Source organism: Platichthys flesus, chromosome 16 (assembly GCF_949316205.1).
Source record: "Platichthys flesus chromosome 16, fPlaFle2.1, whole genome shotgun sequence".
Taxonomy (NCBI): domain Eukaryota; kingdom Metazoa; phylum Chordata; class Actinopteri; order Pleuronectiformes; family Pleuronectidae; genus Platichthys; species Platichthys flesus.
In genome coordinates, this window is record NC_084960.1 from 16,120,796 (window position 1) to 16,190,763 (window position 69,968).

The following is a 69,968-nucleotide window of genomic DNA, read 5'->3' on the forward strand; positions in this document are numbered from 1 at the left end:
TGAGCCCTCCATTCAACCATCACAGGGCCGACGGGGCCCTGCTCACACATCACCACACCGGACGCCACGGCGAGGAGGCGGAGGTGTTGCAGAAGACCGGTCACACCGCGCTGGTTTCGGCGCAACAGCTGCATCACAATCATAAATTCATCCCGGCCTATAAAAACGTCCCGGACACAAAACAGACAACACGGGGAGCCGTAATGGATGAAAGGCTGTTTTATAAGTGTGCTCAGTGACAGGTCCACTTCACAGATAAGAAGGATCCATCTGTGTGTGGTCACAGCGGGGTAGCGCTACTACTCTATTCCGTGGCATCTCTCAGTCAGGGAGTGACAAGGTGGCAGCTTGCTGTAAGAATCTAGAATTTATGGCATATTACAGAAGTGGCATTCATCATAGCAGTGGTAAAAGGCAAGCGTATTGGGAGGGGGGGGGGACTGGCTTTAAAGCCTCACCAGTGATCTATTCTAATCATATTTATTCATGACTATCCCATTATACATAATCCAGTACTATTCCTGTTCAACTGTATCCTCTGCTGTTTCGTGCTGTCGCTCATTTCTTCGCCTCCTCTGCTTTCTCTTGTACGAATGCTGTGGAAAAAAAAGAGAAATTTGAATCAGCATGAGAGGCCGGGAGATCATCCTGTTTAAAGAAACTCGGAGTCGTCTGTGGCTCCCAAACTTTAACTTTAAGGCAAATACAATAACGTGATTTAGAATTTCAACCGATATTTCACAACAAGAGATCAGTCAAAGGGTTGAGGAGATGGAGATTTGTCACCCCGAGCTTCATTGAAGGCTGTCAGAAAGACTTACTGCTTTGGATCTATGGCATTATGGGAGAAGGAGTTCAGACAAATACCTCGAACCTCCAGCTTGCAGTCCACCTCGTCTTCACCAAGGTCGTTGATGGCCTTGCAGGTGTATCTGCCCCCATCAAACAGGCTTGGCCTGCGGATCTTTAGAGTCAGTACGCCCTGGTTGTTCTGCATCAGGAACTTGGGGTCTTCACCGATGATCATGTTGTTCTTCATCCAAATGATCTTTGGCTGAGGAACAGTGTGTTGGAGGAAGATGTCAAATTGGCGGGATGGATGAGAGGAAAGAGGAGGAGGAGGGAGAGGCAGAACAGAGCGAGGGATGTCGGGGAGGGTGGGAGAGCAGAGAGGGAGGAGGGGAGAGGGAGAGGTGAAATTAGGTCAACATTTCGACTTGACAAATCTTTGCTGATTTGTTAGGAGAGGGGAAAAAAAGGTGTTCAAAGATCTTTTTGCTCCACCTCTTGTTCTATCTTCAGACATAAAAATATACCCCTGGTGCAAAGGCATCAAAATCCTTTCTGACTGTTCTACACTCACAGTTTGACACTCCAAACTTGTACGCTCACTCTGAAAAAACACAAAGTATAAAATATCTGGCACACCCTTGCAGCAGAGCTACGTCAGGAAAGTGTACATAAGCTTGTGGTTCTTGCTCTGTAGTTTAAAATAATTTGTAAGGTAAAGCTGGGGCATTACCGACTGTATATTCAACAGATTTCTAAGCCAAATGAGACACTTCTTTAAAAAACATATTGACATATTATAATATTATATTTTTAAAAATCAAATCTTTATTTTTCCTTAACTAAATTACTTTAATATAGTTAAGTGAAATCCAAATCAACTTTTGAAGCAAACAGCATCCCCGACACACACACACACTGTTTTGCGATGTAAATACCTTGGGGTAGCCGCGGACGGCACAGCTGATGGCGGTGGCGTAACCTGCAACCACACATCTGTCCACCAGGGGCGCTGTGAATTTTGGGGATGCAGTTGTATCCTTCTCTTTGAAGGGTGGAGGTTCATAGTTCAAACCTGGACAGGTGGAGAAGTGATATCTCAAGTAAGGTCGATAGTTACAGGTTAACCTGACCTCAGCATGAAAAGAAAGCGCTCTGAGTGACCATCCCTCTCATCAAACAATCTTTGATATGCTTTGGCTCGGAGTACATTTTTTTGCTCTATTCCTCCACGGTTCAGAACATTTTTCAAGCTGAAATCAGAGCTAAAGTCTGGGTTTTGGGTTGAAGTTCATTATTGAGGAACAACAACTGTGAACGTTGATATCCCGGTGAGTAAGTGATTGTAGCTCATGATGTTAGATATATAAGCATGCTAATTATATTAGGAAAGATGGCACACAGGTATAATTTGAAATGCCACTTGTAGTCTTAACATAACAAAAAGACAGGTTAGGATTATCTCAAAGATTAAACAGATTCATGAATTTTTTTAATGAGCTGCTTCCAGCGGCAAGTTAGATACCACGCTGTGTGTGATACGGTTGAGACCACTTGGCTTGCAGGCTAGCTACATGTTTCACGTGTTGTGGAGGCAAGTTTTATACAGTTTGTGTGTTCATGTGGTGTTGGAATAATAAGAAAAATGAGTTTAGGACTTGGAGAATTTGTGTGAATGCCAAATCAAGCTGGAAAATTCTTGCACTGAAGTTGTAGCGCTCCTGAAGTAATCAAACACAAACTAATCAACATGACTTTACGTTAAACAGTAACTTTTAAACTGTCCATCTCTCTGTCCTTGCTCTTCGTAATTATGTCAATATTGGAAAGATGTCACTTCCATTGAATTTTCGGAAAATCCTTACGAAAAGATTTGGTTCACCCCCCCCCCCCCCCCCCCCCCCGTGCCCCCATGGTCTCTTTGGCATGGGGCTCCAAAGGTCCCTTCAAAATCTCCAGACTGGAAACTAGACGATTTATGACTACAGCCAAAGACGGCAAAAGATTCTTGGGGCACTGAGGACAATATTTGTCTTAATTTTGATGGACATGACTTAAATTAACCTTCACCGAAGTACTTGGCTGGTTTGTGTCCCACCTCTGAAGCCGCCTCTAATCGAGGACTGTGTGAAACATTCTACTGAAAGGCTTAATTAATAACCCAGTGTATTGTCTTGCCTTTAATAGCCATACTACATTCTGTTACACTAGCAAATTGTTTTAATTTGCCGATTACCATTTCAATTATGGAGACAGGGAGCTGACTTTTGTTTCATCCTGAGGTCAGGTGGGCACCGTGATCAACAAGTCCCACAAACGAGATTGGCTGGTTGACTGCCAAGTTTTCTGGGAGAGTAAGCAAATGCAACAACACGACAACAGAGGCAGCATTTGGCTGGTGGCAGGTGTTAATTTCCCAGCCTAGTTGCTCTCATAATCCCCGGCCAGTATTACATTTTATTTAACACTCTGTCAAAGAATATTTCTGTTTAGCATAATCAGTGTGAATTAATTTTCTTGAAATTAGATTCAAGCTATTAATCATGGCCGGCAATTAATCTCAACTTGCTTGGATGTTATTACTCTGTTCTAGACTTAAAAATCTTATTAAAGTTTATATTTTTAGTCATTTTTGAATTTGTGAAATGTTAATCACCATCCCTGATAACTTCCTCATTTCATAATGCTCAGTTTATGTTTTATCTGAATACACTGTGGCCTACAGCTCAGTGTGCATTAGATGCTTCTTGGCATGCATAGCGACGCCATCGTGTCACGCCGCATAGTGCTCTGCAGGGATTTCATTACCTGATTTGGTAATGATGGCGGTGTTCTTGCTCACGCCAGGAGTGTCACTGAGGCCGCAGATGTTTTCGCTGAACACTCGGAAGAAATACTCGTTCCCCATGACCAGGTCAGACACAGTGCAGCTGGGCCTACGGTTGTGCTCATAGACCATGAACCATTCCTGATGTGAGAGAGACAGATAGACAGACAAAAAGAGAGAGAATGGAGAGGCAGAGGTTCAAAGAGGCTTATAGCTGAGGTTGAGATGTGTATAAGCTGAAGAATCTCCTATCCCTGCCATCCATGTTCCTCTAGTCCAGCTTCCTGTCGAAGCATGAAACATAATGGCCGTGACAGTATAGTGAGGCTTTTGCTGCTACGTGACAAAACTATAAGCAGGAGCAGAGATATAACCATCCTGAAAGTCCACTGGACACTTAAAGATGTTGGAAAACAGCAATGATGCAAGTTTCTGCTCATTACAACAACCAGGTTGTTCCTTTTTTATTTAAAATGAAAAAAGACAACTTAAACATTTCAGATTTCTTCAGACTCACAATCATTTCTTAAATCCACTGTCCCTCTTAAACTGTCGTCCTGTCAGTATGCGGCTATCGATATTATCTTTTCAAAAACAACATTTTTGGCAGGATGTTCTGAGCATATAATCAAACTGTTTCCCAATAATTATCTAGACCGTGGCTGCCCGCCATTCTAATTGGTCCCGCCACACTTTAGTTATGAACCAAAACATGTTTTACGCTAACATGAGACATCTCTAATTGTCTCGTGCATGGTGAGTACAGCGCTATTTGCAGCGCTGTTGACCGCGTGCTCGCTTGCGCCATCTTGCTATCGCGTGTGCTTCCATATGCTACCACGTGCTACTTCTATGGTCCATTATGTTTTACCATCCTCGCAGACAGTGAGAGATCATAGTTTCAGCTGCAGTTGTGCAACGCAATTCGGCTCTATCTCTATCTATCTTACACACAAATAAAGGTTAAAATGTATTTTAGGTCGTTTTTATCTCACTGGTGTTTAAGTTTTCATGTTTCTGATAAGTTGATTTTAAGTAGTTATTTGATGCCATAAAACCGCATGATAGCTGAGACTGAATCGCAACTCGAGCCTGTGTGTCACCAAAGCTCCATCCGTTTAACTGTGCAGACTCTGCCTCTCAATGTGCAAGATGGTAGCGTTTGTATGCGGGACATTCTGGCTCCATCTCTGTATTGAGAGAGAGGAAGTGAAGACGGGTCGTCTTTATAGTATATGGTGATCACATGACGGAAACACACGTGTCCAGTTTCAAAGGAGATACATTTGAACACTGATGAGTCTCACACGTTAAACCATGAAAATGTCCCCAAAACACATATTCCACGTATGATTATAACATGTGAAATGATTGTGATAACTAACATCTGACCATATTAGTTATGACTAATAAGCAGAGAGCAGACTAGCATGGTGAAATGGACCTAATGACTTTCTAACTAAATGATGAAGGGGAGTCTGCAAACATAAACCTTAGAACTGTAGGGGTCACACTCATTATCGCAGACCTCCAATATGGCAGCCAGTGAGTTGCCTCACCTGAACCCCACATCTATATTCCCATACACATCTCTTCATGCATACCTTAGTCTTCTTGTCAGCCTTCTGAATGGTGTAGCCGATAATCTCAGAGTTGCCGTCGTCTTTGGGCGGCTTCCACTCCAGCGCAGCGTTGAAACCCCAGACGTCTGAGACATGCACATCAGTGGGAGGCCCAGGCTTGTCTGGTGGGATTGTGAGAAGAGACAACGTTGGGGATAGGAATGGAGAGGATTTTTCATGAAACTAGGAACAAGATGAGTTTATTAGACAATTATGAGCAGAAAAGAAGAGGCTGAAGAGTTAGTTGAGTTAACTGACTCTGTTTCTCTGCCCTGGATAGAAATGTAGGTACGCTATTAGAAGTAGAGAAAGCGGGGTGGTGATGAACAGATCTGGAGCAGGGAAGTCCCATAGAGGGAATGGAATCAATCGCAGGGCAGATTGACAGATTAGCAGAGCAAAAGACAAAGATTCAAGGAAAGTAGGTGATAGCTGTATATATTCATATAAAAACTGTGTTGGCATAGAAGTGACAAAGTACATAGAGCAGAAAAATGCAGTGTGTTTATCATCAGGCCCTCTGTGTGGCCTCCATTATAGACAGTGCAGTACAGAAATACTGTACAACGTAGTCATGTGTTTGTCATTAATCTTGCTCTGAGTGTTCTCTGTGGAGTACAGTACAAAGTGTGTGCAGCGCAACGGTTACTGCCCGTTAATCCTTCATGTAGTATCTCTTGCTGAAACAGTAGGGTGACAGATCAGCTGAGGGGGGCCTGATCCGAGGAGTCGCAGCCTCTCATTAGCTCAACCTTCTCAGCAGAAGAAGAAGTGACAGAGTAGCCCTCAAAATCCGAACCTAATCCCAGTCTAAACGCAAATAATCCCAGCGGAGCCCCCCCTGTCAAATAATCCAACCAGTAACCTGACCCAGGGAGACAGGCCATAAGCTGAGGAATTAGCCGGCGGCCACGATGGCAGTGCTGGAGTCAGGATTATGCTTGAGAGAGAGAGGGGAATCAGCGCTTTGATGACTTGCTTCTTAAAGTCACAGATCCTTAGCAGTATGAAATTAGGAATTATCATCAAATTTGAAAAAACTTGTGACATGTCAGAGATTTAGGCTCAAGCCCTCATCCCGTTCACACAGGTTATTAAGCGTTTACCTTGTTAAGTATGAAACACGCACAGGGTTCTAATCCTAAAGAGAGAACATGCAACACAAGTGTTTCTAGTTGAAGCTGAGAGGTTGTAGCTGCTGCGCCGGGACTGACCTACAATCTGAATGAATATGTCAGCGCTGTCCACCATGTCCTCGATCTGGACAGACAGTGTGTACTTCCCGGAGTGGGTTCTTTCTGCTGTGCGGATGAAGAGGATGGTGTCCACTTCAGTCGTACGAGTTCCCACCGTCTTGTCCTCAAGGAGAACACCTTCTTTGAACCAGGTCACAATAGGGCGAGGCTTACCCTGTGGTTAGAGGGACGGAAAAATCCAAATAAAGGAAGACATTTTCAAAGAAGAAAGCCCTCAAAGAAATGTGCTTATGTTCTGTGATTTTGGACCGTAGCCTTTTTTCAGTTGTTTGTGTTAGGAAATTCATCTCAACTAGGCACACCATCCTTTTTAATTTGTCGAAGCTGCCGTTAGAAAATATATCCCATCAGTGATGAAACAACCAGTGATGAAACGTCCTCAGAATTCTACTGTGGGTGCTCTTTCACTCTCAGGGGAACAACGTGTAGTCACGTCCTCTGTCTCAGAACATTCTTTTCATCTGTTTCTTCCAAAAGCAGACGGGGCTGAGTCTCACTTTTTGTTGTCTGTTTTTATTTATAATAGTTGCTTCCCCTTTGCTACTTTGAGGTTAGCTTCTTTTCCCCATTACAATCATTTGCAAGCTACAGTCAAATGCTGTGATGATTCTTGTGCCCTTTGAGTGCTCGCTCTCTCTGCTGCTAGCAAAGTTTACATATCGGATTTACATTTCAGAAGAAACTAGAATTTCCACCTCGCAGTTGGAAGCCTCTGCCAACCAGTCAAGTTAGAATTCACATCCCTATAGGGGAGACTTTTAGGCATTTAATAAAAGGTATTCCGTTTATTTTAATGATTACTATCGTTTGACTTCTTAAATTATGGTTAAAAAAAGCTCTTTTGGGAGGACTTGATCTTTTGTCACCAACGTCTAAGTAATTCATTGTTTGTGCGAAATTTGAAGAAATTCCCTCAGCATTGTGCTGAGATCTGACAGGCAGATTCCTGAAATGCCTTTATACCAGCAGGTATAAAGATGTCTTATTTCCATCACTAAAAAACGCAGACAAAGTGCCAGCGGATGTCCCAGAATGGGCAACCAAAACTCAAAAAATAGGGTGTTTTAAACATATTTCTTGCATGTCTTCTTAGGCCAGTTGAATTCTTGCGTAAGTCCCTTAGGAGATCATATGAATCCCCTCTGGGATTAACTGTTTTATCAGCAGCTCGGAGGTAATTTGTATGCTTCATGCCCAATGCTTATTTTTTTGTCAATTTTTCAAGTAAGACAGACTAAAAAGTTGATTTCATTTTGAAAACTACAACATCCACACAAGCGTTTCAGCTCCTATCGTCCATAGCGACGAGCAAGTAAGAGCAAGGATTGCTTTGCTTGGACCTCGACCAATGACAAGGTGGAACTGTTACTGACTGGTTAGGATACGTTGTGACCAAAAACACCAAATCGGCAAGCAATTGTGAGTGTTTACGTCATCGTTTCACTTTATTCTGCTATTACAAACCTAGCCTGTATTATTAATCTTAACCGCATTTTTAACTAATTTTGGCCATCCTAAACTAACCTGGAAGGGGATGACCAAGTTGACCTTATCGCCCACAACCCTTATGAGTTTGGTTCTCAGTTGGCGCGGCAGGCGGATCTTTGGAGACTCTGTGTGGTTGACAAAGGAGAAACATTAGAGGATGAGCTGATTAGAAGTTGTGGATGTGTGGGTGGTGTGGAAGAGTGTGGACATTTAAAATGTACAACATGTACAGTTAGTATGTCATGTTTATTAGCAAGTATGTGTGTGCCAGAAGTATAAATTATTGAGGCAAGAAAAATACAGAGCGGAATCATTCCTTCTCAGATGCAGCACAATAATCCTTGACAATATTTACAGTGATTCTTTCTGCAAACAGCACTACACTTTAGCAATGGCGGAAAATAGCAACGGCATATGAGTCTCAGAGTTTCTTAGAGTCAGAAAGATTTTGTACCAAGAGCACTGTGGTCCACTTTAAATCTGTTGATTTTCTGTGATGAAAAATACTTCAAACGCATATCTGACCCAAGATCTCTTTGATGGTGACAGCCTGGGCGAGACGGGCAGGGGGGCTGCGGCCTGCAATGTTGACCGCCACTACTCTGAACAGCATCTTCTCCCCCATTGGGAGATCCTTCACCCTGTACTGGTTCTTTTCCACTGGTGTCTTATTAGCTTGCACCCACTGGTCACCTGAGGGATGAGTGAAAAGGCGAGCAAGGAACAGATCAGAAAAACAGAACCAATCCAAAGATGTCAGGATAAAGTTGAGAAACTCATTGGGTGTATAATTCTCTAATAACATTACATAATAACAATGTTCACTATTTGATTGTTTTCCAAGCCACACCACATTTCCCCTTCTTTCCATGACAATGGTGGCAAATTTACCACTCTAGCTTCTAGTATTTTTGACAGAAGTTGATAAAAGTTGGATTCCAAGGTCTACATAGCTAATTAAGATGACAATAATAATACGAAATCATTGTTGGGCCACCAGGAATAATATAAATAATGCTAAATTAATGTGCTGGTCGTGAATCTTCAAAGTCTTTCCCTTTAATTGTGTAGACTGTTGTATGGTTATTACCTCCTTGATAACCAAAGAGGTCCTGTTTTCACCCTTGTTTAACTGTTGTTGTTGGCAGGATTTCACAAAAACCATTGAACTGATTTCTACAAAACTCGTTGGAAGCATTTGGACATGGGCCAAGAAAGAATTCACTTAAATGTTGTGCATATTCGGACGTAAAGATTTAAATTATAAGAATTTTTTGGTCATTTTCATAATTTCTGCAGCAATAATTTATGAATCGTGATGAAATCAATCAGGTATATTCAGGGGACTGATGAGTTTGTGTTTTGGTTTGGTTGATTGAATTAAAGGAGATGGTTGGGGGACACTGTTGTAGGACACTAGCTAGTGGTGTCCTTCAAAGTAAAACTTGGTCACTATTGTTAGTTGGAAAGTTAGAAGGATTAAGATAATATTTGCAACTTTTAAAGAAAATCTACACACAGTTTGATCCTTTCCTTACACTTTGTTATTGTGTGTTTGGTTTTAAGAATACTAGAAAAAAGAATATATTCACTTTTTAAACTCCAATAGATTAATTAAACAAAATGTAATATTACTAAGCTACTGTATGATGGACAGTTTGCACAAACAACCTTTGCAGTATCACAACATCTTTTTATGACATAAAGGGTACTTACACAGAAAAGCCCCATAAAAGTATGCTGTAAATGAACAACCAACCACCCAATGGATTTAATCTGACCATAACCCTCAATAACAACTCAGTATTAAGTGGTACACATTTTTGCATGTATTTACTTCCTTCCTTGCAGTACTCAATGATGTAACCGTCGATGCCGCCCGCTCCGATTCTGTCTGGAGGAAGCCACTTGAGTGCACAGGTAGTGTCTGTCACATCATCCACCATGAGACGAGTGGGCTCACTGGTGGGGGCTGAGAGAGACAGGAGCTAATTAATACATTAATACCCAGTGTAAATTGGATGGGAGGCAGGTTAAGCTGCCTCCATGAGCATTGTGTGAGAAACCTCTGTTAATTAACCATTCTGCTACTGACAAATGGCAACGCACCGATGGGCATGAAGGGCTTTGAGTTTCCACTGGGCTGCGAGACGCCGATGCTGTTGACTGTAAACACTCTCATCTCATATTGAACACCTTCAATCATCTTCTTAGCTTCGTACGTGTTGGACTCGTAAGGATCAAAGTTGAGCTTGGTCCATCTGGGCGAGCCAACCTTCTTCCTCTCCAACAGGTACCCTGGAGAAAGCAGTATCAATATACGGGGCAGTCATTAAAAAGCGGCTCGGTGTTCTTCATAAGGGAGTTCAAAAACATTGCACAGCGACAAACACTGAGCCTTCTAAACTGCTGTTATCTCCTGGGAGGAAGACATCAGATGTGAACATTAGACGCGGTGTGTTCCAGGGGTACCTTTAATGGGAACTCCGCCATCAAATGCAGGAGGGTCCCATGTGATCGTGCCACAGTCCTCGCCAACTGATAAGCATCTGACATTCTCAGGAGGATTGGGCACATCTGGAGAGGCAGGTTACAGTTGGAAAAGGAAAGATGAAAAAGAGCGAGAAATGGGAGAAGTCGAGGGTATGAGAGAGGATAAGAAGGCAGATCTTTTTAAGCAATGCTGTAACATACAGCAATTTAAAAGCAGCAGATTCACGACTTGGAAAACCTATATTCGTACATTAAATCATATATATACTAAAGCACCATTTTCAACCCGGTGCTTATAGTGTTAAAGGCATTCTTTAGTACTATAGATATTTGGTTTTTCATTCAGTCCATTAGTTAATGCTCATGTCAATTGGATTTGATGTCTGCCTATAATAGTGCCAAATTGTGATATAATTATAACAATCTTATATATATTCACAAGGATGATGAGGAATCATTTAAAAATGAGTTCCTTTTTTTACGAAAACATAATTAATTTAATTAATTTTAATTAAATGAAAGAGACTTGCTATGATTTCAGGATAACTCTTACTGCCCATCTTTCAAAGCAATAAAAGCAGACTATGACATATCATTTCTATTTCTATGTGTAGATTCAGGAATAGTCCCTTTTTGGTATGAGAGTTTTGGGATGTTCTCACCAATTTCCCAGAGAATAATTAATGGATCAAGATGAAAGATGATATTAAGAGACTGATTTCTATGATTGTGTGAAATTTGGAGAGCCTCGATTGAATTTAAAGGAGCTTTGGCCTTGGCAGAGGTATACACTGCTTTGAGTCCTATTGTAGTTTTCTATGATTCTCGCTTATTTATGTCCATATTTTTTGACATAACCATTTCAGTCTCACATCAACATCCTGCAGCTCTAATTGAGCCATGGGAAATAGTATTGGAGCCACAAAAGAAATAAAAATCAAGTGAAAAAGGAAAAAGTGAGAACCAGCCACTGACCCACGACCTTGATGAAGAGTTCAACCTTGTCCTCTCCAAAAGGGTTAGTCACTGTGATGGAGTAGGGGCCCTCGTCGCCTATTACCGCCCCCTCCATTACAAAGGTGCTGGTGGTTTTCTCCGTCTCTACACGGACTCGTCCCTCGTTCGCAGCCACCACCTACCAGACGGATCCGGACAGAGCAAGAGAGAGTCGGACAGGAAAAAGGAAACCGTTGAAGGGAGCTATGACGCCACAGCTGCTACAATGACAGGTGATTTAACCATCCCACTCTAGTTCATGTTTCACTCTTCCTTTGTGCTGTTCAGTGACTAACGGCTGGTTGATGCACAAAGGTAGAAAGTATCTGACGTGTGTTCCAGTGTTTATGAGGTGAATGGTGAGGATCAGCTCCATAGACTCCATAGTTTCCTCACCTGGTCTCCCTTCATCCAGCACACTGTGGGGGCCGGCTCTCCCGTGATCGCGACGTCAAGGCGAAGTTTGTTTCCAGCCACCACGGTGATGAGGTTCTGGTTGCCGATGCCGCTGGTGTCCAGGTGGATCTTGGGAGGCTCTTTCATGAGAAGGCATTCAGGTTAGAAAGATAACAAGTTTGAGATAACACACCGACATGATTTTGCATTTGTTGCGTCACATGGATGACGATCTGTGTTGAAAATCAAAGTGTTAGATCTGAGGATTTTTTTAGATTAGCATCATGTTGAAGTGGGTAATGCTAAACAAGCATGTTAGGGTGTGTGTCCACTAGATTGCATCCCGGGCTGCATTTTTCTGTCCGAACCCATCTGAGCCCAAGAAGAAACAAACCCTACATGACCCAAACCTGAAAGACATTTTTGCTTTTGTGTCCAAACCTAATCAAAGCCCAATGCAGCTTATGTAAGTCGAACTGAGTTTGTGTTACCATGTCCCTGAAACACATCGTTGCTGCTTGTTTCCCCCGATTACACACATTTGCAGTGTCAAAAATATCCCCAGACAATGTGACCGACCTGACCCGAATCAGATTACCTCTTTGAAAAATGTGTCCAAAGCCGGCTTTTGTCAGGTATCTACACTCCATTGTCCACTGGGGTGAAGTGCAACAGATTTCAATACATTACTTATGTATGTCATCTGCACTTTATAGTGTGCAGGGCATGTTAGTGTGTGACATCACTCTACAAGGTGGACTTGTAGCTGCAAGTCAAACGTTGAGTAGTGTTTGTCTGCTTTTTGGATTTGGGAAATTACTTACAGGAGTTACTGCTACAGAGTAAAAGGTTAAAAATAACATCTGTGATATTGGCAATAGGTTTCCTGCTCTCCAGCGCTGTCTACTGTTAATTACACGTCTATACAATAAGACAACAACACTAACCTTCTAGGGGAACATATTCAATCTTGATTTCTGGGGAGAAAAATATAGAAATGTAAACATTGTTAGCTGATATCCAGATAAAGAATCAAATGCTTCTCATTTTGATTGTCGGGTCGCTCTCACCCAGGAAGTTGAGTTTTGCTGAGAGAGAAATAGCGTAGCCATCAGGGACAAAAGTATAATCTCCAGCGTCCGAAGGAATCACGTCATCAATCGTTAGCTTGTGGATCCTGGGTACACGTTGCCAGATGTAAGCAAGGAGACAACTTATTGTGATCCACAATTATGCAAAAGACAGTTGCCCAGGCAACATACCTCATGAGGCAATATTGCAGAGGGAGAAACGTGCAAAATGGCTTTCACCTTGTGTGACCGCTGCTGCCTCCTACCATCGGCAGCTCTGACGGAGGGATTACTGAGAGAAACACCAGGCCCTCGGGAGTGTGTGTGTTGTGTCTGTATGCGTGTCTGTTTGGACCTTAGAGCTTTACAGAATCCCAAAATTGGGTCAAACGACTAAGAAAACCATTTCCTAATAGTTTGCCAAGCCATGTGACAGACACTGCTTACTGTGATATGATTTTGTGAGTCTGTGTGCGTGCATGTCTGTTTGTGTTTGTGTGTCCGTATCTGTGCGTGACAGCCGGGAAAGAGAGCTCAAGGCAAATGCTTTCTGACGTTCATACTTGGACCCCCACAAGTGAAGTTAAATTACCTTCCGATGTGCGATATTTTGATGCGATCACTGGACTGGACTTCAACCCCGTCCTTGAACCATTTCCCCGTCACTTTCTCATCAGACACTTCACACTTGAACACAGCCTGTTCAGCGGCCTTCACTGTCAGGTCACTTATGCTCTGCAGAATCTGCAGCTCCTTATCTGTAGCAAAAACAACAACATAGATAGATAGTGCAGCATTCACACAATGAAATGTAACATTTGACCAGTGTCATGAATGCGTGGCTACAGGTTATCACTACAGTAATGTTATTAATTACGGTACTGAGTTGTACATATTTTTTGAGAATATTTTAACCCAATTTTTGCACTTGTAATCAGTTGGCACACACTTCATTTGGCTGAGCACAAAGACTGGAAACACGGTTGTTTTGTTCTGTCCAGAGTCGACACTAATTCAAATGCTACCACCTACACCAAGGAGGTTGTTTTCAGCTACTGTTTTGTTTGTTTGGTGCGGATCCAGGATTATTCTTTTTTTCACCTTCTAACATCGCGAAAGAGGAAGATTTTTTAACATGTTCATTGATTTCTCAGAGATGTGTGAATCTTGATGGAAATCCAGTTTTTTTTCATGGAGCCAGCCTTTATTGTGCTAAGCAAAGCTAAGGAAGCAGCCGGCTGTAGCATCTTACAAAACTGGTGTCAATCATGTAACTTCTGCTAAGAAAGTAACCGAGCATGTATTCAAATCTCAAAATATTCTTTAAAACATACTTTAAGCTTTGAAAACATTTCTATTCCTCCAGTAGGTTTTCTCCACTCCTGTAGATTTCAGCCACCACATGACACACTGTGGTACGCTACAATAATGTGGTCTCCCTCCATAAACTTGTGGTTCACCCCATGCAGGCGTTCTATTTAGCCATTTAGGTTGGAACACTCTGGTTGAATCCGCCACCTGGTGCACTCCAACCATGACTGCGGAGTCCAGACAGACTATTTCTCACATTCTAATCAATTTAGGAGATTCGTCTGGCTCGCAGGTTTGCAGCAACTGAGACAGCTGAACAGGCGAGAGATGAGACTCCGCCATCAGTTTTCGAGGTGCTAAAGAAAATTAGCATGACGAATAGGGTGATGAACAACTGATACATGGGATTAATGAAGTAATATTAATTTTGACATGCGTAATGACTAATTCATTGCTTTTCATGCTTGTCAAAATGGAAAACATCAAGATGCGCTGATGTGTGAATTTTCTTTAAGGTTCTAATTAAGGAACCATGTCTGAAAAACGTGATAGACCAGCTGATGTCAGGAACTTTCCGCGTCTGTTACTGTTAGATCTAACTTTGGATTTATAAGAGTATTGATTTTCTATGCTTACTGCTCCACGGTGGGTCGGAGGTGCAAATCGTCCCTCCAATCAGCAACAAGCTTTGTCAATAGCATTTACCTACCTTTTCCAGTAGATGTTTATGCCCTTTTGTATTGTTGTTGTTTTGTTTTTTATTGTGTTTTGTGATATGCCGTTATATTTTGCACTTCATGGACACATAGGTCATGTTTAAGGTTTTAAATATACAGAATTATTCAATAGTTTTTCGAAGAAGTCAGGTCAATCAAGACCTTTAGGTTGATGAATATTGATTCTTCAATCTTGGCTTGATGTTATTACCTTCTTGAATCTCAGGTTGATTTTCAGTGTTATGATTTCTAATAGGAAGCACGGCATCAAAACACAGAACTAAATGTGATGAGTAATGTTGACCCCTGGCAGGGACACTACACGAAGACAATTTACCTTCAACATCCATTTCTGCCTTCGACTCGTCACCGTTGGTGAAGGCGTAGTACGTCCCAATATCTTCCTTCGTAGCTTCATTTATGATCAAAATGTGCCTCTTCCCATCTTTCTTAAACCTGTATCTTGAACCTGCAGTTTCTTTGTTCAGCTCAACTCCATCTTTCATCCTGAGGAGAAAACACAGGAAAATATGTTGTGGTGACCCAGACAAACAGAGGTGAGAAAGAGCTGATTGAATGGTCTGCTCTGTGCTACCTGGCTATATAGCCTCCAGGATCACAAGGTTTTAGAACATTTTCAAAAATGGTGCAAAAGGTGACTTTTTGTATTTGGACCTTTTGTTTTTATCTTTGTTTGCATCTTGAGTTAATTATTTTCTGTTTAACTTGGAAACTTCTTTCCTTGTCTGTCTGATTTCCCTGCTCCTGTGATTGTCTACATATTGATGTAGGCTATCGTGTCACACCTGAGTTCAGTTATCCCTGCCTCTCCTCTGTCACTTTGTCTGTTCACACCTGTGGCCTTTCCTTGGTTTTCAGTTTTCTTATACTTCAGTTTCTTTAAACATTGATATTTGTCCTTGTGAGCCGTGTCTGCTTTTTCACTGGATTTCCTTATGCCTCAGTCCTTGTCTGTCTTCTGGACATCAAGTGTTTAAATGATCAGTCCTTTAAATATACAGTGAGTGCTACTGTATTAAATAGTTCCCGGAAAAATTCACTTTTGGAAGAAAGAATATGTTTTTAATATACATTTATGAGCATGTAATAATGTGTGAATGGAAGCATGTCGTACTCAAAGAGCTTTTTAAATGAAGACACTTTTCTAGTCCATCAAACATTTTCCAAACTTGTATATATATCCTAAAACTCACAGACAAGGTTGGAATGTTGTGCTCTTCAATAATTCAGAACATGCAATATAGTTTTTGTCGAAGAGAAACAGCTGCTCCCAATACAAAACACATGTAATCAAAGGTACCATGATGACTTATGAGCCGCTACATCCCTAGTTCTTGTCTAGATCTATTATTACCTATGTCAAGGAGTTTGTTTCACCACTGTCCATTTGTTTGGTTTGCTTATAAGCAAGATTAGTAAATGTTCACATCTGTAAGATGTGTCAACATTCACATTTGTTCTCTGAGCTGGCAAACCTTTGTCTTCATTATGCCTCCAGATGATCTGGAGAGTTTCCCCTACTATAAAGTCTGCATTAAGTCCATAGAATCCGTACAACCTCCCTCCGCATTGTGCAGTGTCTGAAAATGACTTTAGTTTATTCCTTTTATTGAGGAATAGTTCTGAACCTTCAGCAAAAGATTATTAAATGACTGTAGGCTGTGGAGGTGGCTGATTACTTCCCTGGTTATAAAGGCAGTAGAGAGCTGCCACATGAGGAAGAAACACATAAGAGGCTGAAACTAAGCCAGTGTACTGAACTGAGCAGCTACCAGAAAATGCATGTGCCTGACCATTTATGTTTGTTGTACCATTTATGTCAGTACAATATTTAGAAAAGTGTGTGGTTGGTCTCTGGCTGTTGTTGGGAGACCCCCGTGGCATTGTCCCTTGCCACAGTGACTAATGCATTTTGCTGACGTGTAATTAAACCAAGGGGCACAGTAGCTCACCATTTGACGTTGGCTCCTTCCTCGGACACCTCCACCTCAAACTCCACCTTCTCATCCACCACAGTATGGACATCATCCAGATGCTTGGTGATGGTAATTGGAGGCTCTGCGGAGTAACAGAAAGCCTTAAGTCACCTCCCCAAAACAGCAGCAAGGTGTTGAGTCAGTTGTACTAGACTGTATTGTCAAAATCTCCCACTGTCTATTGTTCCTAAATCAGCAGAGCTATGATGACTAAGAACATGAGTAGAGGATAAAATACAAGTCTGGTGCACATGGGAAAAACAGAGCTTGAAGGCATCAGCACTTGTGCAGAGTGAGTAATGCATTTATACACGGCCTGACAAAACAACCACTCCTGTAAATGTATGCTCCTGGGGCTGAGTTGGGATTTAACTATCGACTGTCTATAGTCAAACACAGCAAAATTACTACGATGAGTTGCTAGTGGTAGTGGATATATAGTTTCTGTCCAGTTAACAACTTGAAGAAACACTATTGAACACTATGAAAGTAATACAGTTGTATTTTTGTTTGGTATCTAAAGTTGTTTTCGAGCAATGAAACGGTTACTTTAACATCTACATTGATCATAATCAACTAGAATTAGTCAGAGCATCAGTTTGTTAAAAATACTCATTTTAATTCTGTGGTATTGATTTCAAGCATTCCATCGAGGAAGAGTAGCTACAACTTTAATTGAATTTGATAGTTTTCCCATATGAGCCCTGTTTGCTTTGTTCAAGCACAAAGTCCAGGTGTTCTCTCTCCCCGACTGTAGATGGGTGGTGGATGGCATGTATATTAGCGTTCTCAATGAGCAGAAAACACACACAACATGTGCACGCAGTCTTCTGAGGTTGAATAATGGCACGATACGCCCCTGAAGTCCTTATCAAAGCCACCTACCACACCTGTCTCGTAGAGGTGGAAGATATTTCGAGTCTCCTGGGGTGGTGCGAGTCACATTGTGTAACCACATGGTGTGATGCCTGATGCTCCGCTAGCCTCAGCTATTTGTCATCGTCACCATTCAGTCCCCCTCCGGATGTCTCAATTCTCTCCAACCTCAGCTGGTGCGCCCCGAAGCTCTCGGAGCCACAGTCACAAATTGACAGCGGGCCTCACAAAAGTTTTGTGAAATGAGTTCTACAGTGTAATTCGGGGCTTTTCTGTTTTCGAAAAAAACTATGAGGAATTCATTCCCCTCAGGAATATGTGAAGGAGACACAACGGGAAAAGAAAGCAGTGGAAAGAAAACAGTGGGTACACGGAATTGAAAGTTTACTTTCAGCTCTTATTTGACCTAAATACCTGAAATGTTTTCTAATATGAATGACATCATCATTTTAGGGACGGTTCCTGTTTAAATCCCAGTTTGGATGGGGTCTGTGTAAAGTAAGTCTCTTCTCCCGTATCGGCGAGGGTTTTCTCTGAGTAGCTCCGGCTTCCTTCCAGAGTCTAAAGACATTAGGTTAAATAGAGATTCTAGATTAACTGTAGGTGTGAATGTAAGTGTGAATGGTCGTTTGTCTCTGCAGACACTGGGGACGTGTCCAGGGTGGACCTTGCCTCTCGTTCAATGTCAGGATTGGCTCTAGACCCCCCTGTGACCATCAAAGGATAAGCGTCACTGATAATGGATGGATGGATCGTCAATTTAAAGCAAAACATGTGTTCCAACAACGTATTGCTTTATATTCATGTTGTTAGTTGAAAAAAGTAAATATTTTGAGGATAATTTGCTGTATTTCGAGGCAGCGTATCATTGCTTTGCACAAAGATGGAAAATTAGATAACAGCTAGTCTGGCTAATCCAAAAGTGGCAGGGGTGCCAACAATCCCCAATAAAGGCTAACTTTTGGAGACGTTCCTGCAATTTATTTAGCTAAAGACTAGTTAACTCAGGAACATATTACAAGAATCTGTATCTGACATTTACGACTCATTCCACAAAGCTTTGTGAGGATTCGATGACATGTGGTGAAAGACTAGTCAGCCAAGAATCACTTCACAACACATCAGAGTAAAAGCCCCGGCTTCATGTCCAAGTATTCTTGTCTAAGGGCAATGACTGCTAGTTTTGTCAAGCTGTCATAAGGTGATCCCTCCAATGCCCTCGGTAATGTCAAGATGAATTAGCAATAAAAGGTACTGATGTGGATGTTTGCAAACAGCAACGTGAATGATATCTTCACAGACACAAACACAGATAGATGCCGTAGCTGCATGGGAGTAGTGCCTGTGGTGAAGTGCTTAGCCTCTGATCGTGTAAAAGCAGGATTGGCAGCAGTGAGCACACAGAGTAAAGCATGGGATTAATATAGCAGCAGTAGACCCAATTACATCTATTAAAACCCACTCACAAAAAAATGGACCAACCAGAGACAGATACATCATTAACAATACAGATACGCGGTTAGTTTGTTAACATTCTGTAGACCCTGTTCACTCTAATATGTCCTATATAATATAATGTAATTTGCGTATTCAAATAATTTCACCAAAAGTAAGTGTTTTTATATAGACTGCTCCAAAAAAATGTTGGGAACACTTAATTCATACATTAGATCTTTATGAAGAGGAACGATCGACACACTCTGGCCACGTGGGACTCGGCATTGTCCTGCACCAGTACGAACCCATGATACACTGCGCCAGCATAATGTCTGAAAATTACTCTGAGGTTTTCATCCCGGTACCTTACAGCAGTGATGGTGCCACTGGTTATGACATGGAGGTCTGTGTGATCCTCAAACGATATGCCTCCCAAGACCATCACTGACCCACCGCCAAGCCGGTCATGCTGGATGATGTTAAAGGCAATATGTTCACCATTATATTGCCAGGCTCAAGCTTGTCACATGTGCTTAGTGTGAACCTGCTCTCATCTGTGGAGAGAACAGGCGCCGGTGGCAGTCCTGCTGATTCTGGTGATCTCTGGCCAATGCCAATCAAGCTGCTGGGTCCTGGGCTGTGAACAAGCCTGATCGGGCTGCAGGTACCGCCTCATGCTACCAGTAGTGACGATGACACAAGCTGAACACAAAACTAGAGAAGAATCTGTCAGGAAGTATAAGGATAGAGCAGCTGTCTGTGGCAACCACATGTTAAACCATTCTCTTTTTGGCCGGTGTCTGTCCATTGCGCCTGTTGTCATTTTCCTTTACAGAAAGCAGGTGAAATTTATTCTCAATCCCTTGTTCTTCCTAAATGCACAGATTGATATACCTGATGCTTTGCTTTTGGAGCGGTTGTATATTTTCCAATAAAACTCAAACATTACTCAACGGAATAGGAAGATCGAATATATAATATAAAATGATAAGCTAAAATAAATCAAATATGACAACAGAATATGAATATGTAAATTGAGCAATAATAAAATTGGCCTTTGAAAACATGCAATTCAGTCAAACTCTAATGAAGGAGACAGCATATTAATAGATACAGCACAATGACAGTGATACATGACGACAATCAAAACGTAACAAGACCACTCGCCAAGTGTCCATTAAAAAGGAGTGAGCAGACAACAGAGGGCCGCATGCCACTGTGTGGCATGAAAGCATTGAAAAAGATAGGTGACAAAAACAGACACAAGAAGGGAACAGAGCTGTCAACCTCTCAGCGCTCAAATGACAGCATTTGCTAAACCGAGCAGAAAAAAAACATTTGCTCCTGAAAGGAGGATTCCTCCAAAGACAGTGACTCATATACCTTTGACAAAAACCTCCGTGAAGCACTTCTCCTCCCCAACCACGCACTCGTACATTGCGTCATCCGAAAGGTTGCACTTGTTGATAGTGAGTGTCCGCTTGTTGCCCACGCTCTCAAACACATACCTGGACGCACAGGGAGGATGGAGGAAGATTACATGAGAATGATGAAGACCAAATGAGGGGAGAGTGAGAGAGAGAGAGAGAGAGCGAGAGAGAGAACCGCTTCCAGTAAATCCGAGTCACAATCCGAAACAAAGGGCAAAGTAGACAACAGAGTGACTCATAGTTTTAGACCAAGACAAATAATTCACACATTGACAAAGAGCTTCAGAACTCACGGGCACCGTATGAGGTGCTTTTGCTTTTTGAACACACATAGTGACAAATATCAAAAGACTACAGTAGTGCCTCACTCTCATCACACAGGTAGTGATGGGAACGATTTCCATGGTTACCCTCTTTACAAGCTTTCATATCAGAGAACTCGATTGTATGAAACTTAATGTTAACTGCTTTAAGGCTGAGCTACAGTTGAGTCGTTTTGTGAAAGGAAGATATATTTTCCCCCATGTCTTTTTGTTGGTTTATTTGTCGCCAGGATTATGCAAATTGACTAAACTGATTTAAGCGTTTGAGCAATTTGGTGCAGATTGAGATTGTTCGGCCTTAGTAGAGGTAGACATTTAAGTGCCACTCTAGCTCAGTCCCTGTAAAAGACTGACGTGAGTCGGAGCATCCACGTTTGGGCATGCATGTGCATCTTCTCTTTACTAAACAGACATTTACAAATGTAAAAATGTTGGCACCTACTTTATCGACAATGCAACTTAACTCAACTTCTGAGTTGAAATGATGAATATTTTTTTTATCAATATAAGTAAAATGGGAGAAATTGCATTGGAAAAATAACATTGGAATGGGACATTCCTCAAAAATTGCATCTGTCTAAGGTGAGCTTCAGTGTTAATAGTAAAGCACTAAATCTAAAGTGTATAGTAACGTTTTTTTGGACCATATTCATACTTAGTTTATCGTCTTAAACAAACACATCCCACAGTTGTTAGGGTTAGGGTTAGGATTTGAAATTGAACAAAAAAGACCAGGATTGTATAATCCGGTATCTATGCTCATTTTAGGGTATTGCAATCGTTATACCAGTCTATCTGTCTGTAACCTAGAACATTTTATGTGTTAGAGCTGGATGGTCGCAGTGCAAAGCCTGGAAGCTCCTCCTGTGAGGCTCCATTCAGGGCAAGAAAAGACCCCTCTCCCATAGTAACTGTCTTAATCAAAACAGGAAGAGGCCTGCCTCACTTCATTGAGCAGCATGCAGCTCCTCAAAATGGCAGATGGCGGAGTCATTGAAAAAAATGCCAATTGCGACAGCTGTACTCTCTTCAATAAAACACCAATGGTTGCCTTTGAAGGAGGAGGGGAAAAGAGCAAAGAGGCGGATGACACAGACTCTGGTGAGAGCTCAGCAAGCTAAAGACGCTATAACAGTTAAATCTCCTGTTAGTCATATACCAAAGTCAGAGCTTTAATAAATCATTTACACAGCACTGTTCAGTCAATGTAAAGTTTCATGGCATATTGACAGACTTTATTCTCAAATACAACCTTACTAGTTGTATTATTTGGAATAGCATTAGCTACTAAATCAAATCAATTAAGCTAGCTAGCTAAATTATCTACGTCAAGCATGGTTAGCCATTAGCCTGTGTGTTAGTGTTATCATTTGGCAATTATGTTGGGAAATAATGGATAACTGATACACAGTTAAACAGTTAAGTTTATATAAGGACATTTGTTTTGTTTGTTTTCGAGCCCTAGACTTTTGCAGGATCCCAGCTCAACAGAAAAAAACAAGCAAATGAGTGAGTTAATGGACACAGCTACTTCAGCCATGTCTGAGGAACGGACCAGACTGAAGGATTGTAGTAGATTCTAGAAAGTTGGAGTGGAGGCCCTTTTGAGGAGAGCGCTTAGTTGTATAGATGGATGAACTAGTCATTTCGTAATTTATTTCCGTGTTCACAAAGTCATCACTATTCATGAACAGGAACATTTTAATGTCTTTTATTTCATTGTCTTGATTTTAATACTGCGCATTGAGTGGCCAAAATTTAATTAATTGTGGTTTATATTTATATTAAGGCTATCAGAGAAGTTAAGTTCAGGAGTTCGCTGCATTTGGACAGTTGGCTGTCAGTCTGCAACCATTTACCCAATCACTTAGGCTGCTTGTTAAATAGACATGCCCACATCGTCCACTACACAAACAAATTCCACATACACACAAATGCACATACGCATCCCAGACAGTAGTAATTGGCTCACTTGGCTGACGGCTTGATTTCCTGTCCATTTTTCAGCCACTTGACTGAAGCGTTGGGGTCAGCCACGTCCACACTGATCTGGATCCTCTTGCCCTTGTTCACTGAGTAGGCTGGTTCCAGCTTCCGGATGAAAGCTGACAATAAAGAATCAAGTTAGTGTAGTTCAACCACTGCTTTTATAGCCAAATAATCCCTAAGTGCCGACCCAGCAGCAAGCATATGCAAGCACACATTCCACCTGTCGTCCCAGCTATATAACTTGTCCCCCGAGGCCTTTAAACACTGAGAGCTTCCCTTTCATGTCTGCCGCCTCACTCCTAGTACACAGTCTGCTTTTGCCTCATAACCCCTCTCTTGTCTCTTCCCTCAATCCTCACCGTCACTCTTCTTGGGCTCCACCGCCTTCTTCATTTTCTTCAGCCTGCTCAGCATGCCCCTCAGGTCTGTGATGCCGTACTGAAAGGCAATCTTCTCGTAGTCACAGGGCTTGGCATCCTTTAGGATTTCCCAAACATCCACTTCCTCTTTTGGATCCTGTTCTTTCTTCTCCTTTCTAATGTGAATGAAATCCCATTTAATAAGACGGTTCAGGATAAAAGATGTCTCTCTGAAAAAAGTTAATGACTTTACCTTTTCTTGAGCAAAGCACTGAAGTCAAGATCACCAGCATCCTCATCTGCATTTCCACTGGAGTTAAAATAAGAATGATTTGGGAGATTATCATGGTATTTTTATAGGGAGTAATAAAGCAGCATTGATAATGTACTTCCAGTAACGAGTCCATTTGATTCCAAACACTTATAAAAATTACAATACACAATTATAACACCAGCACGAGCAACATGAGCCGATACAACAGCACACAGTTGTCTTCTCAAGAATCAGTGCCTATTGCTAATGCTTACCCCTTTTTCATCCTGTGTTCAGATAGATGCAAAAAAACGCATGTGTGAGAACATGGAGCACAGCATTTGATGAGGACTACAAGTTACCATCATGCCCTAAATTCAAGCAACACAGACAAGCGACACGTAAGCAACCGACATAACAGAAATGAGCCATAAGAAACATGTTTGAACAGAAACTTAATTATGAGAGATAAAGGACATTTAAAAAAACACATCCTCATGAAAGCGTCTGAATAGGAAAGTAACATTACGTCATGATTAGCATTGTGCATAAAAATCCTCAGACGTGCTGTGGCCCCCTTTTTTTTGGCTGCAGTGACTCTTTATGAGTGGAATGCAATCTGACTCTTTTAAAGATGGCTGAGGTGTTGTTAGCACAGATGTCACCCAAGGTGATGTTACATGTGCATCAGTAAATGGGAAGGATCCCCCATTGATTAATGGGAAAAGATTACAGTTACATGCTGGATAATAAGAGAAGAACTTCACAGACGGGGGAATACTGTCGAGTCCCCCTGCATAAGCCGTTTATTTCCCTCACATGCAACTTTACAACTGATGGGGGGAAATTCATGTCATCAGTCATCCTCTCGTACTCAACAAGGTGACAACTACTATATGTGGCACACACCAATAAAGGTCTACAGGCTCGAGTGATTGTTGTTTTCCACTGTGAACAGGCTTGGCAGCTCCTTTACAGTATAGAATGTATTTCCCCTGCCTGGTTGAGGCTCATTGAACCCCTCGGAGAGCAGGATGAATGCCAATAAATTCAAAGCCATTCGGAGTGATCATGTTTGCTCTATGGTAGAACGGTTCACCCAAGGATAACATCCATCCATGTTATCCTTGCCATGCAGATGGAGGTAAATATTCCCAGAGTGATAATGCTCTCGCTCACATGGTTCACTTCATCAAATGGTTGAGTGTATTGACTGCAGCTTTTGCTGACTCCAGTAGTTGTCTACTCTACACAATGGCTCCCACACGATTACTACTTTGTGTTTCCTTTATTTTGGCATTTATCCGTGCGTAAGACTGTTAATGTTTAAATCCTGCATGTTCTCTGACAAGCCTGCGAGCATACACACAACTCAAACATGCATACTTTTTCTAAAACACAGCTCTAAACACTGTGTGAGAAATGAACAGACGAGTGCCAAAGAATGCTATGTAGTCCACAGAATATTTTCTATTTCCCTTTGAAGCCTTTTCCGCCACAACCAGTCAGAGAAACAACAACATGAAGAGGAGAAAATAGTCCAATATGCCCCAGGCATGAGACGGAGAGCTTGGGCTATTTCAGACATGAGACGTGTACATTAAAGGCTGCATAGGAAAGACCTCAGATAAATAATGAGTGAGTAAGCTTTATGTATAAAGCAGTGGTTCCCAACCTATCTGATCCAGCCCTTCAAGTGAACCATTACAATCACATATCAATACTTTGTTTTTGTTTTTTTCAATCATTTATTCACCATCGATTTAACCTTACGTCTACATTCTTTTTTTGTCTTTAATCATCACTTTTAACTATTTAATCTATCTGTTACTCCTATGTTGCCCCTTTTACCCAACTTATTCTGCTGTTACTTTGAGCTAATTAATCTGAACATATTACCTTAACTACGGGTTATGTCTTTCAACCATGTATGTGTTAAATTTAGATTTTTTGACAGATTATCCTGTACTTCTACATTTCAATAATTTATCCTTTACGTTAGCATTCAATAATTTATACATGATGTTTTGTTTCAATCATTTACTCTCTGTTTTTTGCTAACCTATTCTGCTGTTACTTTTAGCTATCAACCTCAACCCTATTACCTTTAGCTATCTGTTACATGACACACGTTCAAACAAAATATCCAATATATCCATTATCTTTAGATTTCTATAACATTTTAGCTTGATATATTCACCATTAACCCTTTAAGTCTCTTTTAAATATGTATCCATTACTTTTAGCCATGGAAAACTTTTTTCATCCTTTACTTTTTAACAATTCATCTGTTACTTTAATGATATATTTCAACCTTTTTTTAGTACGAGCTTAACATTTAGATTTAGCTTGATTACTTGCTACATTTCTCTAAATTGCAACAGGTTGTATTTCACCTCATTCAATACGAGTATATCTCTTAGATAATTTCTATTTCATCAATTATCTATCCACACACCCTCTGGCGACTAAAGATGTACGGTGTAGGGTACAAGTAGCCGCTGCTGGGAATCACTGTCATAAAGAATGGTGTCAGACCGCATGTGTTTGGTTATGCTGCTGTAATACATGTTCGAATAAACACAAAGATGAGCCCCAAATTGGAAATAAGAACCTTCACACTTACCATCTGGAGACTGAGCTGCATGACCTCCACATAAGAGGTGTTTAACACTCTCATCAGTTCTCGCTCCAGCAACATATTGGAGTTTTAACCAACTTTTCACTTTTCATTTATCACACCGACCTCATCCCTCTCTCCCTCATACCAGCTCTGCACATAAGCACACTGATATCCTGTCCAAAGCACAATATGATGCTGTCTTGTTGCATGTTGTTTTTTTCTCATCTTACCTGTGCCCATATGATCAAGCTCTAATGAGGAAAGGAAATTATATTTTTAAACACAAATTACAAATATGGAGACTCAAGCTGTCAGTGCGGAGCTGTCGGCTGATTTACGATCACACAGCACACGTACAGGTACATAACAGCTAAAATAACAAAACTAATTAAAAAGCTACACGGTCCCAGGAAACATATAGATACACTTTTACACAGGGAGAAGCAGAGACAGAAATAGACTGACTGAAACAGGTACATATAAAAAAAAAAAGTCCCTTCAGAGCCTGTCGCCAAGATGTGATGAAATACGCCAGACACTAAACCATGAGGGACTCCAGGTGAAGCAAACCAGCAAGGCGGGAGACGCACCCAGACGTGACAGAAAGAGAAAGATGGCAGACAGTCTGACTGGCACAAAGTCAGCTACAACTGAGGGACAGACAAACACATGCGCAGAGACTCGTTGAGACTGACAGATGCCCAGAGGCAGCGATCTACAGAGGAGCATAAGGGAGACAGTGTGACGGGTGACATGTTGAGTTGGCCCTCGCCAGCACTGACACTCACGATCGCTTAAACGACTCCAAGATGTTGTCCTGCTGCTCCTCTTCTGCAGCTGAAACCACACAGAAGGACAAAGGATGGTGAGAATGATGCTGGGTTAATTCATTACGTAGCAGGCTCGATCAGCAAAGGAATAATGGACTGATGTCATAGCTAGGCCACTAAATGAAAGGACCTAATGTGTATCACACTCACTGACTTCTTGGCTGTTACGTAGTAATGGTGGACATGCCGATTGGAAGATGATAACAATGTGATTAAGTGTCTGTGTCAGGACCTACCCTGCACGGCGATGTCGAAGAAGCAACTGTCGCACTTGTCTTTGGCGCCGACCTCGCAGCGGTAGCCACCTGCGTCTCCATCCACGATTTTGATGATGCTCATTTCGTAAGTGTAGATCTGACGGAAAGAGAATGGGACGTTATTCCATCAACACCTGCAAACACACACTCTCATGCAGTTTTATAAAGGCAACACAGTTTGACTGATAATGTTTTGCTGATTAAGGCACAGGAGCAACGTTGGCCATTCTTCGAAGATGGCTCAGTCAGCAAGACGGTCGATGCAGCTTGTTTGATTACACATTCATCATTCCCTCCATTTTATTTTCAACCATTCTTCTCGAAATTCAATGCAAAAACAAGAAAATAGGCTTCTGCAGCTTTATGAATGCACTTTTTTACAATGAGTGTATATTATTGTATGTTAAGCAGCTCTTGTGGTGGAAAGGAAAATGGTTAATAAAATCCTACTGCTTTTGTATTCTTATATTTAGTTTGAGTATCTATTTACAAATATTGACTAAAATAATTACAAAATCTAGATGGTTTTTAGTGCCATAGTAAAATCAATTATTTTGTATGTGAGATTTATTCAATTACACTATATTAGCTGTCTGGGAAAGTCCTTTGTTTATTGATTCCCATTTTCGCTTCTCATTTTTATTAAATGTCTGTACAAGCATACGGTTAAGATTAAGATGCATTATTAGAATATCCTTTTGACTCTGCATTGGTGTCAATGTGGCTTCAGAAACCTTTTTGTCTTTAAACAATAATTCTAGGCATTTGCATTGAGATTAATACATTGTTGAGCCGAAGAATTTCAGCTTCAGTTAAAGTATGCCCAAACAAAAAGATGAATAGACTACAGCCATAATTACTGCTCTATGAGGCCGCAGCACACTGGCTAATAATTCTAAAGGCAGCATGCTAACTGGGAAACCATCAAATTTCATGATTATTTCTCAAACTTTGAAACCATTTCACTGAGGATGTGCAAATTCTTGACCTTTAGTTGACGTCAGAAAAAGGACAGTAAGACTCTTCCCGTCGAGTCTGATTTAAGCTGTGTTTTTTTTTTCAGTTTTTGTACATTTACAGTTTGTTCCTATTTTATTTTGTTACTTTCCATGTTTCATTTCAGTGAACTTCACTTCCTGTCTTTGCATTCCCACCATTTATTGATTACCTGCCCACCTCCATTAGTGCACCTGTATCTAATTTACTCTGTGTTTCTCTTCTCTTCTCGCCACGTCACTTCTCTGTCAGCGACCCAGCAGGGTTTTTTTTTTTAGATCTCGCATTTTTACCCTTTTTGTTTTGGATACGTCTGCTTGTCTGGACTGACTCTCTATTTAGACTGTTTTTAGGATTGTTACAAAGGTTCATGACAATTCATTAAATGTATTTTTTCGTGCTGTACCAACAAAGTGTATCAGTGTACAAGATGGACAACATGTCTCCACTTCCTCCTACTGTACAGATACAGGTGCTGGCGTCTTTAGCTGTTGTTCATCTTAAAACCAAACAGTTGAACATACATCAGTGTGATACACCTTTTTTTTAGGTCATATCACATCTTATCTGCTAACATGGAGGAGGCGACCACTGCAGCTAGCCCGGAATACTTATTCTGCCTCACTCGTTTATAGGAGCTTTCATGTTTTAATGCAGTCTATTGTCTGGACCCAGTGGTGGAACAAATTATCTCCACACACATTGCCATCCACAAACCCACACAGCTTGCACGGCCTGACATCTATGTTTAGCAATGAATGCACAGACAACCCTTCAGTGCGAACATGCCCACCTTGGTGTTCCTGTCATAAGACTCTTTAAACTTCAGGTGCTTTCCAGCTTTGCTGCCAAGGTCGAGCCACTTCCCCTTCAGCCATTTCATCGTCGGCTTCCTTGTTAATTTCGTGGAGTCCACTTTAGCAACAAACGTGATGTCCTTGCCTGCCAAGAACAGTAATGAAATGCAGCGATTAATTAAAATTGATTAACTGTCTGAATTCCAGCTACAATTTGGCCTGAAGTAAACCACTCCCTTCATTTTGGAAGTAATTCAGGATTTTTTTACGGCAGATCACCTTTTGTTGCTGTGATGGTCTCCGGCTTCAACACAAACAAGCCGGTCTGCTCGCCCGTCTGAGGATCCTCCCCCGGTCCAAGCTCTGTAGCATGTGTGTTATATGGAGGGATTACAGGGGACAAATTAAAGCAAGAAAACCACAATCTGGTTCGTTACTCAGATAAAGACACTACAAACAGATTGTAAAAGACAACAGAAGACGAGGCGATCAAGCAAACCACCAAATCAGCAGGTTTCTTAACCCTGGTGCTTTTACATAGAAAATAAACGCTTGCTGATCATTGGGGAAAAGTGTTATTTGAAAATGAGAAGTCTTAAATCACTAAATTCTACCCTCTGAGCACAGGGATCTATTCATTTTGTGTAGTTATTTAACAGTGAAACTGAGCAACAGTCTTTCCATGAGGCACACCCATACAGCGTGTCGACGTAAGGCCTTTGCTGTTTCATCGTATAAACCATTTGGGACCATCTGACGTGTGATAGGCGTCTAAGGAAGCCGCTGGAACAGACTGGCCCCCGGGGAATAAAGAAACTCCTCAGATCACCTCTGAAGAACATCACATTAGAGATGACTCCGCAATCTGCTGCCACCCTGACAGAATACGCTGGCGCTGTACGCTCTTATCTCGACGATGAAAAAAATGAGCAGCTCTTTTATCCGTTCACTTGTTTCTGTTGCAAGTAAATTGATGTTAGGTGTTTGCTTGTCAGTTGAGATGCTTTACAGAAAAAAACGCAAACGTATCAATTTCTCTTACCATCAGGAGGCAACTCTGCATCGCAGGGGGAAAAAAAAGAATGACAGAGAGAGAGAGAGAGAGCGGGGGAACACGTCAGTCTGTGCGGTAACTGTGCTGCTGCGCTGTTCAACAGTAATTGGCCCAATGATGATCTTGACTTGAGGTGAGGAACACTCACACGTTCCCTCAACGTGCTCTCACACTCCAAAAAACACTCCTCCGACTCCAATTAACAAATCCATTTTTTTCCTTTTACCAAAAAGAAACCACACAACTGTTAATTGGCAACATCTTCAAACGTTGTGTTCAGATATAACTCTGTCTGCGCTGAATTCACGAGTTTGTAATTTACATGAACGTTTGCCTCCGCCAAGGAGATTATGAGTTTGCAGGATTATGATAAAACTACAGAGCGGCCTACAACCAAACGTAGTAGAAGGATGTGGTTTGGGTCAACTCTTTAAATGTTTGTGCGGATCTGGATTTTTTCCGTTGATTTCTCAGAAGATAATTAATATATCTGGATGAAAAAAAGTCTGGCATATTTAAGGGCCTATCTATGAGTGTGTTATTAAAACTCAAATTAAAATCCAGATCCAGTGAATTTAAATGTGGTTTCATAAGGGGACTGTTGGGCCGTGGCGGAGGTATGCAATCTTCCTGTTTTCTCTTGTTTCTTTCACAGTTTGAATCAGACATAGAGTCAAGTTTCATATCAAAGTGTTTTTACACAAATAATTGGCAAAAATAAAGCCACATTGAACCACCAATCAAGTAGATTGAGGAGCGCCCCGGTGGTCATCCATTGGACACGCACAGTTTCTGAGAGAATGGATCCAGGGTCACGTGTCAAATAAGGTCATGCACCTCCATAAATTCAGAGAGCCACACTGTCTGCGCCTCTTCCTCTCTCTCTCTGCTTTTATGGGCTCAGTTAATTTGATCTTTTAATCAAAAGTGCCCCTGAGGACAGATCCAAGTTCAGATGTTCAGGATGATTTAAAAGGTTTCAGTTAGAATGCTAAGTGGGTGAAGCTGATCCTGGAATGGTATCCAGGGGGCACTTTTGAATGTTTGCACTCTTATTTATTTATGTCACATTGGACACTGGCTGGGTTCTGGATGAGGGTTGCTAAGTGAATTTAACTCCGCTGTCCTTGGCTCTGGGAACGTTTGGCTTTTTTTGGACAAACCCACCAAGACTAATTGACTGAAACCCTATTCATATTTCGGGTGATTTGTAACAACCCACAATAAAAAATTAAGTGGGAAAGCTTTATTTTATGGGATCATTAATTTCCCAAAATATAGTGATCCATTCAAGTAACTTTCAGAAGTAATTCTATTTTTGGCAAAAACAGAGACCAAGTTTGGAATTAATTGGAATTTGTCTTCCCCAGTGCAACAACAGCAAATGCCCAAAAACAACATATACTGTCTATGTTCAAGAGACGAACCCTCCTACAGCATGTGGAAAAGTCAGGTTAAATAATAACGATTATACAATGATGAAGGTCTTCTTCACGTAGAGTTACATATGAAATGTACATGCACGATTGCATGTTTACTGACAAACAATTCAAACAATCCTGGATTTGAACTAACTCAGCATGTTATTGAAATTTATTATTTTTCTGGTTACTGTTTAAACGCTGTATTTTACTGTAATTAAATCCAATTTACACAGCTGCTACTAGGAAATTATTAGGAAAAGATCAGAAATTCATAGACTCAGAAAATCTTTTAAATACCAGGTAATTTAATACTTAACCCCGGTGCTGGGTTTTGCTGTGTTAAAATAGTAACATCTACCCATTCCATCCATAAATGATAGTCCTATACATAGAATGTATAGTATAATTTCACAGTTATGACTTATTCAGTATATCATCAATTTATCATCAGAGCACCAGCAGACAGGAAACACTGGGTCTCAAATTCCCTCAATCAACTAAGGTTATAAATGATGAATGAAATAATCTGCAGTCTTACACTGAGCTGCTATATTCTCCAGCAGGAGGACGATGTAGTAAAACCACATGTTGAGCACAGCCAATATAGATTCCCAGTCAAATTCAGACACCAATATATCAGCCGATATATTTATATATTACAACATTAATACGTTTTACGCCTGAATGCACCTTATTTCTGCATTGTTAATTCTTTTAAATATATTTTTTTATATCAGAAAAATCCAATGCAGACACCAATATGTATGTGAAAAGGCTCGTATTGGCTGATAGTCACTCAGGCTCTATCCACAAGACACAAACATGATATATACCCAGCAGAAGTACAGTCAGGATATATCTCGTTGTTTTTCATAAACCAGAGGTCATCAGTTCATTTCCCATTTAAAACACTCAAACGTTCCCTTGAATGCTTTGGTGAAACCAGTTAAATCACTTTACTTTTAATTCGCTTTGAAATCTAATTGCAAGTCGCTGTCACGGGCTACTCTGTTGTGTGTTATATTTGTATTTTATGTATTTATGTTACTGTCAACTTGTTTCATGTGACAGTTCATCTGACTGTGACTTGAGTTGCTTTTAACTTGTGTGTTTGCGTTGCTTTCATCCTCTTCTTCATCTATTTGCTCTGTCACATTTGTTTGTTACCAAAATAAAGTTAATTTTGTGGTTATTTATGCTCTCGATGTCAAGAAATCGATGTCCCTGCAAACGTGATTATCCTTAAAATTACTAAATCAGCGCAGTGGAAGATGATCTAAGTACAGGCTGTCACCAGAGCAATCCCAGGCTTTAGGGGGGAAGAGTTTCAGACCATCAGATGCCCAGACACACGAGTTGCAGGCAGAAAAATGGAAATCACAAGCAGGCTGGGAAATAATGAGTTATGTCTTTTTCTTACCATCCCTAGGCTCATTGTTCTCTGAATGAAAAGAAAGTCGGCACATGGAAATCAGTCAATGGAGGGTTAAAACTCTTCCAATAGAAATTCTGTGGTTTCCTTAGACTGTGTGTGTGTGTGTCTGTGTTTGTGTGTGTGTGTGTGTGTTTGTGTGTGTGTGTGTGTGTGTGTGTGTGTGATGTATTATGAATGAAAAAGCTGTTAAACAAAGATTTGATTAAAGACAGTATTTAAGCCCAATTATATGTACAAATGCAATATCTTCATACACTCGCTCTCTCTCACACCCACACACACACACACACACAGAACCAAACACACCCACACACACACAGTACAAACACTTTAATGACAAAGCAAAGCCCTCACCTAGAGCAGGTTAATGAAGACTAAGCACAGGTTAAGCAGATAGACTGGACAACATGAGTTTAATGTTCTGCATGCATTTGATACACAAGCCTTCATGTGTGCACGCTGCACATAAACACACACTCATGTATGACAGAATAACACTCATCTTCATGAACCAGCACTTGCTCTGTGAGCTATATTGATCCTTTTAGAGATAAATCGATGCAGGTTAGTTTAACAGATGAGTCAAGCTAAAATGAGCATAAACACTCACGCACACACCCATCCACACACACACAAACACACACTGAAAAAACGTTTAAGCCACAGGGCAGCGCTCACTCTCTACAACCAACTGCATCTCCCCCATTAAAAGTGACATAGTGATGTAATGTGAAAGGGAAACAGCACCAATTAAAAAATATATTAAAAAAAATCATAACAATATAATCAGTCTAAATGTTGTATGTGGTAAGAAAATTGAATAAGCAGTGTTACTTTGAGACTGGTGCACTGGCTTTCGGGTTCAATCTCCTACATTTCAAGAATGTGTAAGTAATATTACAAGAATACATTAGACAGTGTAATTTTACACTAATAATTTTTTTTTTTACAGAATTAGTTTTCCTCAATTTTCTCAATATGCACCCCCCACCATGGTGGGTGTCTTTCACTCAGACGTGCTCTTGACTCTCTCTGAAAAAGGTGGAGTTATTGAAACACAAGGGGCACCATAATATGAGGATTTACAAATGTTGGCAAAGTGCCTGATTAGGTCGTCATTGAAACATGAGATGAGCTGGGACGAACCAAGCTCTCGTCGGCCATGTTTTTTCAGGTCAGGTGTTGGCTTCTTTTTTTTTGTCCTTGGACCATCATAAATTTCCGTTAGGTGGGGGGGCATTTCTGTGCTTTTGCCACTTTTCCCCTTCAAAGACAACGTGAGTTTCAGCTTTGGTATAACTCACTGCTCTACCTCCTAATTCCACCTGCAGATACACACACACATTTAATCAGTGAGCCACATTAATATGCAATAATTCCACTAAAATGAATGACAGCGACACACACACACACACACACACACCTACAGAAACACGTGTACAACTTTCTTGCTCACGCAGTTGCTCCAAACTATGAACTGATTTATTCCAACAAATAGACTTTGCACATTAATGTACAACAAAATGAATTCACAGGGGACTCGTTGATTATAACTTTAAAAAGCTTCTGGCTGAAGAAATCAACATAAATGTTAATATGTTGTATTCTGGTGCCTGACAAATTGAAAACATGCAACATTGCAGTGCGGTACGGGATTCCACCTCATCCATACATGTGCAATGTATGTACATGGCTCACATATCACAGAGCTATACTCTGCTGTGGGGCGCTAAACCCACGAAGCATCTTGTCAAACATTTAGCTGAATGCATTACCCTCGACTATGGATCGGGACTTGAAAGGTCAATATTTTTCAGGCACAGTGGAAAGTGAAATGAGAGGAAAAATGTGCCGTCCTCACTCTGTCTCAGACCTCTCCTTCAGACTTACAAAACCGCATCATCTCCCAACCTACACCAGGGTGAGTAACACACTGAACCTCATCGACAAACGGATTAGAAAGTAACTGTCTCGTCTATAGTCGGCAGGAATACTGCTGCTGCTGCTTCGTTCTGCAAACACATGCATCGGTAATAAGTCAATGATACACTGACAGCGATCACTCTCCTGCCTGTGACTTTACCTTATATACATTCATAAATAAATAAGCAAATAATTCTGCATTATCACTAAAATTAGGGTTTGAATGGAGGACTTTTACTTTTAATAGAGTAATTTTATTTTGACTAAAGATTTTCTCAAATTACCTTTCCGTTTGTTGGTTTGTTTATAAATTCAAGATTTAACCAATTACACAGAGTTTCAGATTATCACTGATGTGGTAATGGGTCCAGAATGAACTCTTACAATTTTGGGGCGGATTTCTTTTTTCACTTTCTTTAAAATGGCGCAAATTTTTTTTGTTGATTTCTCAAAAAATAATTAATGGATCTTGAGGACAAAAATCTGGAGGGTTTAGGGAACAGAGTGTGTGCATCTGGTGTGAGCTTAATGACCAAATGAAAAGAGAGAGTGAAACATACATACTGTTAATCGATTTCCTTATCTCAAAGCATAAAACAACTCTTGTTTTACAAAGAGGGGGCTTCACCGGGGCAAAACCCTCAGCTCTAGTCATTCTTAAGTAGCAGAGGTTCAAAAAGATGAATTTGTGTGACAGTATGAATTCACAGATTTGAGAGCACTCGATCTGCTCTTAATGCGAAGTCAAATACCCACGTATGATATGTGTTCCTACATCCCGATGCTTACCAATAAATTAAACACCTTCTATTTGGCTCCTAGCGCTTAATTTAATTATCATCTCTGGTGCTTAAAATAAACCTATAACATGTTCTCGCTGCCAATGAAAGAACAAAAAAACCTGTGTGTGAGTTTGTGTGTGTGTGTGTGTGTGTGTGGGTGTGTGGGTGTGTGTGTGTGCGTGCTGCAGTGACACAGGTGGGATCATGCATCTCCACACTCAGCTCCATCACCACAGAAGTTCACTGCTTCTGTGTTTGTTTCACTCTCTACATCTTACCCTCCTCCTCTGCTGGCATCTCTGGATGAGGGGAAAGACACATTATTTTGCACAATGATGAAGATGATGGTGACGTACAGACAGTTACATCAATGGGACACACACACACAAACACAAAGACTGATTGAAGTGTGTTTTTCTTACCCTTCGTTTCTGAAAAAGACAGACACAAGAAAAATGGATCAGAAAATTAAACATCCTTTATGGGAAGCTTTTATTCAAACATTTGTATTTCCGTGGTTATTATAGTTTAACTGTATAATTGCTGATTAGTGGACGTCTAACTCAAAAATAAATTGGATTTTCGGAGCACAGCTTGTGGCCTCAGATTAGATGTCATCAAGGCACTTACCAGCAGGGGCTGCTGGAGCCATATCGCCCTTGGCTGCTGCAATTAAACAACAATTATGTAAATTAATTTGTACATTCTCATTATTTCATATCATGCAACACCAGCAGCATAGTGTTGAGAAAGTCACAGTTTCAAGAGTGGGGACTCTAAACTGTTTAAAGAGCGGCGGCTTGTGATCTGAATCCTCAGGAGAAGAAAGATCATGGTAATTTCGACACATATCTGGGGGCACTTGTTCGTCACTGAATTCTTCTACAATGCTTTTTAACGGTATCAAGCTTTTTTTTTACATTGTGTGCATTCTCCTCTATACTGTGAACACACAACCAGTCAGCGCTTCAACCAGTCAGCGCTTCCAGTCAGCCCTTCACAAAACAGCTGAAAATATGCACTTTAAAACAAACAGTTTAATTTGAATTACATAAACACACACACTCACAAGCACCCGCACGTGGAAGCTGCATTCATGCAACCTTGCTTTGTGCACATCTTCTTGATTTCTGTAGGGTTGGCCTCAGGCAAAAGAGAGAATGTTGGATTTCAGCAGGGGAATAGTGCATTATTCAGAAGGTTTACAGAACCAGTGAGGCTGAGATAAATATAATAAAGTTGTTTCACAGATCATGAGGAATAATTGGGCTTAAAAATTCTGAAAGTGGCGGCCTTAAGACAAAAACGCTTCTGATAGGATAAGTACATCAAAGTTGCAGGATCCCAGATCTAGGTTACTTGAAAAGCTCAAGGGTGTCTAATGAGATGGCAGATTAGGCATGTTTCTGTCTGCAAGACAAACTAAAGCACCTGGCTGCACAGTAATAATTCAACTTTGGCAGCATTCATATCTTAACCATCAATTTCATTAATTTCACAGGTCTGTTCCCTCATCACGACCCCTGCTCCAATGCTTTTAAAAATAGGCTTCACTTTGCCAGAGCTACAGCTGAGACAGTAATGGAAATTAAAACGCTGAGCCCAAGAGATGAATGATGACGACATCTTGACAGCCACCATCTCTCCAAACCACCAACAACAAGCCACGACTGACCCTGCAAAGCAAGTGTCCCATGAGTCCACTTAACAGTGGGTCTAAGATATCAAGGCTCGGCCTTGGCACTCCGCTTGTACTCAAGGCTGGCACTCTGTGTCTGGAATACTGGTGGTGGGGGGCAACACTTCTATTTTGGATAAGGTTTTTTTCAGGCAGCAAGCTGTTAATGCCTCTTTCAGCACCTCAGTCCAAGAGGGGATCCGTGACGCACCAGGCAGTAAAAAACTGTCTTTAGATTCCTGCTGAAGCAACTATATTTCCCGCACCCCTCCTCTGTAAATCAGTCAGTGAATTTCAGTTTACATACTGTATGTGTTCCTCCAGTCCTCACGTTTTCTCTCTCGGCTGTTTTACCTTGATGTCAAGGTGTTGGCAAGCAGGATTTGATCTCTGACTCATCGTGACATAAGAGAAAGAGGAGGAGGGTTTGGATCTGTGGAACAATCATCACCCTGAGAGACGACTGGGGTTTGAAATAAATGTCATAAAATCACCATGGAAACAGATCCCTGCTGTTTCAGATATGTGTGATTAATATTACAACCCTTTTTTTTTTCCAGAAACATCCTGAAACCTGTGAAGTGTGTGCCAGAGGAGCAGTCCCATCCTGTCTTGCTAATCCAAAAGGAATATTACAGGTTGCTAGTTTCACATGAAAGACTGATAATAAATGTTATTGAACCCCTCAGCGTAACATCAAAGTGGAATAAAATGTGTCTGCTCAAAGATCCGTCTTGTTTCTCAAAAAATGCGTCTGACGAGCTGTGTTTTTTTTTTTCTTCATTTTGAGATATTTTTGAATTTTATATTTCACATAAATGTGTGAGGAGAGTTTGCTCTGTTTCACCAAGCACATCCTTTCATCAGCCCGCAACCGTAACATCATGCTAATAGAAACCTGTCTGACTACGAGGGAAGAGGTGAGTATGACATGACATTGTTTGATGGTGACAGAGCGTTTTCAGGCTAAAAATATACAAATCTTTCTCAGTTGTAAAAGTTTAATTTGCCACTGTACAAATGCTCAGTCAGAGTCTCAGTTATTATCGGTGGAGTGGCTGCACATCAATATAAGAATCTCAAATAAGAGGGCTGGCTCAATATTTGAGAGAAAGACATTGATGCATCTTAAACGTTTTAGGAGTGATATAGAATGTACATTTTAAACAACGGTTCAGATTGAAGGCCACATTGTGGATTATGCAAAAATCCTGCAGTGTCAAAATCTAAACTCTCCAAAACAGTATATGAAGTCAATATTTAAGTCACAGGATGAATTGGAAAAAACACCTTGAAGAAGTAGAGGAGATTATACTTGCTAATATCAAGAGATGGTAAAAAACTAAAAAAATTGCCTTATTCTTATTCCAACAAGCAAACTCCCTCTTTACATCATAACGTGAAACTATCATGAAGAAAAAACACAGTCTGGCTGTAACAAACATTACATATAATACCTTTTTACCCTGTGGCAAGGAGCTGTCTGACTGCAAAGAGGCAAGATAGTGAGATTCTCTGCAAACACTGTCGCATTTTCCTCTATTATTCCCAGCAACATTGTGTGTGCAGAAAATTGAGTTTTAACAAAACAATTTTTAGCCCGTCAAGGTCACTGCTACCCCCTCAAGGGATGATTACATAGGGATTTTATACATGTTATCAGGATCATCCTTTCATATCTAATTTATAAGCTTTTCACTGCTCAGTATTGCCTATTTTTTCCCATTTAGGATGTTAACAATTCGAGGTTGGGTGTCTGGCGAGCGCTTTAGAATTTTTCTGTATGTCCCTGCTGAAATACTTTATGCAGATGACTGGAGGGGGGGAGAAATGCATTTGATTATGCAACATCAAAATATACTGCACAGAAAAAAATATTTAATGCTGTTCAAGGCTCATTTAAATGTTGGCAGCGCCATGTGGCAGCGAGAGGTGAGCGTTTGAAAAACAACAACACGGATCTGAACATCCAGAAAGGATGGAATGGTAAGAAGATGGGGGGGGGGGGGACGCCTGTTCCTTTGCTGCTTCAGAGAGAGTTTGCATGTGTGCTCGTGAGTTAATAAGTTGTAAATGACATTAAAATGAGTGCAACCCGTGTTTGACCTTTGGAGAGTCCACCGGCCTGTGAAGAGTTTCAAGCCCTGCCAGCCGCCCTGACTCTTGTGTTTCGACACAGTGGACTCTCAGACCGAAATGCTATCACCAGCGTGCTAACATGCTCTCAAGTGGCATTGCTAGCATGCTATTGTTAAGCAGGTTTAATGTTAACATCGTCCGCCATCTCAGTTTATAGTGTTCAGCGTGCTAACATTTGGCAACTTGCACAACACATAAAGTGCAGCTGTGGTCGGATGATGTCAGTTGTTTTGCAGGGACATTTTGAGCCTGTGAAAAGTTAAGTGATGCCTGAACAAAACATTAATGAAATAGTTGTTTGTAAGTAGTTGAGAAATTTCCATTGATGAAAACTAAATATGGACATTTAATGGAGTTATGCACTTAATTAAGGTGGACAACTTTCAGTCCTGGTTGTTTGAGCGACACCTGTAGTTTCTGATGATGCCCATTGATTTTATTTAAAGATGGGTGATATTTTTTCCCGTTATTTTTATAGCTCCCCAAAGGTGAACACCAAAGTGAAGCCAAAGCGTGTTGATCCCTCCTAGTGGTTGACTGCCGTATAGCTCTCTCCTCCATGTTTCCTTACAAGAAACAAAAATAAGAACCTGTAAAATACAGTTTTCTCTAAGATGGTCTGTGTTTGTTGGTCTTCTATGTTCTTATCTTATCACACTAAAGATGTTCATGTGTTCATGTGTTCATTTGTTGACTGCAGAGACTGACTCGTGATTGGTCAAGAGCATATCTGCAGGACCTTGAAACAGTGCGAAGATGGTGTTGTTCCTATCCAGGATATTTTGACCTAATTTCTGGATGGGAAACGGAGAGGTGTGGTCCATCTTTGTATATATTCTATGGGATTACAGAAAATGTGCTTTAATAGGTCACAGTATTCTGAGGGAGGCGAAAGTCTTGTGGTTTTAATAGAGAAATCAGGCAGTAATTCTCCTTCTCCATCATTATGTGAGAAATCGTGATCTAATTTTATCCTGCTCTCAGCATGAATCTGTGAACAGTTGCGCACAGTGAGCTGGATACCTGGCTGAGAAGTTGGAGGTGTGCAGCCTGTCGCCTCCAGCTCTTCATCTAACAGCTCACAACTGTGGCTGCTCCTTACTCCTCCTTCACTCCCTGAAAAATGCCAGTCTGATCCGCTGTCAGAAATGACAGATTGGAATGATTGCAATAGGAGAAAACCTCACTGAAGATAATGTTACATTTCCTTTGAGGACGCCGGGATAAAAGTCAGGTGTCCTGTTAAACACTTTCAATGTTTCAACTATAGAAAATGTTTGTTTTCATAAGCTGCAGCTTAATACAGCATTTTCAAGATGCTGACTTGACCGTCATTATAATTCTTATTTTGTTTTTTTCTTTGCATATCATAATTATTAATACAAAGCGTAAAATCAACTATTCATAGATTTAGCTACTCAGTAGTGAACTACTCAGTAGTGAACTAGTAAAATTGGGTCACTAATTTATGAAGAAGGAAAGGTAACAGGAAGTCAGGAGAAGGGGTGGAGTCTATAAAAAAGGGGTGGGCAGTTCACCTGGGCCTTGCCTCCTTTATTAAGGCACACCTGAGAGAGTGCATGATACAAGCTTTTGCTTGATTTTTAAATATGTTTAAAAACACCACTTTAAGAGGTACTCTGTAGAAGATGAAATTTAGATTTTAGCTCGTTGTGGCAAACTAAAGATTTGTTGAATATTTAAAAACACTAATCTGTTAAATAGGTGGCTTCTTTCTGTATGTTTTCTTGTGTTTTTTTTTGCTGTTAAAGGGAACTGATTGGTGGAGGGGCCATATTGCATGTGTGCTTAGTTATAAGCAAATATCCATGTTGCAGATATTTGTTAAATTGTTTTGTAACCCTTTCATCATAATGTCTAGGGCCACACGGTTTATTTGTTCATGTAATATAGAATAAGAGTTTTGTGGCGTACCTTCAGCTCACCTTTACCTGCTGTCTAGTTGATTAGAGCTACTTTAAATTAGATAAAAGTTCAGAAATGTCTTCCTTCACCCCTTGTTGTTTCACCTGAACCCATCAATGTCCATCTAATGGTTAAACCTCTGGGAACTAGGCATGTCTGGTTGATATAATCCATCAAGCAGACGCTGAGATATTTGAATGGACAAGTGAAAAGTGAAATAAATCTGAAAAATCCATCTCCTGAGGATCATGAAAATTAGTCAAATTTAAGGAAGATCTTTCCAACATTAAAAAGATTGTTTAAAAGTGTCAATCTGTTGGTGAAGCAAGAGGAACAATCAAAGGATCTGACTTGGGGATCATGAATATCTGTTCCAAATTTCATTTAATTCAATTTCTTTGTCATCCAAAGCTTGCAAGGGCAAACAGGACCAATATGACAGGAAAGGAGGGGAAGCTATGATCTATTATTGAAATGTGGAATTTAACCTTTAAGTTTCCTCAGCTCCATACCAACACTGAGATTTAATTTGGGCCGACGGGGCAAATCTACAGCATCTCAATTAGTGAAGGTGCGACTTTGGTCTCTAGTGTAGCTCGACTTTGTGATTCAGCCTGATAAGATGAGTGTAATTTCACCCCAGAAAAAAATCTTGCCTAGTACAGCTTATAAAAACACTTTTTCTTTCTAATTATCCCCATAAATGACCTATTTCTCCTTTAGCCCACTTTTAAAGGTCCTCTCTATGTTTCCTGTCAACCCGCCTGTTCGTCCTGCTCTGCGGTGAAAGCTGTAAGCAAGCCGCTAAGTCACAACCAGGACAAGTGTGACCCTTGATCCAACCGCGATAATGCTAAAGGTATTGCACAGCTGATGAACACTCTGTCGGGGCGGATCCATCGTCGGCCTCTTTACAGTCTTTACAGTCTCCACGTCCTGTCTGGCCTAGATAAATTCACTCCACAGCCGTCTCTTTCCCCGTCTTCCAGGTATCTGTTAAATGGATAATGTCGCCTGTGCTCTCCATTCCCTCTTACTTTTCACTTAATGCAAATCCCTACTCTCAGCACTTTTCTGTCCCACCATTTCTTTGTCCTACTTTAATCTGATTCCACGTTCTTCTGAGGTAAAAAGAAGAAAAAAAATGCTTAAGTGAGATGGAGTGTGAAGAGGTGAAAACTAAATCTGTGAGAGAGAAGAATAAGCCAGGTCAGTGGGTTCAAGGATAGCGTGAAGCTTCATGTTAAGAGCCTGAGGATTGGGTTCTTCAGTTGGGTGAGATGAGATGAGATACACTGTTTATATTTAACAAATATCATGTGAGATGCTTGTTGAAAGAAGACTGTATTAACTCAGTTTTCGCTGACTCTGTCACTGTCACTACATCCTTTAAATACACACATACTTTATGGTCTGTGCATCGTAATTATAGACCACTTTTATTACCAAAAGCTTATCACTACTATCATTTTTAAAGTCTCGAGAGCTTGAAATGGTTCTGACCGTAAACTCTTTCAGATTGAGTAAATAATACCTGTGATGAGACATGGAGGGGATCTGAGTGTAAAACAGGAATGTGTTGGCTGTTGGAGCTCAGTTAATGAGCAGAACACCGACTGAGCCTGGTTGGGGATTTAATTCCGTCCAGACACGAAAAGATGTTTGCATGGTTGAATTTTCAAGGCTATAAGTATCCTCTTAATGGCATGTCATTTTCTGTGTATGTACATAGCAGCACGATTAGAAGATTGTATTTCCCAAATCTGAAATAACTGATTTTACCAGAATGAGGGAAGCAGAAACTGTAACCAGGACCCTATCATATTAACATTCATGCTGATGCCATAGACTTGTATATGACGATGGACAACATGATAGCTCCCCAAAAGGGAAGCCAAACCTTTTTTATCACTCTCTCTCGTTGCTGGCTCCAGTGTAGCTCTTAAACTCTGCCTCCATGTTTGCAGACAGGATATTGACCAAACTAAAAAGTCTAAATGTTTTTCTCTTATTTTAGAGATGATAGTTCTTATCACGTTCATGTTTTATTTTGTAGTTATTTTATTTGATGCTATAAAGTCAGACTGAAACATCATTAGACTTCCACAGCTCAATACCACATTACACCGAACGCTACAGATCAGACTCTGGCTCCATATGACCAGCGCAAGATGGTGGCACCTGTTTCTGAGACACTGTTTCTGAGACAAAAACACCTTTTACTGCTCATCTCAGCCATGGCTAACGCAGAATCTCGCCATGTTAAAACAAGGACGAAATTCCCAGATCTGTCCATTTATCTAGATCCCCACCAAAATTGAATTTAAATGTCCCATTCCTCCGCAAACATTCGTATAAATGAATTCTTTAGTTTTATCGTAACCATATTAAATAACGAAAAGACTTGTGAAAACATAGCCTTCGTAGTGGAGGTAACAAGCCCAAACCAGATCCCAAGCCTTCATCTTGTATGGGTCACCAACGTCCTCAATTGGAGCCACAACATTTCTTTGTGGCTCCAATTGGATCAACAGTTTTTGAGTAATCCTGCGAACTACCAAACTGCAATGAAAACATAACCTCCTCTACTCAAATAACAATGAAACTATTGAACCAACACTGTATGCAAGCGCACAACGGCACCATCCAGCAAGCATGGGATCAAACATTAGGGAAGGTTTGTTTGTTTGTCTGTATCTAGCATGAAAACAAATATCTGCATCATTTCATAAAACAATGAGAAGATTAACATTGATCATCCTGCACACAGTGTCTCTCTCTCTCTCTCTCTCTCTCTCTCTCTCTCTCTCTCTGTCTCTCTCTCTCTCTCAGAGTTGCTCTCTCTGCTCGTTATGCTTTGAAGGGTAACCTCTGTGGAATGTGCTTCGTTAATCTCTCTTGACATTTCCCTGTGTTCCTTTGCCGCGTATGTCTCCTGCTTGTTCTTTCGGTTGAGCCAAGGAGTCAGGCCAAGCCAAACATTTGAATCTTTGAATCTCTCTCCCTCGCTCTCACTGTCTCTGTCTGTCTCTCTCATATCGTTATACAAAGTCAAAAAAGGGAGCAACTTCCTCATGTTGGTCTCGATGTGTATTTGGATGCAGTTACCTCTGTAGCTGTCTCTTTAAACTCAAACTGATATGTCTAATTCAGCTGCTGTGGAATGCATCACTTAGGTGGTTTTGTTTCTGTTGGAGCTTGATGTTGGAAGACTGCTGAATACACTTAGTCACTTAAGCGTGTCTACAACCGTGAGCTATGGCAACGGCAGTCGTGTTAACTAGACGCCGGGACCCATGGGCCTCCTCTCTGGCTGAGCACAATGCCATTTGGTGGGAACATATTCCCACTGTTTCATACCTAGTTAATGCAGCCTGGTGGCCTTTTACACAACACCGCACTGGCAAACCTCGACAATGGACCAGTGTGTCAATCACAGGAGAATCTATAAACTCACGTTCCCATTACTGGATACGAGCAGATCCAGCAAATAGCAGATTGCACTTTTACTGACTTTAGGGATTCAGACCTGTCAGTAAGACCTCAACGTCTAAAGCTAAGAGCCACAGTTTCTTTCTGTATAATACATCTATGCATTACTTTATCATTCATAAGACATGATATTATAATAGTATATACTTAAAGTGCCAAAAGTTTATTTGGTCACTAATGGCAACTCAGAAAAGCCGAAATAGCACTTCCACATTGGCTTCACTTTCTTGACCCACAATGAACGCCCATTTTTAGATGCAGTCTATGGCAGGAAGGGTTTGATGACAGAAACACTCAAACTGCCTTATGGGAAGTGTGGGATTCCGTATGCTTTGGAGAGTGACCCAGAAATGCTGCCTTCTTTTTTGTAATGTTCTTTGGTGGATATTAAAAGTCTGAATCTTAAAGCCTGGCAGTCTTAGTGCAAACAGTTTCGACATAAACTGTGTAAAGTTCCTTAACCTTGAGGATGACATGTTTAATAATCAGTGCAATAATGAACTGAAAGCAAATCTTTTAACTAACTTTCCATCCACTCCAGTATACACATACTTGCTGCTGCAGTCCAACAGGGACATTCCTCAAGGCCTTAAGAGCACCTTAATCCCACTTTCAAAGCAACTTGTTCCATTATTATTTTGATCACGCTAGGCCAAGCTTCTGCTACTGCACTTAAATCACATGATGGTGTGACTGAGAGGTCTTTTTGAATTTATATAATAATCAAATATACATCAGAGCAGGGTATAAAGAGAAGATTAATATCCAAACTATCTATTTATAAACCTTAGTGTGTGGACGACTATCAATGGTAGTATTAGCAGCACTTGGCTGGAGTCCATGCTGGGGGCAGAGCATGACTGATGATGTTTCACCATTTTATGGTGACGCTGGCGAACAGTGCTGTTGGCAGAATCAGGGTACACTTAAGCCTCTGCCTTCCCAATCACTCAATCATTTGCCAAGTTAATACGACCGTTTTGATGATCTGACTTGCTGCTGAAGTATATCATGTACTGAAGCGTATGAGACCCCATAGGAGGGGGCGGCAAATGGATAAACCCAGAGTAATGACTAAATAGTAGCTTGACATGCAGATTATTAACGGATGTCGTAAAACCAACATCATCTTCCAGTAATTCCAGCGAGAGCCAATGCTGCAATCGACAGATCAAATACAATAACCACAGGCTGTTTTGAGTATTTCTCTTAAGTCGCACCACACTGTAGCTTCTCGCTAAATCCATTTTTAACACGGTTTAAAAATCAGGTCATCATTAAGGTTTGAAGAATCCAGTTATGAGCACAGATTTGGATTTATTTTTAGGTTTTGGTAGACACATTTCCCGTTAGTTATAGTTTGATGATTGACATGCTGCCAAGAAGACAAGTGAGGAGATGAGCCTAAATATTTTAATGTCTCATATGGTGCCTGTCTTTTCCCAGAAACCTGCTGGATTTAAGGGCACTCATACGCAAATGCAGATAACCGCCTGCTGAGGCAAATTACGTATCAACACATTTTGAATGTGGGAAGTGCAGGATGTGACGCACCGTCACTTTGACGTTGCGGTTGTTGGACGAGTCATATTTCACCGAAGTTGATCTCCACGAGAAGCCACGCTGCGGATTTGCCAGAGGAAATGCCCCCTCGCTGACAGAAAGTAAGTGAATGGTAGGCAAAGGTTGGCCAGTGCTACATTCACAAACATGTGTGACCATATCACAACTGCATTGTTTAGTCTGGACCTTCCCAGAATTATTCAGAACCACAATCATAGACCAAAATTTCGTCCGACCAAAGGAGTTTGAACCAGTGTGGAGTACTGAGCCTGAAGTTGGTGATGCTGGTTGGAAAACCACAATGATGGAACCAAATTAACCGTGTCATTCATTTTTTCCATACAAACAGAAAGACTACTACCTGCTGAACTGACAACAGGCCAACATGAGACGCGTGACAGTCTACAAACCAATCAGTGTCAGGTATGGGTAGATGCAGCCCATGTAGGTTCTGACGACAGGACGTAACTATGTCATGCAAAAATTTGCAGTGCGCTCCCTAAATTACAATGTAGCAAACCCAAAGACATTCCGGTGAGAAAGTACCTGAATCTACCTATTGCTCTCTGCACAATAGATAGAAACTACTTCCAGGAGTTGTTGGTTTTGATTGATAAAACCGTGTTTATTCCATCTTGTTTGTGACCTTTAGTCATTGAGTGAAACTGTCAGCTGTTTATTCCACATGACGGATAAGAGCTTACTGCTTTAAAGTTACTGACCGTGAACGAAACGAGCAGACGTTTGAATATTTCGATGACCTACTTTTTGTTTTTGGTTGCTGAGCTTCACCTAGGAGGGTTCAAAAAGTAGTGCGTTTAATATTTCAAAGGATTCTTTTTTTCTAGCAAACCTATGTGAGCTTGGTAAAGGTGCATTGAATAAGACTTAGAGCACAATGGATTTTATAATGTAATTCTTAGTAGATTAATTCATTGGTTGTATTTTAACCTTTTAAATAGTATGTTTGCATGTTGTAGTTTCTGAAGTTAAAAGTTGATTCGACCGAAAAGTTGTCCTTACACAAATCCTTATTAGGGTTGGAGAAAAGAAAATCTAATACTAATAGAATAAAACAGGTCACAAGTTCAAAATGTTGGGAGACTTTATCTTAAAATGTTTTATCTGCTATTATATTCTGTATACAATATTTGTAACTACTCCTGTCAAATACATGCTTGCTTTCCAAATGAAGAACAAGCTAATCTGCAGGGAATCTGTAGAATATAATCGGTCGATATTGTGATTTTCCGCAAGATTGTGACAAACCTCCTAAGAGCTGCTAAAGTTGCTGTGATCTGACGTTTGGTCTCAGGACAACTGTGCTGTCGTCTTTTCAGCAGTGTGCGCTTTGTGTTGTTTTATCATTAAAGTAGGGATGCAATGCAGGATTTATATGACGATGTATTCTGCTCTCTTTCCTCTGCACATCTCTGCAGCGTGAACTGTGCTCTACTCATACACAGACAAAGGTCATGTATAATGTTACACCCACTGAGACAAATTGATAAACCTTTAAAGGTGCCGATGTTCCTGTGTTATTCTGTGTTTATGCATGCTGTAACGGTCAGACATTAAACCTGTTGTGGCCGAGGACAGAGAGATTAGACATGCAAGCCTGTGGCAGAAATGTGAGGGACGAGCTTGGCTGCATATAACCCTGGGTTATAGATGATGATAAGAATTATGACTTGTTTGGATTCCACCGGTGATGTCTCTCTCCCTCATCCCCTCCCTGCTCCTCTCTGCCTCACACAAGGATGAAGATTTATGGATGAACAAGGGGGAAGAAAGGAAAGGATTTCTTAATGGGGTCGGAAGAGGCATAAAAAGGTGTGTGAAGATTCGATTTTATGGCACGGCTGTAAACTTTCTTGATGGGTTGAATGAGCTGCTATAATGTGAATAAAGTCGGCTAAACCTAAGGAAACAGTTTTTAAATGCAGCTCTTATTTAGGGGTGGGGAATCTGTGGAGTTCGGTAAACAAAGGTGGCTTTAAATACCGTAACAAGCTGTCATGCACTTCAGCTTTCCATTCATTTCCCTTTGTCTTGCAGCTCACATCCAACACAGCCTGCACTGCAAATAGGCCAAGGCCTTTCAATCACAGAGGAAGCTTTTAGAATAAAGTCTGAGTGTGTAGCCTGTGCACAACACACCACTGGGGCTGGGTTTTAAAGAGTCTTTGTAAATGATAGATCAGGGTTCAGTTAACTTTTTGCGCTCTCTCTCTCTCTCTCTCTCTCTCTCTCTCTCTCCTCGTAGGCCCTCGTAGCACAGTCACTCGACTCTGCATCTGTCTGTAATCCATCAAGCAGCGAGTGCATACCTGTGGGAACCTGATGATAGCTTGGTATGAGGTAATGCTACACTGGACATGCGTTTAGGCGGGGGTGACAGGATGTTAGCCTCCTCATACCCTGCATCTAATATGGGTGACAAGTGGTCTACAACTGCTACCCTGCAAAAGCAAGAAGATTCGTAGATGCCCGGTACCTAGTTTTAGAAAGATACACTTCAAGTATAGCTTCACAGTAATTATATGCAAACATCGTTCCACAATCCTTCTCCGTTCTTGTCCAGTCTTAATTAATTCATCATGAACTTTAGGTAACTTTGTTTTAGTGGTTAACCAGACGATGGTGTTGAACCACGTAGCATAATTGATTCAAGCAACAAAAATCCTTGAGGAATCAAACAAAAAATTTAAATAAAGAAAAAATTAAACTTCCAGAAGCATGAAGATCATGGCAGAGTAGGCCTGTATCAGAGCTGAGCTGCAGTGGTTTCTAATGCTCTCAGTATGTTTGCTGACTCGTCAGGCTCAGGATCATGTCTCTGTACAGGGACTGATGGTAGTACAAGTCATTTTCTTCTTCTTAACTTGGCTATGTGCTTTGAGCTTATATAGAGTGTTCTAAAATGCCGCCACTTTGCAGCGTCATTTGAAGCCAGAGCTGTAGCGATCTGTGGATGGAACCTCTGTATCAAGGTCCTCGATCAATCGACCAATCACGAGTCAGTCTCAGCTGTCAATCATGACGTATATAAAATTATACTAAATAATACAAATTAACTTTAACATTTTAAGGAAATACTATTTTAATGTCATCGTATTTTTTACTTTTTATTGAAGAAAATGGTGTGTAGCAGTGAGCTAATGGGATGGTGAGGTAAAGCAGTCGATTTGAGAGGAAACAAGTGAAGTCACTAACAAACCATTGAAACCATGAAAACCATCTCTTCTTTTAATTTGTTCGGTCTCATTAGACAGTTTCACAAAAATAAACAAACAACTTATTTAAGCCTGAAGAGTTAGCCAACATAGTCCCTGGCTAACTGAAGCCGCTTACCACAAAGAGCGGTAACAATCAACGATAAAAAGCAGAGCATGGCTCATCATTTTTGATATGCTAACAATGTTGTGTTGTAGATTATGACACCAGAGAAAAATGTGTAACTCATTATGTATAATGTAAGGTGGTTTAAGGAGGATATTTTTACCTCCACTGCAAAGGTAAGGTGTGGTTATTTGTTTGTCTGTTAGAAAGCATATTACACAAAAACTACTGGATAGATCACCACCAAATTTGGTGAGAGATGTTGTATAGAATTGTGTAGGAGAGAATCCATACAATCTTACTGCTGATTCAGGGATTTGTTGCACTTCAACAATGTGAGATAGGATGTTATTCCACATTTCCGTTGATTTCTCAGAGAATAACTCATGGCGCTTGATTCCACAAGGCATATTTAGGGGGCTGGTATTTATTAGTTTGTGCAATTTAGTGCAGATCCAAAGAAAAATCCAGATTAGTGAATTTGAATGGGGGGACTTCATCAGGGGACTGTTGGGCCTTGATGGAGGTATGTGCTCTTCGAGTGCCCTTCTCCTTCACTCCTTATGTTTTGTGTTGTTAAGAGGGTCTAAATATACTCTGAATTCATAGGAAAAAGGGTTAGGTCTACCCTATGCGACAGTTGGATGGTGATATCCCTCTGGGGCAACACTATTTGATTTCAGTTATGATTAAAGTCTATCTTTGCCCAACTGGGCCCTGCTCTATCCTGTACAGGGAGGCCCTGTACTAATGCTGGCCAATTACCAGTAATTCCTGCACACACTTAGCAATGGAGCAGTGCCAGAGAACTGGCCCCCTGCAACTTTTGGCATCAACACTAGTGCTCAAGGTCTTAGTATTCCATATGTCACTCATACCAAAGAGCTCATGCTTCCTCAGAAAACAAGTCAACAAATCAGAGCTGTTGAGAGAAACAATGATCCTGCCAGGCTGAAGTGTGTTTTTCCAATAATAGTTCAATCAGGGTTTATGCAAGTGGTGGCACCCCTCCCATCCCAAAGGCGCCTTTCCCTTTATGGATCCATGAAGCCACACCCGGCACTCCTACACTTCAGAACTATTCTTGTGGCTGTTTATTGGGATGCGTGCTCCCTAGACTACCCAAAGGCTTCTTGTCCCATAAACCGTCCCGACCATGATGCCGCAGATGGTGTCACATGAGACACCTGATCGACAGGGGCAGGGGGGGCCCCAGAGCTGAGAAAGTGTCATGAAGTTCAAGACATAGGCAACAATTTGGGATGAGTGGAAACTCAAGAAGAAGAGGAGCCTGGGAGGAGGTAGTAATGTGGTGTTGAGAATATGATACCAGTGATGTCAGGACGCTGGCTTGGCCACACGCTGGCAAGATATATCAATATGCAGGGATGGGATGACTGTCTGATGGAGAACAAAAAAGGAACCGGCATGCACTGCTGTGGAAGGCAGAGACTCAGATCTATCATATGGACTTCACACATCAACACTGACAAGGATCTCCATATGTGGACTGTTAAGGATTCGACGAGCGACGCATCTTGGTTTGAGGGAAATGTATTTTGGAAACATGATCCCTCAACTGAAATCCAGGAAAAGTTTAGATTTTAAACGTGGGCTCCCCTGCAGGTGTCAGCGGAGGAGACGGCGTAACAGAATGAGGGAGTCAATCAGGGTCAGATAGATTATGTGTCTGAGGTGCAGAGATATGACACAAGGTAGTTACACCTGACTTGGCAGCGGGCCCTCGAACAAATCATCCCGCTCATCTCTTCGCTTTTATCGGGTTCCTCTCCCTCCCGTCTCCCTTCCCTCTTTTCCCCGAGCAGGCACTCGTTTCTCAGGTTTCAAGCTACCCGCTGATTTACCGCGCTTTGAGGTCACTGTTGACAAAGGCAGCCGGGCATATTTTAGGCTCCATGACTTATAATACATTGTGACATACGTTACAGCCTGTGGAGTTTACTGTCACATAATACAGTATCAATGGTCGATTAATGTTTCAGTGCAGAGGTTATTAAATGCGCTTGCACCTACATGGTAAGGGTTTGCTGCACTGCTGGGACTCCATGAGTGCAGTTTAGTTGATGTGCAATGAAAGGTTTTATTATCAGTCATGAAAAAAAGGGATTTACTGTACTTTACACACCCTGTTTTTTCAATTTATTTAAAACATTGGTTAATTAACCTTAATATCACATAACTGGACTTGCCCATTTATTTTAACAGCCCTGTAGATGCAATAAACGCAAAGCATATGTACTTAATCTTTGCATAAAAGGTAGTCACATAAAATAATTACATATAGCAATTAATCTCGACAGTTATAACCTCACACCTAGCTTCCGACGTCACCATACGTATGTGCGCTGACTTTTGCCCTTTCACCACTCCTGCTGCTTTCCTCAGCTTAATGCATTAAAAGGGCCAAAGAAGACCCCCCACTTCAGACACACGCACACACGCACACACATGCACACACAACATATTTGTCCCTGCAGTGACCACAAGATCCATTATCACTGTCATTGGAGGCTTCTCCGGGCATTTATAGATGTTTCTTTTCAGAACTTTGATCTCATTTTACATTTACGTTGATGAAAAACAAAAAAAAACTTGACATCTTCCTCCATAGAAACTGTTTTATCTGTTACTGCTTGTAACAAATGAAAACTAAAACTGCCTTGATTCACATGCACAAGGAGAAATGTTCTAATATGTGTGTTTGTGTGTGTGTGTGTGGTGGTGGTGGGGGGGGGGGGGTTGTGACTATAATAGATAAATGATTGAAGCTAATAGACAAATTAAGCATCTTTGTTTTGGAAAAGTGATAATAGTAATAGTAATAAAATGGCCACATCTTGGTATTAAAAGTTATACCATACTAATGACACTAATACATCTAAGCCATTGTGCATCATGTCACAGTTACGAGCTTAGTGATCCAAAATTCTAACATTTCATCAAGAATGGGTTTAAACTGTGGGTTAAAAATTATCTTGTAATTCCAATTCCGCTGCATCGTCATCTCCCACCTTTTGTTTTTTTGGGGTTATAATCTTGCATGCTGCACCACCTTACCTGGCTCAGGCATGTCTGTGTCTGGTTATAGTGATTCCTCTGAAAGTGTCTTCCTTCCTCCTTGTATGTGGATCTGCCGGTCTTTCTTCCTCAGTCCCCTTTTATCACCTCGACATCCCCCCACCCTCCCACCCCAAGAAGTGGAACAAGGAAGGAGGAGAGTGACAGTGTGGTTGTCACTTGAAACCCTGGCAGGAGCAGCAGGGCTTTGCGGAGGAGAGGGAAGACACCATGAGGGGTAAAAGCGTTTCAGAGCCTTTAAAAACCTGCCAGCTGATGAACTCACTAGGCCCTGGAGGCAGAATGTTAACAATGACCGATGCTGATCAGCTCTGACTGACAGTTTGACCGGCTGATAGACCTGTCAGCATTTGAACGAAGCAAACTAAAACGACTTTATACAACATATCTTCAGAGGGAAAAAGGATCAAAGTTGACCAAAAATTTTGCATCTCTGTGTAGTCATTTTCGTGGTTTTGGTTGTCTCTTTTAATTTAGCATTTATTTTTGAATGTGTCTCTCATCATTTTGTGCCCCTATGTGGTTGTTTTGCGTCTCTTTTTACTTCTTTTATGTCTCTTCGTGGTTATTTTGTGTGTCTTTAGGGTCAGTTTGTATCTCTTTTCTTATTCTGCATCCTTGTGGTTTTACGGCTTCTGTTTTTTCAAATTTTTAGTCTGTTAACTATGAACAGCTGCATCATACAGAGTGTCTGGTTCAGGGCCTCCATGACCCATTTGGCCCCTGGACCCCCTGAGCACAGATAGGCCTGTTCAATCATCTGTCCCTGATAAATTACACTTTGCTTCACAACAGAAATGTATAATGTTTCAAAAAGAGTTCATTAATAATAAAGTAATAATGTAATCTAATCAAAGTTCGGTATAACCCAACCTGTTATAACCAAAGGATGCAGTGAAAACGTGAGTCTTGTTAAAAAAAGGAGTCTTGTTAAAAAAGTCAAATGTAAAGTCACCCTTCCTCACCCAGTTATTTTCACACAGTCCCTGAAGCGGCTGAAGAAGAGGAGTGCAGGAAGGAAAAGCCCTGGGATGAATATGAGGGAAGAGCAGCAATCCCATTTATTCCCCGGCAGCCATCCCTGTCATCATGGTGTGTTTTATGAGACTGGAGGCTTGTGCACACAGATATCAGAAACCAGGTCAAAGACAGAAGCAAGAGGTCGGTAACCTTATGAGTTCTTGAAGAGGTAGACATTTTCCAACATGTTGCAGACATGACTGTAAACACCTACACCACATGTTTATATGATGAGGATTTGCCATAGATGACGTGTTGTGCAATAAATACATATTCCCTTCACGTTACAAAGAACAAAACATAAATATGAGTGACAGAAGCACAATTGTGGGCTCTTAATGGTAATGCATCACATGTATGGACATTCTAAGCATCAATGTTTAATTCTGCACTCGTCTTCTCGCTCGCCCGAATTGCCCGGGCAGCCGTAACCTTGACTGTTACAATAAACATTCTTAAGTCAGAAAGAGAGGAAGAGATTGAAGAACGGCTATTTAGGGCAAGTGCAACTTGAGATTCAGATGTTCAAGGAGAACAAAACACCCTCAAGGAAGATTAGAGGGCTCTGTAAAAGTTCCATGAGTCCAATGTATATTCCAATTTTAAATTATTCAACTTTTAAGCAGAATTAACTTTAATAAATGGGGGTGGGGGTGGGGGGGGGGGGGTATGATCCTGCATGTCGTCAGCGATGATTTCTCATCTGCTTCGAACAGGTTGAAATGATTCATATATTGTGGATTCAAAGCAGATATAAGAGACTAACTATAGGTGTCCTACATGATCCGGTGAGCCACTGTGGAGGATGACACCACAGTTATTCAACACACGCATTAGTGCACGCTAAGCCAAACTGAGGCAGGTCCTCTCTACCTTTACAGTCACTTTCACATGACCCCCCCCCCCCCCCCCCCCCCCAAAAGCCCAGCGTTCAATATTCAGCGTTGAAATTCAAGCTTAAGAAATTATTGTGAGGACAAAACGTGTCTCGGTGGACTAATCTGTTGCCCAAACGGAGGCAGGCTTTCTAAATATTTCAGTAAACACGCAGCTCCGTGTAAACCTGGCAAATTTCATAACATGCTGCCTGATTACCAGGGTTGATTTGATGCCACATCAAAAACGCTAATGAGATTTTAGAGTGTTTTCTGTGTCAGAGTGCGGCAGCACTGTCGGATCTCTTACTTTAACATAACATTTAAAAATCAAGACAACATTTTCCAATTTTATTTTAAGAGCCTGGTGAACTGTATGTTTTTGAACAAGGCACTGATGTGTATTTGACTGTGTGCTAGAATACAGAGCACGATAAACTGTCAAGAAAGGGATAGATTTTAATCAGTAATGGAAAAATCAACAACCATATTAGACTTAATTAAGATTAGTTACTTTGTCAAGTCGAAACATTTTGAGGAATTTCTCCTTTCTGCATGATACATCCTCCCTTGAGCCGTTTTCACACATGCACGACGCAGCGGGAGGGGATTTGTCTAAGACATTTGTTTTCTTTTTGGTTTTGGTTTTCAGTTTTACGTCTGTCGCATGTATAGAAGTGTCTTCAATCCTGCCACTCACTCGCGGTGAATCCTGCTGGGAAACTCCTGCTGTGTGCGACGACATATGCACCTTCTCCAGAGAAATAGCGGAGAACATACAGAGTTCAGTGCGTCTGAAGCATCTTATGGCTGGGAAACTACAACAACATCTAAATGTGTGTGTATGATATGTCTGGGATGGTGGTAAATAGTTTATTACTTTCTTCAATTTTCACAATGCTCCATTTTTAAGAGTGCACAGCCGCACAAGACCAGACAGCATCTTCCTTCAAAGACAAAGTCCCAGCTAAATATACATCTGTTCATATACTTTAGTAAAAATGTTAAGGTGACACCATTGTTTTGTCCAATGACATAGAGCAATGGTCTTCCCACTGAGCGGGATTAGATACTGCACGTGTCTGAATACTTCAAAGGCAGAAATAAGCTCCTGGAATTACATGCTTCAGTCGCCATATGGTCTGTACAGAGCGCCCTGCCCACCCTGCACCCCCCACCTTCACACTGAACAGGAGCCAGACAGACAGACAGTAATGTGATTACAATTATGTGTCACAAGCACATTAAAGTTCTCATATATCCATCCAACTTTAATCTGACTTTGAGAGAAGGTATTTAGTTTAGTGTAAAAAAAAAAAGCCATAGAGGTAATGACCTCTGATCTACTGAGCGGGCCACATGGCTCTCATAGCACTGCCATACAAGTCAGTAGTAGCTGGTTAGATTTACCTTTAGCCTCAGTTTTCCTTGAGGATTGGCTTTGAACGTTGTTGTGCTAAAAAGGCTGAAACACAAGATATTCGCCAAGGGAAAATTGAAAGAGCTAAAATATAATTCTTAAGCAGCTGTTCCAATTTTATGGTATCGACCTTATTATGTTTGGATTTGGTCCTTAAAATTGAACTGAATCGAATAACTTTTATTTTACTTCATTCATCTTATTGCCATGGATTTTCTTGTGAAGCACCTTCTAACCTTGCTATACAAATAAAGATATTATTATTATTATTATACATTAAAAAAACAGGCCAACCAATCATCACTTGTTTTTAATGTTTTTTAATAATTTAATATTTCATGTTGTCAACGGGAAGATACAATGTTAACTGTATCAGGTATCACATGTAGAGAGGTGTATTTATTGTTTTTATCTTGAGATTTTTTTTTTTATTATTTTAGTGATTTAAAGCCTAGACTCTATATAAAGATGGACAACATGACTGACAGCTGAGGCTAACTTGCAATTGGTCAAGTGCATGATTCAGACGGACCTTGCCACCAGGGCTCCATTCCAGGAACACTACTGCACAGACTCTGGCTCTGAATTACCTCATTGGAGTAAGATGGCAGCATTCATAGCCGGGATATTTTGGTTTAGTTAGTTGTCAGTGGGAGGAAGTGGAGATGTATAGTCCATCTTTCTTGACAGTCAACGCCCCAGACCCCAGCCCCATGAACTTATTTAGCCATTTTAATCTTTAGGTCATCTGGTTCTTTGTGTAGTGAGTAATATTCCAATGTGAGCCAAATTCACTCAAATGTCCTTACGGAAATTACCCCAGACAATGGTTTGACGCCCTCCAACCAAGAACTGTTGTCAAGATTTATGCATGAGTGTGAAAAAAAACAGGTGAAATCAAGTTTGTTGTCTAATCAGACAGCAAGTTCCTGATATTCTTTAAACTTTAAAGGATTAACACTCGATTCAAAAATCCTTTTCAGCACTTTGATGCTGAAATTCTGAAGTTTAAAATGATAGATGCCTTTCACTCGTATCCACAGAGGTTTTATTGCATGTCAGCAGAACTCTTCAGCCAGGAATAAATTGAGAAATAACTTACATCAATCACTTTTGGCAGAAACCTGCTGCTGCCTCTGTCTTCTTTCGGGCTGCGATATTTTCTAAGTTATAGGCTCCTTTGGCTACGGGCCCAATCGGGGAAGTCACAGACGTTCTGCCCCGCGGTCGACCCTTTGACTGTTTAACCAATTCTGGCAACTGCAAACCCAGTTAAATTAGTAAGTGAAGCCAGGATCTAATTGCACACAGGCCCAGAGGAGAAGAGCAACACACCATCTATAAATTCTTGTTTGGAGGAGTAACATATCAAAGCCACTGAGTCTATATTGAGCTAAACAAATGCTGCTAACAAACCAAGGTCACTGAGATACTGCAGTATTAAGGAAAAATGATCTTCCAGCAGCTTTTTGTGCAATGACAGTTTAAAAACTGAATGTCCAGTTTAGGACTAAATGGGTATTGAGCTGATCACATGTTGGTTTTAAATGTCTGTATGCTCAATTTATTAATATCCATAAAATAGGTGTGCAGTCAAGTGCTTACCTCCACTGAAAGACAGCAAATCGACTTTCAATATATGATCACATTTATTCTCCTCATTTTTGTATTTTTGTCTTTATTCAACAGGGACAGCATTAAAGAGCGAGAGGATATAAAGAGGGAAACCCTGGCGGGAATCTAACCCGGGACATTGCGATTACACGGTCGGCTTCTAAAACCCCTTTGCCATCAGGCGGTCCGCTTTTTAAAAGCCTCCCAGGCACTCTCAGCTACAGCACTTGTGCCTGTGTGAACAAACTTGGCATTAAATGTCCACAGGAAATCCCCGTCCAGTTTTACAGCCTGCCCCCACCACGACAAAGAAAGTGCTCAAGGTCTCGCACATGAAACGCAAAGAGAGCAGAGCTCACTGGAGACGCATGTTCTGTGACACATGCTCTGATGCCAGATGTGAACAGCAGCCTGTCACAGCTGGATGAACACACAGAGTCTACGAACGCTGAGCCACTGACGTGGTTCTTGAGATCAGTGCAGCTCTGATTGAGTCCAGGGTTTACGCTTTAAAAAGCCCATTTGGTTGAATGATACCGTGGCTGACTCGGAATGCGGAATGCAGACTAAAGGATGTTAAGTCTCCTCATCACAGGACATACATATTTAGTGCTCAATTGATAATAGGGAACTTCAAGAGCCCTTTCAAAAGTAGCGGGGGTGAGGCAGAGGTTGTGGGCCTCTTCTGGTCTGTCAGCAGCCTCTGTTGGCCCTGGACGTGTTAGTGCACCCACAGTCAAGGTGGTGATGAATGTTCACAGCACTGCACTGACTTCAAGGTACTGGAACCTCTTTGTAATGACAAGGGGAGGTACTACACTCTGTTTGTTTGTTGGAATATGTCTGAACCAATCAGCAAATTAAGAGTAGGATGTCACACAGTAGAGTGTATATACCTCGGCCAAGGCCAAACAGTCCCCTTACATTCAACCGGCTGTATCGAGTTACACATGCTTATAGATACCATACTGCATCCTTCCACCAAGTGTCATTGAAAACAGTTTTTGTGTTATCCTGCTCACAAACACAAAAGACAAATCGACAAACAAACAAAGTTATAGGGGTGAAAACATGTCCTGCTTGGCGGCTTTAATAATTTATTGATCCCATGCGTATTCTACAGTAAATAATGCTCTAAATATGAAGGGATACAAAGAAAAGACAAATCGAGTATTTCTTGTGTTTTAGGTATATCATCGATGAAATTACAAACTTACATAACCAAAATTTAGAGCGGCACTAAGCGGAAATTTAGGATGCCAAAAATAGAAATGAGAGGTGCTTTTGTTTTCTCAAACTTGCACACAAAGTTGCCGCTGACATGTTACAAGACAGCGCCACAGATCCTGCTTCATTAGTTGGATTCTGACAGCAGACAAAGACACCACTGTAAGCACCTTTAAAAGATATGCAAGTTTATAGAGTAAAATAATGTTCCTACGCAGCAACGCCTGCAAAGAGGATCACAGCATCGCATGTTCAAAAACAGAATTGAAAAGTAAAGTTGATATGATATTGAGAAGAATTTATTAACAACGCACAAGTAGGTCAATACGTGCCTTAAATAGCTCAGTGCTGACAAATAACTGTGTGCCTGTGTGTTTAGATGGTATTTCCCTTGTCGCCAGCATTTAAAGCTGCCATTTATTTAAACCTCAAAAGTATGACGCAATCCACGTTTTGTGATGCTGGAATAATGAGGTTATTTCTCAGCTTAAGGCAAAGATGTAATGCTGATGAAAACATTAATTGAAACAAAGGTTTTAATTATCTCACTGGATAAAAATGTCATCATAAACCGAATTGAGGACAAACATTTTCCAATTTAGAAGGATGAAAAACTCCTAAATGTGTATGGAGAAAATAAAATAAAAGGAAAGGGGCAAATAAGAACATTTTCATTTGAAGGGCTTTGTTGTGAAAAAACACCGGAAAAGCTGGGGACGTAGTTGGAGTCCACTTTACACTGTCTTCCGGTAGTAGTTCCTGTAACAATGGCTCGGTCACTTCCATTTAACATCGCGGTTGTGTGTTCTGTTTTGCTCTTTGTGTGCACAACACTTGTGTTTTGTAATAACGGCAGAAGGGTGAGTGTGAAAACATCCGAGATTTCCAGCATTTGTCTGCAGGGAAGCGGAAACTGCACCTGTTTGCGGTGTGGTTAGCATTAGCGGCTAACGGCTAATGGTGGGGTTCCTTCTTGTTTCCAGGTCGGTGATGCTCTGGACACGGAGTTCGGGGGGTTCTCTGTGCCTCTGGAACACTCCTTCGAAATCGGTGAGGTGTTTTTTTTTGTCATTGTCGAATCACCGTCGTTGTGTGTATCGTGCTAGTGGTAATGCCGGTTAGCTAGCTAGTGCTGGTAGCCATGCTAAAGTCAATGGGGAGCGCTTCACACCAGAGTCCATTCAAAAAACCCTCAGTTTAGTATTTGTTGACGGTTTTACGTACATTCCTTGACCTGTTTGATCAATGGACATTTTTCAGAACAGCTAAGGTCTACTGTAAATCTCGGTGCAAAAGGTAAACAATATTTTAGTTTAGGTAATTGTACCTATTTCCCTTTATCACATTTAACGACAGTGACCACAGTGGGTTGTATTTCCGACAGACTTTCACTGAGGGATCCATTTATAACTGTTTTTAATTCCATTTCATGTGACCCACTGTAATCAGATCAGATATTATTGCTATCCTGGACAAATAGAATACACATTTAATTTGATATTAGTGCCTGTTATGTTTCAAATTAATATAATGTATTAAAGTAGAATCTCACACAGTATTCCCCAGACCTCCTCCACAGTCCCCTTATTAAACCACATTTAAATTAATTAAATCCTGGCCTTTACATTTTTTTTTATTTGATCTGCACCAACCTGCACACACTTATAAATATCAGTTACCAAAAATGCCGGACATCATACCAACCCTAGACAAATAGGATACACATCTTTTTTAATGGTGCTTCTTATACGTTTAAAGGGTTTGTCAGCTTTGGTTTGGAATCAGTGGGTCACATGACATGGTAGCCATCAAAATACAACGCATTTATTTCCTATTCAAATGGGAATTTCTTCACAGTCCTAAAGTGAAATGCTGTGACATATTCAACTTGAAATTGCCTTCACTGCAGTACAATGTGATTTCTTATTAATATGTAGATACATCTTTGGAAATAATATGGTCCAATCCCTCATTGAGTCATGTGGGAAATGTTCTTATTTTCTTTTTATATATAAAATAGTCCTACTACCTTTTTCTTTTATAAATGACAGTAACTGTGTGACTGTGGTTTATTCATACTGTATGTCCTCTTTTCACTGAACGTCGTCCTCCTCGTTTCAGATGATGTTGAAAAGTTTCAGGTTCGTGGAGCCCTGATATTGAAAGCTGGGAGGGAGCCCACCGCCTCACTGAGTCAGAACCAGCTGTCTGGGGAAGACAGAACCAAACTGAAGGTGAGCTGTGGTGATCAGGTTGAATAGATTTCAATCAGAATAGAGATGGTGTCATTATCTATGTTTCTAATACTTTTCTAAGTCAATGGTTTCTTCATTACAACATTTGCAAAGAGTGTAGATGAACAGATTTGAGCAACAGACCAGGGAGTCCAGGGACATACGGTTGAATTCATTTATAGTTCACAACATGATCATCACAACTAAATACAAATGTTTCAGTAATTTCAACCCCCTGACTGGGGAATGGACACAATCTTTTTTATATATATATATTTAAGGTTTTTTATTATTTCAACATTTCAATCCTGTTAAATATGTTTTGTTATTATATCCTGTGAATAGGTATTGTTCCCTCTGTATAAACTGAAAACATCTTTTGTCAATATTTGTCACTGTATTTTGGACAGGGAACTTATTTATAGTATATTTAGTAATCTTAATTAACACTGAGTGTAAGTGGAGCTGGATTTCTGTGCACAATGGTTTTCCTTTCCTTACTCCTTATTATTTTCAGAGATGTTTACTCGTGCTACATCTTTGTGCACTGTGCTACAAAACTATCAACCTTTATAACTCCACATGTGTGTGCAAAAAAGTAAACTCCCTGAAGTCATACAAAAATAATATCTAACCCTTGTTTTGAACTTTCATGACTCCACAGGAAGTGGCTGCTGTCGACGGTCTGTACAGAATCCGAGTGCCTCGTGTTTTCCTGCAGACAGACAGACAGATAGAGCGACAGTTGGAAGGTTATCTCACAGCGTTTGTCAGAGCCGTATGTATTTCACTTATTTTCACTTAGTAAATGATATTCAGGATAAAAAGCATTTACGTACAGTTGATCAATAGGACTGTATGAGGACACTGAGAGAACTGAGATGAGGGGTTTTGGTAGTCTGACAGCTTCTTGGAACATTTGTGCCATTGATAGGACGAATGAGAAAGTGTCTTGAGTGGTTTTAAATTGATAATTAATAATCATGAGCTCCCTTGTCATGATTATTGCACAAAAACAGCTGTAGACCTGCTTGTTGGTCCAGTGAGTGTTCACTTACCTCCCTTTTTTGTTTTAATGGTCCAGTCTGTAAGATTAAGGTTAAAGGGATATATTGTCAAAAATGTAATTTAAGGAGAGGGTGATGTGAGGGGCATTCAGCTGCAACATGCAACTTCCCCACTAGATATCACTAAATCCTACACACAGAACCTTTAATATGTGGATTCATTTGTTCTCAGTGGACATTTTATTTAGTTTAATGACTTGACTTATTTGACTTGAATAGTTGGGTTAGGGTTAGTATCTTACTGTTGTTTCAATGGTTAAATAAATCCACTATAACACCACTTGGTAAATGAGACAGTTTAACAAGTGGAACCACTAGAGTTTGTAGAGATTGAATGAGGAATTTTATGTAGTAAATGTTTTCTCTTAAGCTATTTTGTGATTGTTTGCACAAAGTTGTTGTTTATACAGCGAACAATTTATCACTGCTTCTTATGGATTTTCTTCCAGTGATCGACAGCCACCTTAAATTATCTTCAAATATTCACTCACTTCATGTTTTAAGGCTAAAAAGTATGTTGGACTGAGATGCATTATATTAACTTTGTTTGTGTGCAGCAAGATATCACTCCCGGAAAAATAAAAATTTGAATAAACTGCACTGTGTGAAATAACAATCTTTAAAGTTTATTCAGGTTTTCAAAGCAAGCGTTATATAGCTCTAATAAATTAAACATCACATACAACATGTGATATAATTGTGGGTGATACTAACTATAGTCCAACCCTCTTATCGGCTCTAGCACAGAGTTAATGGTAGCTGCATTTATGTTTGCCGATATGCACCAACTCTTATTTTACAGATGCAGAAAAGATGTGACTTTGTGTTTGCATTTTACATAGAACTGTTCTATGTATTTGGTTGGATTGGTGTTTTCTTCTTATTTATAGTTATTGGAAAGTATAGCTAAAATATCATGCCTCATTTCTAGTGGATATATTGTTTTAGAATTGTTTTCCTGGCTGGGCTCTGATACTACCTGGGTGATGTCGTTGTAACCGTAAAAACTGTTGTTTTCTCCTCTGACTCTGTCCTGCAGTGTGCCATGGTCGAGTCCCATCTGAGCGACTCCATCGCACTCCACACTGACGTCGCTGGGTATCTGATCGGCATCTCTATAGTGACGTTACCCGGGGCCTGTCGGGGCACTGAGGTTGAGGACGAAGTTGATCTCGAGGTTTTCAACACTACGCTCAGTGTCTTGGAACCTATCATTGCAACTGGGTCAGTCCTAGATTCCTTTTTTTTTCTCCATCCTTTCATCTCATCTACTCTTCTTATGTTGGCACATTGCTGCCTCTCATATCTGTAACTGTCAGTGAAATCATTGTTATCAGTGAAATCCTCTTGTGTCTCTCACTGGAGCCTTTGATTCAGTTACACTGTATTTGTCTTGGCTGAGGTGCTTCTTGTAATTTTCCCTTATGTAGAACAAGTCTCTCTGCGCTTTGCTGCCTTTCAGATAAACTCACTGTTTTGGGGTTTGTTTGAGTATTAATTGCCAACTGTCTTACAGACCGAGGACGGATCTGTTCCTTGAACGAATCGAGCAGGAATCGGAGAAGAAATCAAAGAATCCACAAGAGCAGAAATCTTTCTTTGCAAAATATGTAAGTACTCGCACACTGAAACCTGCTGATAAGGCAGCAAGTGCTGCTTGAAGACATACTCTCCTAATTGTTATAGACATATAGTTAGTAATTGAAAATGCCTGTTTTGATTATATCTCTTCTCAGTCAGACCCAGCACAACAGTTTTCTGTGCATGTTGCAAAATATAGCACAGAGGGAACATCAGTACTGTGATTTTTTTTTTTTTCCCGTCTTTCTTTTGCCCATATTTGTGGCAGAAAAGTATAAATATCTTCTGAAAAGTCAAAATGGTTGCACATGTTCTGTTTGTTCCCCCAGTAGGGTTTAGTGTTTTGAGGGTGTTTTCACATCGGTTGTTTGGTTCATTCCGTTCATTGAAAAAAACAGATGCATTTCTCCTTTTTGGTCTAGTTTGTGTCTGACTTTTTACAAAAGACAGACGATGAGATCACATGGCCTGCCTGGGGACTAACTGATTTGGCTGTTTTAGTGTCTGTCTTCTTGGATCAGTGGTGCTGCAAGGACCAGGCAGCAGGTTATGCAACACTTTTCTGGTTCAAAAGCAATCAACCTCCCAATCATCATAAAGAGCTCACAAAGTGAGACGGCATGGTGCATATCATTAAAAACTAAATACAGAAAAAAAGCAACATTTTCTGCTGTAAGATCCGATTTGGTTGCTATGGTTTTTTCTTTAGTCACTTTATATTGTTGATAAAATACAGAGGTGCTCCATCTGAACAAATCTCTGAACTTCATATGTATGACCCTGTTCAGACCTGGTATTAACATCCGTCCTGAGTGATGCCGATATAAGTGGACTATCAAAGTTCATGTCTGAAAGCACCCAGATGGATCCTGAGATCACATTGGGAGGTAGTTTGAGACGCATGTGGCAACATTCTTTTCTCTGTGTGATGGCAAATTGGTCCTGGGCCACATATGAAGGACCACCTATTCAGCTGGTGTCCTCTGACCCGCTACAGCTTCACAATGAACAAAAACATAATTTTAAGCTTCTCAGGATCAAGATTCACTTAATTGTCATTCAGACCACGCACAAGCCAAGTGTATGTGCGCAGGTCTTTAAGGGTAGATCTTATTACCAGGTCTATATAGGGCCTAACACTTTTTTATTGAAAAGGGAAAATCCCTCGACTCTGCACACGTATGTTCTACTATGGTCACCCATGTTGTATAAACACTGTCCACACAGTTATCACTGATCAGGATAGTGCTTTATGAAAAGTTAGCTACCAGGAACATGATCCGGTGATAGTTCAGTTTGAATTTATGGTAAATTTGACTTACTCTCACTCAGCCTTGAGGTTTTTATCACCATAGATAAAATGTACCAGATTCTGCCTGGATCACAGCGGCCATAAGTCACAGTTAGTTTTAACAGAACCAACCCTTCAGCTGTGAAAACACCCAGAGTTGGTTTGAGCCCCAGCTCTGTAGTGTTATTTCCTCAGTTTTCCCCATTTGATGCTGTGGCCTATAACTGAACTTGTCCAATCCAAGATAATTCAGTCAGCCCAGTTCAATTTTCAACTTTCGAAACCCCCAAAACACCCTGTTAGCTAGAATAAACCTCCTCTCTGCCTTCAACCTCCATGTCTAGAAACATCTCATCTCGTCTGATCTGTTTTTATTGATCACACTATTTTGTTTTGCGTTGTGCTGTTTGTCTGTTGCCATGTTCAGTGACCTGTGTTGACTCTGTCCTGTGCTGCATCCAGTTACAGTGTGTTGACTTAGTGCTGTGCTGTGTTCCAGTGGTATTTGATTCTGGGAGGTGCAATCTTCCTCATGGTCACCAATTCGGCAACGCCCCCAGCAGGGGGAGACAGAGAGCAGAGCTGATACCCACTGAAGTACAGTTTTCTTACTTGTGGTTCCCTCTGTCCTCCCCTTCCTCCTACTCCTCCTCCTCCTCCCCTCCATGTGTCAGGTTTTGTTTTAACTCTTTAGCAATGTAACTAACTGAAATCACTCGTTCATTTCCCACTCGTTCCTCCCTATTCACTCTTTTTTTTCCAGGTTCAATGCCAAATGTATTTCAGGCTGATAAATAAAAAGTTTGAATTCAACATGCTTTGCGTGTTGGAGCCTCTATGCTGAACTAAACAGAAATCCTTCATCTTAAAATGTGGGTGTGAATCTGTTCAGCGTGTGTTTGGTGTTTGACCCTGAGGTTTTTCTTCTTTTGTTCTACAGTCACTCACCCACTTTTACACGTCACCTTTTTTCTCTTCCGTTTAGAAATTTGATTGACTCTAATCTGGGATGACCAAACTGGAAATCAGATTTATTTTGGAAATGAAGATATTTTTGTGTTAACTGCCATTCTTTTTGTGTTTTTTTGTATTTGTCTCCTCCAGTGGATGTACATCGTTCCTCTTGTTCTCTTCCTGATGATGTCAGGCGCTCAGGACCAATCAGGAGGTGGAGCTGGGGGCGGAGCAGCCAACGGGGGTGGCCGATGATCAGCACACATTGTTTTTTTTGTTTATGTGAAAATTAACTCAAATAATTCTCTTGAGCAGTTTTTAATTGCTGTAACATAAAGCTATTTCAGGCAATGTCTAACAGAACTGAAACCTGTACAGAAGAGAGGAAATAATGTGCCCTGCAGACGACTGCATTTTTATTACTAATGTGAAAATAAAATATTTATTCCTCGAACACGCAGACTGAAGATTTTTAAACTTCTCAACCACAGTTTCTGTTTTACTCTAAGTCTCAGATTCAGTTGTAACCAGTAAAATAATAGTAAGTGTGATATTCTGAAAAAAATAATCCTCAATAGGCAGCAGATCTGGACATAATCAAAAAAAAATCTGATTTGTTAAGGTTAGATATTTGTAAGATACTAAACTCCCTGCATACTCAACCAATTTGTAATAACAGCTTAAGATATAAAGTCTGAATCAATGCTTAAAGTGGCTATAATAGTCTCCCCAAATTGAAATTAAGTTACAGTGGCTACAGTAGTGAATGCGTTGAGGGGGCTGCAGCACCTCATACTCATTAATAACAGTTCCCTTTTTCCCCTTAAATTTTTGCAAGATTCATGAAAAATGGAAAATTCCTCACAGTGTTGGAGAAAGGAGAAAAAATATTTTTAGATCCGCCCCCTGATCTGGACTCGGGCCAAACTGTAATTGGTTCTTCCCCGATCTGTACCATAGTCTTCAACCAAGTTTCCTTGAAATCTGTTAAATTGTTTTTGTGTAATCTTGCTTACAAACAAACAAACCAATCACCATTTGACAGGGGTGAAAACGTGGCCTCCTTGGCAAGAAACATTTACTTAGGTACAGTAATGAAGTAAATGTACATCATTACATCCCAGCAGTGCAGTCAGAGCCACATCATACCACATCTGAACAGTGATCAGACTCGCTGCTGCTGCCCCCTAGAGGACTGTTGTGAGAGTTATTCAGTAAATACTGCTGAAATAAACTGCATGTATTCCAGTCTCTTCAATAGACTTCATATTGTTAATTTAAATGTTTATATTAACTGCTGTGTTAAGTATTGTTGTAAGTAGATAATGTAGTGTACACGTGCTGTATAATGCTTGGAGGGAAGAGAATACTTGACATATATCAGTCCAATCCATACTAACGGCTGACTACTCGTCCCTCTTTGATCTTATGACTCTGGCCTTTTTTGGAGAGCTAATGTGAAGAGCTGTGTCTTGACTCCATCGCCCTACCACCTATCTGTGTATTTAGAATCACGAGTCCGAGGAGGGAGATCACACGATTTCACAACAACACGCCCCTAGAAACAGAATGTCCTAAAATCCCAGTGTCAACATCGCCTCTCCTCTTTCTTATGTCAGACACTCGGTCGGGCTGTTTTTAGTCCGCGTGTCCGGCTGTGGGGAGTATCCTCTTATTTTCAGAGGCTCAGCGCTGAGCTTCAGCACTTCCGTGGCCTCTGCCCTGGGACTATCACCAGCCGGCCCTTTCTCAGAATGACCCAGCAAGTCACACAAGCTCCCGCCGGGCTGCTCTGCGGGCGCTTCTCGATGCTATCTTTCTGTATAACATGAGGAATAAGGTGGTAACAACAGCTGAGGGAAAGAGGAGATTTTTAAACTGGGTGACCCTCATGACAAAAGTCATCTGTTTGGAAAGGGATCTGCTTCTGGCAGGTGGGGGCAGAGGTTACACTCGGAGAGAAGCTGGTGATAAGTCGGCATGTTTCAATGTAATGTCATCGGAGAAACATGATGAGCCGTGATTTAACGTGTTTTGAAGGGTTTCCTTGCGCTTACACTGATGGATCATGGGAGGCCTATCACCATGAACTGTGATGGACACATGCTGCTTGTGCGTCTACCAGGAAGCTGTGGGATGCTGACGCGGAGACACATGGTTGCTGTGATCTTTGAGACAGGGATCATGTGTGTTTTCAGTAACATGAGTTTCTTCCACCATATGCATAACAAATTTAAAGGCTGAAATTACACTTAAACCTAGTTTAAATCCCAGTAAAACATTTGGTAATTAATAATATAATAATAATCCATAGCCCTTTTTTTACCTCTAACTGCATGTTCTAATTATTATTATTATAATGAATTGATAAAATAGCACTCGATAGAGTATATTCCTTTTTTGATAGGGCAATGCAAAAGAATAATAAAGTATCTGCATATGCATGAAAATGTATTACCACTGAAAAAGACCCCCCTCACTAAAACCCCTTTATAATCTGATCCAGATTTTTTTGGGATCTGCAACAAATTTCACAGGTTCATAAATATCAGTCCCCTAAACATGCTTATTTATTTTTTCATTAAGATCCATCAATTATTCTCAAAAAATGACCCCACTCGCAATGTTCTATAAAGTGAAGAAAAGAAATCCCTGCATCATTATGGGATTGGTTTCTATACAACTTTTCATGGTATTCATGGTTCCCAGAGGATGACTCCCTCTGTCTCAGCTGATCACCTGAAAACTCATAGACTAGCTAGGGTTTCAAGAGTGGCTAATGTGTGCGACTGGTCTGTGTATCCATGAAACCCAAAACAACGAGCTGAAAGAAGCAGATTCTTAATACAGCTGCAGAACAGCTGTTGTTTCTTGGTGAGTTCAGTCCCACAAACAAACTTTACACAGTTCACCTGCAACGTTTCAACGGATGAGAAATATCTGCTGTTATAAAGCATGAACATTTTATTGGCTTTATTGACTCAACATAATTTGTAGCACCAACAAACTTTTTCTCATCAACTTTATTGTAGCTGAATTGGTTACTAGCTAGTAAGTATTATTTATCAAGTACGGCATATAAATAGTGATTACCTGATTACCTGTTTATCAAGTGTGTATGAATCAATGAGAACGTATCCAGTATTTGACCTTTCACTGTTGATGTTAAATATATTGCCTTGGTTTGATCACTGTATTCAAACAGATAATGTTAAAGTAACTGGAACTCATCATCATTTCTATCAGTGCATACCACAGACTGTACACGTCGCCACTTCCTCCCACTGTACAAAAATGAAGCAAAGATTATCTGGGATACAGATGCGGCCATCTTCCACCAGAGACGCACGCCATTTGGAGCCAGAGTCTGCACAGTAGTGATGGTGTTGTGGAGCTGTGATATCGAGGACTAATACACAACCAGTCGTGAGTCAGTCTGAGCTGTCAATCAAGACATTTCACTTGTTTGTGTCAGAGACATGAACCCTTGAGCAAATATCAGTGTGATAGGTAATTGACAGAAACAATCTTTAGAAAAGTTTTATATAATGTTTACTAAGACCTTTTTTTGGGGGTTCAATTCCCATCTGCTAACATGGCGGAGGCGTGGTTTACGACCTATACTGCAACCAGCCATCAGGGGGCGATTGAGGTGTTATGTTTTCAGTTTTTCCGGGAGCTGTCATCTCGTCCATCG

The 69,968-nt window shown here is 40.8% G+C and overlaps 2 protein-coding genes across 3 annotated transcripts; one reads left to right on the forward strand and one right to left on the reverse strand.

Annotated features, from left to right (window-relative positions):
- Nucleotides 1–204: 204 nt before the first annotated feature.
- On the reverse strand, nucleotides 205–36,401 carry mybpc2a (myosin binding protein Ca). The gene is made up of 29 exons (XM_062408148.1): nucleotides 36,380–36,401; nucleotides 36,172–36,180; nucleotides 36,021–36,048; nucleotides 29,411–29,556; nucleotides 29,128–29,276; nucleotides 27,318–27,435; nucleotides 27,040–27,088; nucleotides 23,629–23,685; nucleotides 23,376–23,551; nucleotides 23,000–23,132; nucleotides 20,658–20,782; nucleotides 16,938–17,043; nucleotides 15,302–15,471; nucleotides 13,530–13,695; nucleotides 12,938–13,044; nucleotides 12,815–12,844; nucleotides 11,868–12,007; nucleotides 11,451–11,610; nucleotides 10,455–10,559; nucleotides 10,092–10,280; nucleotides 9,820–9,954; nucleotides 8,508–8,675; nucleotides 8,019–8,107; nucleotides 6,453–6,648; nucleotides 5,221–5,360; nucleotides 3,598–3,757; nucleotides 1,728–1,864; nucleotides 868–1,054; nucleotides 205–596 (listed from the first exon to the last, which is right to left on the reverse strand). The coding sequence occupies exons 1-29, from the start codon at nucleotides 36,399–36,401 to the stop codon at nucleotides 559–561; spliced, it is 3,435 nt and encodes a 1,144-aa protein (XP_062264132.1). The 3' UTR covers nucleotides 205–558.
- A 23,445-nt stretch (nucleotides 36,402–59,846) lies between these two features.
- On the forward strand, nucleotides 59,847–66,725 carry emc10 (ER membrane protein complex subunit 10). Of its 2 annotated transcripts, XM_062408586.1 has the most exons (8): nucleotides 59,847–60,004; nucleotides 60,128–60,194; nucleotides 61,266–61,378; nucleotides 62,043–62,156; nucleotides 63,485–63,669; nucleotides 63,962–64,055; nucleotides 65,817–65,914; nucleotides 66,422–66,725. In XM_062408586.1, the coding sequence occupies exons 1-7, from the start codon at nucleotides 59,912–59,914 to the stop codon at nucleotides 65,901–65,903; spliced, it is 753 nt and encodes a 250-aa protein (XP_062264570.1). In that variant the 5' UTR covers nucleotides 59,847–59,911; the 3' UTR covers nucleotides 65,904–65,914; nucleotides 66,422–66,725. The 2 variants fall into 2 exon arrangements, with proteins under 2 accessions (XP_062264570.1, XP_062264569.1); XM_062408585.1 differs by lacking the exon at nucleotides 65,817–65,914.
- Nucleotides 66,726–69,968: the final 3,243 nt, after the last annotated feature.

What these genes read in the sequence shown, in the direction of transcription:
- mybpc2a (XM_062408148.1), bottom strand. Translation starts at nt 36,401, where the DNA reads ATGGCTCCAGCAGCCCCTGCTG. An exon ending in TTGGAGTCGTTTAAGCGATC is followed by an intron (nt 23,686 to 27,039) that starts GTGAGTGTCAGT and finishes TTTTAACTCCAG; the next exon opens with TGGAAATGCAGATGAGGATG. An exon ending in CACCATCAAAGAGATCTTGG is followed by an intron (nt 8,108 to 8,507) that starts GTCAGATATGCG and finishes TCAACCACACAG; the next exon opens with AGTCTCCAAAGATCCGCCTG.
- emc10 (XM_062408585.1), top strand. Translation starts at nt 59,912, where the DNA reads ATGGCTCGGTCACTTCCATTTAACATCGCGGTTGTGTGTTCTGTTTTG. An exon ending in TTTGTAATAACGGCAGAAGG is followed by an intron (nt 60,005 to 60,127) that starts GTGAGTGTGAAA and finishes TCTTGTTTCCAG; the next exon opens with GTCGGTGATGCTCTGGACAC. An exon ending in AAGACAGAACCAAACTGAAG is followed by an intron (nt 61,379 to 62,042) that starts GTGAGCTGTGGT and finishes ATGACTCCACAG; the next exon opens with GAAGTGGCTGCTGTCGACGG.